Source organism: Pseudorca crassidens, chromosome 1 (assembly GCF_039906515.1).
Source record: "Pseudorca crassidens isolate mPseCra1 chromosome 1, mPseCra1.hap1, whole genome shotgun sequence".
Classification (NCBI taxonomy): Eukaryota; Metazoa; Chordata; class Mammalia; order Artiodactyla; family Delphinidae; genus Pseudorca; species Pseudorca crassidens.
This window is the reverse complement of record NC_090296.1, coordinates 86867698-86927938: the sequence shown is the minus strand read 5'-3', so window position 1 is coordinate 86927938 and position 60241 is coordinate 86867698. Positions and strand designations below refer to the sequence as shown.

General features: G+C 47.4%; 1 protein-coding gene across 1 annotated transcript; it reads left to right on the top strand.

Annotated features, from left to right (window-relative positions):
* The first annotated feature begins 3565 nt into the window (after positions 1 to 3565).
* TGM5 (transglutaminase 5) lies at positions 3566 to 47054 on the top strand. The gene is given in 16 exon segments (XM_067726573.1): positions 3566 to 3614; positions 4339 to 4522; positions 25095 to 25157; positions 25159 to 25210; positions 30758 to 30857; positions 30860 to 30884; positions 31450 to 31628; positions 38918 to 39056; positions 39704 to 39747; positions 39750 to 39806; positions 39912 to 40151; positions 44194 to 44269; positions 44271 to 44548; positions 45067 to 45227; positions 46606 to 46739; positions 46901 to 47054. Coding segments are annotated over 16 exon segments (1935 nt in total).
* The last annotated feature ends 13187 nt before the right edge of the window (positions 47055 to 60241 follow it).

The window sequence follows — 60241 nt, the reverse complement described above, 5'->3', positions numbered from 1 at the left end:
CTGAGAAAACCATAATTCAAAAAGACACATGCACCCCAATGTTCATTGCAGCACTATTTACAATAGCCAGGTCATGGAAGCAACCTAAATGCCTGTCAACAGACGACTCGATAAAGAAGATGTGGCACATATATACAATGGAATATTACTCAGCCATAAAAAGAAACGAAATTGGGTCATTTGTAGAGACGTGGAGGGATCTAGAGACTGTCATACAGAGTGAAGTTAAGTCAGAGAGAGAAAAACAAATATCATATATTAACGCATATATGTGATACCTAGAAAAATGGTACAGATGAATCGGTTTGCAGGGCAGAAATTGAGACACAGATGTAGAGAACAAATGTATGGACACCAAAGGGGGAAAGCAGCGGGGTGGTGGGGGTGGTGGTGGGATGAATTGGGAGATTGGGATTGACATGTATACACTGATGCATATAAAATAGATAACTAATAAGAACATGCTGTAAAAAAAATAATAACAAAAAACAAAAAAACCCTGCCTTTAATCAAAGGAACACTTTCCCTTAAATATAAAAGTAATACACGTTCAAAGCAAAAGCTTGACCAACACCGAAAAGCTCAAAGTAAAGAAAAATTTCCCATAATTTTACCACCTACAGTTAATCTGTAACGTATTGTTTTTTAAACTTATGTTGCTTTTTAATATCTCATGAATTATTTCCCAATATCCTTTGTCCTTTTGTTGATTACATCAGGATGAGAGGAATAAAGTTTACATATACGACTCATTGTAGGATATTTGGGTTGCACTGAATATCCTTATGTTTACATTTTTATACACAAATCATGATTTTTTCTTAGGAAAAATTCCTAGAGGAGGAATCTGTGGATCAAAGGAATTTATGTTTTAAGGCTTTCTTTTATTTTGTAAGAAATGTTGATAAATTGCCCTCAGAAAGGTGTAACACTTTATCCTTCCATCAAGGAGAGGTATACCCATTACTGCTGAGCAAATAGCAGCACCTCTGCCTGGAGTCAAGCCACTCATCATCCTGGCCCTGCTGCCCTCACAGGCTTTTCTCTCTCTCCTCCTCTACAGCCCCACTGCCCTCCTGCCAGATTATTCTCCTCGTACCTCACACATGCAAGCACATATCCATTCAGCAAACATCTCTGAGCACCCACCAGGTAAGGCAGGAGATTGTGGAGGTTAAGATTGTGCCTGGGTTTGATCCCAGTCCTCCCATTCCTGCATGTCAGGGACAATATGAACACCTCCATCCACAGGCTGTAAGGACATAAACGATTTCAGACACGTAAAATGCTTCTGACAGTGGCTGGCATGTAGTGAGTGTTCAGCGAACATTAGCTGTAATTATCAGCAATTAGGAACAATGCTCCGTTCTAGGCAAAGGGGGTCCAGGTGTAAGAAGATGGCCAAGGTCTCTGCTTCCGTGGAACTAATTCTAGATGCTATGAAGTGCTCTTCAGAAAATAAAAAGGGTGTTGTGATGGCAGATGATCATAGGGTGGGAGATGGGGCATCATGTTCAGAGGTCAAGGAAAGCCCCTGTGTGATGTTACCTCTCAGCCAAGACCCGAGGGGGAGACGGGCACTCAGGAGAACAGGGCTGGCTTGGTTTTTGATGTCTCAGATGGCAGGAGCTTTGCATCCCAGAGCTCATTGCAGGCAGATGGCTGTTCTAAATTCTCTATTTGTTTTAAGGCTCATAATACATGGGGATATATTTTGATCCTTTTATATCCTTGTCTTTATCTTAGTCAAGCGCCAGGAGTCATGTGGCCAGGCTTTACATCTCTTACTTGTCATTAACCAGCGTGGGCTGGTGGCCAAGGCGAGAAGGACTTGTGGGCATTGCCATGTTTTTTTTACTAATTGATTCTGCTTGATTTCCTGCTTTGCTGAACCTCTTCCTAATCCTCTTGGCTTTCTTTGCCTGCTCCCTTGAAGGCCCTCCCTTTTGTTCTCTAAAGTCATTGTCTGCCTGACATGAAAAGCACTTCAGTGAGCCAAATGCATAATTATATTAAGTAAAATAAAAACAAAAACAAAAACAAAAAACTGAGTCCCCTAATGGAGAATGAGTTTTCTCCATGCATTGTATACCTTGGGCGTGGAGGGGAAGATATCTTCCTTCTTCCCCCTCCCCTTTCCTTCCTAAACCAATAGTTGGCCTGGGTAAAGGGGAAACAGAGTGGGCTGCCCTTAGGAACAACACTTTGAGCTGTGGGCAGCGGCCAGGAAAAGGCTGCCCCCAGTCCCGTTCCCCACTGTGGAGGTGATGCACACACCTGTGTGCTCTTCACTGCCCCTTTCAGGTATCTGATCTTTCAGGATCGAATGGTTGTTATGTATCGGGTGGAGAGGCTTCTGTGAAGGCTCAGTAGGTCCTGGTATGAAAATGCAGGCCCCTCAGGAACAAATGAGATGTATCAGTTTCCACCAGGATCTAGGCTAGTTGCTTTCAAACTTTTTGACTATAACCCACAATTTATATCATGATCCAGTTATATAATACATAAAATTATGCTTGCTTTTCCTATGTAGGGTGCATTGTGATATTTTCTATTCTATTCTTTAAAAAAAGTATTGGCCACATTTCTCTAAATTTCTTTCACGAACTACTAATAGATTAGACGTGTTTACAAAATGTTGTTTAATAACTCACAGGCATCTGTCTTAGATCTTGCCCTGAATTTTCTCGTTCCAATAATATAACTATTTAAGTGCCGAAGTTACATTTAAGAGGTTGAAAAACTTTGTACTATTTGATCCAGTGATTCATCTTTGAATCTGCCTCAAGGAAAGATTGTTACTAGGAGGGAGGGCCAAGGGACCATCATGCACGTTCTGTTTTCAGCCAGATGTTTGACAAATTTGTGGGAAAGATGCAAAATGAAAGCTGGATTTGATTTTAGACTGTGAAGGAAATTTAAAAACACCTAATCCAATTTCCTCACGTAAAGAATTAGATGTAATCACAGCTAGTTGAACAACTATACTTAAAGAGTATTTCCTAATGGCTCAGTGTTAACGTGGAAGGAGTCTCCAACAATAATACTCCACTGGCCTCTGCCTTAAGTCTTAATGCTTAGAACCATCGTATTACCAATGACTTGGACAAAGACCTGGAAGACTGTTTAGCCAGTTCCCAGAGAGTAAGATAAAGCGTTTAGGTGAAATAATTAGGACTCAAAAAAAATCCAGCCAGGTAACAAAGATGGGCTAAAACTATCAAAGTGAACTCATTTAGTGAAAATATAGAGAACTTATGTGAAGAAAGTTCAAAATGCGAATGGCACAGAAACTGGCTGGAGCAAACACGAGTTTTTCCGCAGCATCCCTAGCCTCTACCCACTAGACACCCGTAGCAGCCTCTCCCCGAGTTGTGACAACCAAAAATGTCTCCAGACTTTGCCAAATGTCCTCTAGGGGGCAAAATTGCCCCTGTTGAGAACCACTGAGATAAACTGAGGTACTAATGGGGGAAAGGACCTAATGAATTTTTATCACCAGCAAAAATAGCAAAGCAAATGCAATCTGAGGCTGCATTATTATCAGTACTAAGAGCAACTACTGATGACCGAGTGCTTACCCTGCACCCGCCACTATGCGAAGGTCTTTACTTGTGAGTCCTCACTTAATGCCCACATGAATTCTAGGAGGTAGGAACACCATTGTCACCATTTTTTTGATGTCTAGGGACCTTAAGTGGCTTGCTTAAGGTTTCACAGCCAAGATGGTGAGAGCCTGCACCTTGCCCATTATGCTATGAGAGTTTTAAAATTACACACTAAGTGTACATCCTAGGAAGCAGCCAGTACCCTCATCCACCTGGAATGTGACTGAGAAGAAAGAAATAAGCTGCAAATAACCCTGAGGTGCCCACCCTCCCCCACATCCTAAAGCAGGGACTTGCCTGTAGCTGAGGTCCCAGCCTCCAGTCAGCTCATTGACTTAATTCATACAAAATTCGAGTATACTCTTTCTTCTATCATCAGGATAATAGAGTAATTTTTAGAAAGATTGTCAACAAAAGTGATTAAGAGTACATGGCGGCACTTTGAGGTTAAGTTTCAGTTATCTGGAAATGTTGTGCTGTCTGGGACCCCAGTTCTCGAGCACTGTGGCTCCAGGTCCAGGTCCAGAGGTCACTGGGATCACGATGCTGAAATGCTCTCTGAGGCTGAGTCCTGAGATTAGGGGGCAGGTGGCAGAGGGCTAAGATCTGGACAGCAGTCTTACCCAAGTCAGAGCCAGGTGCCATGAAATGTCAAGAAGTGTCAGGGGATGCTGAGCCCAGGGAGCCACAGCTGGGCAGTGACCTGTCCCCCCGCCAACCCCCGTCCCAGTGGCAGCCTTGGAGCTCAGGTCCGTCGACCTGCAGAACGCCAGGAACAACCAGGAGCCTCACACGCAGGAGGTGGGCCTGCAGTGGCTCATCATGCGCCACGGTGAGTCCTTCACAATCCAGCTGCATTTCAACCGACGCTTCCACTCTGGGACCGACTACATCATCTTTGTGGCTGAGACAGATGAGCCCGCCCCTCCCCAAGACAAAGTTCACCTCAAGGGCCCCTGCCTCTCCTTTCTGAACTTCCACATTTTTTTGTGTGTGTGGTACGCGGGCCTCTCACTGTGTGGCCTCTCCCGTTGCAGAGCACAGGCTCTGGATGTGCAGGTTCAGCAGCCATGGCTCACAGGTCCAGCCGCTCCACGGCATGTGGGATCCTCCCAGACTGGGGCACGAACCCGCGTCCCCTGCATCAGCAGGCAGACTCTCAACCACTGCGCCACCAGGGAAGCCCTTGCCTCTCCTTTCTGAACCGCCCTCCCCTCTCTTCTCCTGGGACCCCGGGGACCCTATTAGTGCTGTTAAGAAAAGATTTGGCCAACTCAGCAAACTAAGATTGTGATAATAACAGACAACTTTTAAATACACAACAGGCACTGTGCTAAAAATTCACACACACTAACTCATTTAATCCCTGTGACAAGACTTTCAGGTGGGTACTACTAAGATCCCATTTTACAGATTGAAAAAATGAGGCCACAGATCGTAAGTGCATGGCCAAGGACACCCAGTGGCAGTAAAAGGATTAGCAAGTGGTAGGAGAAGGTAAGGGTCCTCCCAGTTCCTCTGAAATCGTGTCACATACATTTTGCACCTCACTTTGGGGTCATTCTCTCTTACACAGGACCACAGCGCACCGAGCTGCTGGGAACCCGAGCCACCTTCTTGCTCATCCAGGCCCGACAAGGCAATGTCTGGAGTGCTTCTGACTTCACCATTCATGCCAACTCACTCTTTGTCTCCCTTTTCACACCAGCCAATGCAGTCATTGGTCCCTACACTCTGAAGATGGAGATCTCTCAGGGCCCTGGTCACAGCACAACCCACCCTCTGGGGACTTTCATCCTGCTTTTTAACCCTTGAAGTGCAGGTATAACTTGCTCACAGGTTGTAATTCTAACTGATCCATTGGGAACACTACGTGAGGATCTACTTAGAAAGCCCTGAAGATAAAATGCTGCACATCTATGCAATGTGTTACCATGTACTCACTAAAAATCATCTTTACAGAGAATTTTTAATGGCATGATGAAAATGTTCATGGTGTGATGTTAAGTGAAATCAATTAGGAAATGGAACACATATGATTCTAATTACATATATGTGCTGAGAAAGAGAGCACAGCCAGAATACACTAAAATGTAACGACGGCTGTTTCTGAGTAGTAAGAAGGGAGATCTTCATTGTCTTCTTTCTGTCATCCATATTTTCCAAATCTCTATGAAAAGCTTGAGGCTTTTATAACCAAGAAAAGATCATCTTTTTTTAAAGTATAGATTATATCGCTGGCCTCTAGAAAAGCACACAAGCTTTTAAGGGGTCCAGTCTTGATTTCTATTGCCATCAACCCATTGCTTATCTGATTATCCAGCAAGATACTGCCATTACTGTTTTTAATTTTATTACTGTTTGTTTTTTGGTTTGGGGCTTTGCCCCCTCTGCTATTCTTAACTGCTCAGAGGATGACGTCTACCTGCCAAGTGAAATACTGCTGCAGGAGTATATCATGATGGACTACGGCTTTGTTAACAATGGTCATGAAAGAGTCATCACCCCCGGCCCTGGAACTATGGGCAGGTAACACTGTCACCTGAAGTGGGCCTTAGACAACTCTATTAGGTTATGAACTGCCACTAACAGAAGTCAGGATGTGCAGTGCTGGACCAATTTCCCTTCCAGTGAGAGGCACAAGGAGGGAAGGGGAGATGTCTTTCCTTCTCAGTTTTTAATATTTTATGAAAAACTTAAAACATGGAGGTTCAGGCTACTATAATGAACCTCCATGAACCTCTTACCTTCAATAGTGATCAATTTATGGTGTATTTTGTTTCATCTAATCAGGGATTTGCAAACTATAGCCTGTGGGCCAGATGTGGCCCACTGCCTGTTTTTGCATGGCCCAAGAGTTTAGAATGGTTTTCATACTTTATAAACTGCTGAAAAAAAGAATTTAAAAAAAATAACACAGTCGGGCTTCCCTGGTGGCGCAGTGGTTGAGAGTCCGCCTGCCCATGCAGGGGACGCGGGTTCGTGCCCCAGTCCGGGAAGATCCCACGTGCCGCGGAGTGGCTGGGCCCGTGAGCCATGGCCGCTGAGCCTGCGCGTCCGGAGCCTGTGCTCCACAGCGGGAGAGGCCACAACAGAGAGAGGCCCGCGTACCGCAAAAAACAAAACAAAACAAAACAAAAGTAAACATTTTATAACTGGGGTATGAGAGTATTTTAGAGGAGGTTGTTCTGGAGAGTGCTTTTTCAGAGACCCACAGAAGAGGAGGACTTGAGCACCTGAACTTGAAAGAACGTCTCTAGTGCCCTGGATGAGAAACACTGAGTCTGAGCAGGGTTGAGGGAGAGGATTTTTTCCTGGACAAGCAGGAAAACATTCTGCTAGTAGAGAAAACATTTTCTGGCATTTTTTGTTTTTAAGGACAGGCCTTAGAAAAGGGCCCGCGTACCGCAAAATAAATAAATAAATAAATAAATAAAATTAAAAATAACACAGTCATCCCTTAGTATTTGCAGAGGATTGGTTTCAGGACGCCTCCACAGATACCAAAATCCAAGCATGCTCAAGTCCCTTATATAAAGTGGCATAGGCCGCTCTCGCCTTCTGAGATGGCCCACGCTCTGTCTGTGGAGTGTGTTTCTCTCTAAATAAATCCACTTCTTACCTATCACTTTGTCTCTCACTGAATTCTTTCTGCCATGACACATCAAGAACCTGAGCTTCATTAAGTCCTGAAACCAGATACTGAAACCCCTGCCAGGTGGGAGAAGTTAACTGTATGCTGCCACAACTGGCAGGACCCAGGACCGGTTGGAACCAGAAGGTTGATGATGCTGACTCCCACTTACCTCACACCAACCAATCAGAAGAAAGTCCATGAGCTGATCACACCCTCGTCTTTGAACCATTACTATAAAACTCCTCACTACCCCCTCCAGGTTGGGACACTCAGTTTTGAGAGCATTAGCCCTCTGTGGCCCCCTTTGCTTGGCAAAGCAATAAAACTATTCTTTTCAACTTCACCCCCCAATAAATAAATAAAAAATAAAGCGGCATAGTATTTGCATATAACCTATGCACAACTTCCCATGTACTTTTAAATCATCTCTAGATACTTAAAACACCTAAAACAATGTAAATGCTATGTAAATAGTTGCTGGCACTGTGCAGCAAATTCACGTTTTGCTTTTGGGAATTTTCTGGAATTTTTTCCCCTAATACTTTTGATCCTATTGGTTGAATCCATGGATGTAGAATCCACGGACACAGAGGGCCAACTGTATTTTGTGATGTGCAAATTATATGAAGTTCAAACTTCGGTGTCTAATAAACAGCATTTCATTGGAACACAGCTATGCTCATTCATTTAGGTATCATCTGTGGCTGCTTTCATGCTACAATGGCAGGATTGAGTAGTTGAGACAGAAACCCTATGGCCTGCAAAGCCTAAAATATTTATTATCTGGTCCTTTACAGAAAAACTTTGCCGATCCCTGATGTATTCTTCCCCATTCCTCGCATCTCATCACTGGATTTTTGGGAAGCAAATTACCATATCATTTAATCGAGTAATACTTCCAAATATAGTTCTAAAAGATGATGACTCTCTGAAAAACTGAGCCACAATACAGTATTATAACTGAAATAATGAACAGCAATTCTTTAATAACACCAAATATCCAGTTAAGGTACACAGCGGGGGACCTTTGACTCTGGGCAACTTTTCTACTCTCAACCACCAGCCGTGGCTGGGATAGTTTCTCTCCGCCTCCCACTGCCTTCTCAGCCCTGTCCACACCCACCGGGAGGGAAAAGTGGGTTGGGGGTAGGAAGCAGGGAGCCTTGCTGAGGAAGATCAGGTTCCCTGTTCTCCAACAACTTGTGTAATTTTTTGAAACTTAGAAAAATACCAGGGTATTTGGTAGCCAAAAGGGTTACGACACATGTAGCAAATACATGTTGTAGCTGTATGTCATGAGTGTACACTGGCTTCTCCTGTGCTCACACCATCAGCACTGAACCCTCTACCTGATTTGAAGGTTCTCCACGCTCTTCCCCCTCTCCTCACATGCCTGGCCTTATATGTATCCATCCGATCTCTTCCTACTCTCGCAAGTCCTCCAGGAGGAAAATCTCTGAGCCCCTGTCTCTGGTACCCATCATGCCCAAAGACCTTGGGTGAATGCCTTCACCCTGCTCTCTTCCTGTCTACCTTGTCCTTCCAAGCCCACCGGCTCCAATAGCCTTCTCTGATGCCTTCAGCTGACTCGCATCTTTCCAAATTCCATTTGCATTTTCCATCAGAAACACACAGGTTAGTTCTTCAAAATTCTGAATCTTAACACATTCCCAACTCGACTTACAAGCTCTTTGAAGGCAGGAACTTGTCTGATATTTGGCCCCACCCCAAACATCGGTGTTACTGACTTGGCTTCAGAATTCTAGACGTTTTTACTCTTCTCTTTGTTCTTCCTTGAAATCCCCTGGAAGTTTGAAGAGGACATGATAGATATCTGCTTTCAGATTCTGAACAAGAGCCTGTACTTCTTAGAGAACCCAACCAAAGACTACTCCCAGTGGAACAATGTGGTGTATGTCTGCAGGGTGGTGAGCGCCATGGTAAGGCCAGAAGCTTCCCCGGCCCTGCCTGGGCTCCCTGCCCCCCCCCCCCACCGCACCGCGAAAACCCACCTGTCTCTCCTCTGCAGATCAACAGCAATGATGACAGCCGTGTGCTGCAGGGGAGCTGGAGAGAGGACTACTCCCAGGGGGTCAGCCCACTGGAGCGGACGGGCAGCGTGGCCATCCTGTGACAGTGGGCAGCCAGGGGCGGGCAGCCTGTGAGGTATGGGCAGTGCTGGGTATTTGCAGCTGTTATGGGTACCAGTGAGTGAGGGGGAGATGGGAATGCAGAATCACTTATTGACTCTTCGTGATAACTCTTCGAGGTTGGGCTGGGATTATCTCCACTTCACCTGAGTTGACTGTGGCCTGTCCACAGCCCCATGGCTAAGGAGTGGTGGTCACTTGACTCTTAACCAGCACACTCTATAGTCTCAAGGAATCCTGCAATAACCAGGGAAGGTGTGACCTGCTGCAATCACTCTTCAGTCTCCTTGATGGAGCAGTTAGGCTATTAAAATGGTCACCTGGTCCCAAAGTGGAGGCAAAACTGGCTTGTTTCTGACACCTGCTCAGGATTCTCAGCTCAAGGTGAGCCTGGAGTCAGGGGCAGGTTGAGGGAAGCTTGAGGTGCAAGCAGATAATCTGGAAGCCTGATCTCATCTGTGGGCAGAGCTGGTGGCTCCCAAACACTTCTCAGAGAGATTCTTGAGGAGTTACAGTTAGAGATTGACTACTTTGCTGACTACCCTTAAGGAGCATCCATGTTTCATGCATTATCAGTTATTTACAATTTAGTCCCAAGTCATTGATCAGATTATCTGTGAAGATGAGGGAAAGATGGAAAGCACTGTGGTGCCTGCCTATCTTCCCCCAAGAGGCAGGAGTACCTTGCACAGTGCTGCCTGTTACATTGTGATGCTCAAGAAGTGTTTACTGAACCGATGTGTTGACTCTGAGTTGGAGAACGAGGGAGCACAGAATGGGGAGGACAGAGACAGGGTCCAAAGACAAAGTTCTAGACTTTTCTGAGAGGGGCAACATAGCTTGGCAGTTATATACAGGTGCTACAGAGAGTGGAGGGGTATAAATATGAGTGTTCAAATCAAGTGACCTCATTTTGTTCATTTGTTTTCACGGGAAAATGCTCAGCACAGTGCCAGTATTTAGTACAGCCAGATTTGCCTTGGACTAGGCAGGTGTTAAGGAGGAGGGCTCAGGCCTTTAGACCCTGCAAAGAGAGGGAGAAGGTCTAAGTCTGCATCTTTGCTCCACCTCCGAGCCTCTCCCCATGGCTAGGCCCTAGAGTCTACGACCTTTGAGCGAGGGGAAAGCTGCTCCTGCCAAGTTGCCTCTGGCCACTGGCAGCCCTGGTCTAACTCTCACCAAGGGTTAAGGGTTTGTGAAAGCCCAGGAGCTGTGCTGGCAGTGGATAGGCGACTGTGGACAGGTGGCGTCCTTTGGGGATCTTCAATGAATCGAAACAAAAAGATTGGTCATTCTTAATAGTCCTCTTACATTTCAAAGCATTGTAATCCTCCCAGCAGCCTCAGCGGCCACCATCTGCTCCTAAGCAGGACAGGGGTGGGATAAACCTCTCTCTAAACTCACCTTGCTTGCTTCCACACCTGGCTGTCGGCTTAATTTCATCTGGCCCTGGTCAAGTGTGTGTGGTGGTGGTGGTGGTGGGGATGACGGTGATGTAGTGGCTGCTTTGTGTGATTCCTAAGACGCCACAAGAGGGTGCTGTTGTCTTATCAAAGATGGTCATTGCCTCGTACATGCAAGGTTCCCTTCGTCGCTGTCTTCCACATATCTCCATAAGTCTATCTGGCTCTTCTATCTGTGCTTTGATTTCTTTCTTTCCTCCAAACCCTTTTATTTGAGTATAATTACAGATCCAGAATTTCAGAACTGAAAATCATCTAGTCCAACTCTTCATTTTGTTACATATAAGAAGACTAAGGGCCAGAGAAGTTAAGCCAGTTACCTAAGGTCACACAGCTTCTCTTCTGGCCACAGCATAGGTCTAATTTTTTAAATTTTTCTTTCCAATTATCAAATGTTTAGGTTCTCTTTTTTTAGTTTGGAAAGCTGCTGAATGGAAAAATCCCTAAATGATAAATTGAGTTGTTGTTAAGTGACCCTCAAATGATTTCTTTCTCCTGGTGGAATGGAGACTATGGATAGGGCAGGTAGGCCACAAGGTTCTGGGCCTGGGTGAGGTGCTCTGAGGATAAAGGAGTGACAGGTATGGATCTGCAAGAATCTTGGCCTTTTCTTCTCCTCCAGCTTGAAAGTGAGAAAGTATGCTCATGAAACCAATGATTCTTCTTGAAATACACTCAGTTAGTCCCCATGCTTTTCTTCTCTTTAGTAATGAGATGCTTAGGTGTTCCAACCCGTGTCGTTTCCAATTTCCATTCTGCATACAACGTGGATGCAAACTTGACCATCGACACCTACTATGACCAACATGCAGAGATGCTGCCAACTCAGAAACAAGACAAAATATGGTAAGGGGCACTGTCTCCTACAGGTCTCTGCTCCGTTCCAGGTAGGGTAGGAAAATTCTGGCCTGATGCTGTCTGGCCTTGAGGAAATATTGCCCCGTACATTGTTGCCGATGCTCAGAGAATAAGTTCCCCAGCCAGAAAGCTGTTGTGGCTAATCAGAGCATCACATCAAGTTCATTTCAGAGATAGAAGACTATGGGATAATGTATTCTGAAGCTGGCAACCAAATGAATAGGTCGTGTCTCCTCTGAATACTGACCTCAAAATCTGTTTCATCTTACTCTTCCTTCTTTGAGCCTTTCTGTTTCAGAAAACAGAGCACATTTCTCTGTTTCTCTGTCAGGGCAAAGCCAGGACTAGCTGCCTCTGCATATTTCCTTTGGTCTCTGCTGACTTCTCCTCTCCCTGCCCCACTCCCTCTCTGTAGGCATGTGTATATACGTCTGTGTGTGTCTCTGTGTGTCCCTTTATTTTTGGACCTCTAGTTGCTTCCTCTGGTTCCTTTCTCCTCTGCTCTACCCCACATCTGATTTCCTGTTTTTGCTTTTCCAGCCAGTTTCCAGGTGAGACCTTTGAATTGTATGAGAACTAGCTGCTGTCCTTGGAGCTCCCTCCCTCTCTGGGCTCCTCGAGGGCTGAAACTTCTCTGGGTCAATGAGCAGTAGTGTATCTAGGAAGGACATGTCACTTGTGTAGAATTCTGTCTGTGAGCACGTAAGCTGAATCTAATCATGAAGAAACAGCAGGCAAGTCCAAAATGAGGGCCACTCTGATAAAAATAAATAAATAAATACTGTATTCAAAATGTCAATGTGATAAAGCCGGAAGAACTCTTCCAGATCAAAGGACACAAAGGTTTTTGGTCAACTAAATGCCATGTGTGATCCTGGACTGGGTGGAAAAGAATGCCACAGAGCTGCAGTCCCCAACCTTTTTGGCACCAGGGACCGGTTTTGTGGAAGATGATTTTACCACGGGAAGGGTGGGGCGATAGTTCAGGCGGTAATGCAGGCGATGGGGAGCAGCAGATGAAGCTCCACTTGCTCGCTGCTGCTCACCTCCTGCTGTGCGGCCCAGTTGCTAACAGGCCACGGGCCGGTACCGGGGGTTGGGGACCCCTGCCACAGAGGACATTATTAGCTGACAACATTGAAATATAGACAGTAAAGTAGATAAAAGGATAGTATCAATTTTTTTTTTTTTTGCGGTACGCAGGCCTCTCACTGTTGTGGCCTCTCCCGTTGCGGAGCACAGGCTCCGGACGCGCAGGCTCAGCGGCCATGGCTCACGGGCCCAGCTGCTCCGCGGCATGTGGGATCTTCCCGGACCGGGGCACGAACCCGTGTCCCCTGCATCGGCAGGCGGACTCTCAACTACTGCGCCACCAGGGAAGCCCGAGGATAGTATCAATATTAAATGTGTGAGTTTGATAACTGTACAAGAGTACACAAGGGAAGATCCCTATTCTAAGAAATCTCCATATCCACACTGAAAGAAAGCTAGTGATAAAGCAAAGGGGGCAAAATGCTAACAATAGATGAACTGGGTATATGGGTGCTCTTTGTACTATTCTTGCAACTTTATTATAAGCTTGAAATTACTTCCAAATAAAATGTAGAGAAAATAAAGGAAGAAACAATGATACAAAGCACTCAGTATAGGGTTTGATACCTGGCAAATCCTCTGAAAACGTGAGTCCTTTTCTCCTTACTGCTTTCTCCAGGAATTTCCATGTCTGGAACGAGTGCTGGATGATCCGGAAAGATCTCCCTCCAGGATACAACGGGTGGCAGGTTCTGGACCCCACTCCCCAGCAAACCAGCAGTGGTGAGAGCAGACCATTGTGAAAGGGTCTGGGCTCTGTGGGGACGCCGGTCAGGGTGACTGACCCCACGAGCAGGAGGCCAGAAAGGAACGATGCCTTTCCCACTTCATCCGCTTTCCAAAGTCGTAGCAGAGACAACTTCAGGTCAGGGGTCTAACTTTGCCTTTGACAGTTGGGTGAGCTGATGAGTCACTGGACCTCTCAGTTGTTTCCTCACCTGTAAAGTAGGGAAGATGAAGGTGATGACTGCTGCTTCCCAGGGTGGCTGTGAGCATCAGATGAATTAATGGGAACTGGAGAGCACCCCATGGATGAGGGTCATTAATGCCACTGCCCCTCCCCATCCCATCTCCCTACCTCTACCTCCCATGGCCAGGACCCGCTGGCCCTGGTCCATATGTCAGCAGCCAAGTTAATGGTCCACAACTCCTGTTCCCTGAACAGGGTTGTTCCACTGTGGCCCTGCCTCTGTAAAGGCCATCAGGGAAGGGAAGGTCCACCTGCCCTACAACACCCCATTTGTGTATGCTGAGGTGAACGCCGATGAAGTCGTTTGGCTGTTGGAGGATGGCCAGGCCCAGGAACTCCTGGCCCATATCATCAGTTCCATCAGGAAGGAAATCAGCACCAAGATGGTAGGGTCAGACCAGAGCCAGAACATCACCAGCTCCTACAAGTACCCAGAAGGTGCCTGGGGCCCCAGTTTTTCAGGGAGGGGGGCAGCTGTAACCTCCTTTGTGTTGCCTCCCAAAGGACATGAGGATGGCTCTCACGTTGAAACCATCACCACCTAACCACTGCCTCCGCAAAAGATGACAAAAGACACCATCCAGTGCTTAAAATCAGGAACTCATTTAACCCAAATTTTTGGCAACTCTATGAGGCAAGGAAATATCCCTGGGCTATATGTGACTGAACTGAGCACCAAGAGATGAAGGGACTGTGAGAGAGCAAGGGTTTGAGCCCAGCACCAAGCAACACCAATCGTTCCAGCCATGATGCTGTATTGTCTCCTTAGGCAGCTATTCTTTGTGGCTGAGGCTTCGGGAGGGGACCTGGGAGTTGCTGGGTGCCTTGTTTCCAGCAAGAAGTTCATTGGTCCTCCTGACCCCTCCCCACTGATGTCTTTCCTGGCTCTCCTTTCTGTCAGGATCCTGTGAGGAGCGATCTGTGTTCATGAAGGCCTCCTGGAAAATGCTGGGCCCTTGGAAGGCCTCTTCACCCTTCCTGGACCTGCTGGGGTCTGGGGGCTTTGAGGATCAGCCAGCACAGCTGCAGCTTTACCTGACCAGGAAGGCTGAGTGGGGCCAGGACCTGCTGCCGAAGCTTAATGCCGGGAGTCTGGCAGATAGAGCCCAACCCCAGGGGCCCATCCGCCTGGTGGTGCATTTCTGTGCACAGACCCTGCTGCACGACGGTGGCACCTGGGAGCCCCTCTGGAGACAAATAGTGCGCTTGACCCTGGACTTCGGGGAGGGTGAGTATGAGGCAGGCCTGGAAAGGCACATACAGGGAGGGAAGCTTGGGGCCGTGAACAAGGCACCCACACACACACGCATGCACACACACGCATGCACACACATGCACGCACAGCACACACGCACACACACACACGTTGGGCAGTGAAGCTGCTGTTGGCAGGAGATTGAATGTCAGGTACTGTACCTCTGATGCCATCCCACCAGGTGAAACACAGCAGTGACCTCGGGGGGTCAGGGGTGCAGGGTAAGCACCATCTGTCTCTCTCTCTTACACACACACACAAACACTTTCACACATGCACATAGACTCATACTCATATTCTCTCTCAAACACAAACTATTATTTCCTCTCTCACACATACACGTTTTCACTCTCTCTTTCCGAGACCCATTCCTGGACTCAAGATGTATTTTGTCTGTGCTTAGAGACACAGTGACTGCTCTTGCTACCCTACAACAATTATAGAAACAAACTGATGGATGAAAAGCTGATCTGTGTGTCTGGCATCGCCAAGGTGGAGGAGACAGGGAGGTCCATGCTGGGGCCTCCCCACTTATCTACTGAGGTAAGGCATCTGGACAGAGATGGGGCCCAGGGGCCCTCTGACTCACCCAATTCAGGGGCTGGGGGCACAGCAGCTAACAAGGCACAGTCCCTGCCTTGGACACCAAACAGGTGATTAAAGTGCAGTATGGTGTGGTCCCTTGCACTCTGTGCAAAGGGAAGTCTTCCCAGAGGAGGTGACATTTTACAGAAGATACACAGGAAGACACTCTAGAGAAACGAGGTGGAGTTGAAGGCATTTTAAGTAAGGAAGTAGCTTTGCAGAGGCAAAGAGACAAGAAAGGTGGTATCTGGGAGATGGAGTAGAGAAGACAGGTTTGAGAGAGACTCAGGCCAAATTCCTTGTCACCTGATAAGACAGGGGTGACAAGGAAGAAGGAAACAAATGAAAGGTGAGCCTCACATTTCACGTTCAGAGGCTTGAGTGGCTGGTAAGGCAATTGCATGAGGAACGAATACAGGTGAAGGAAGGGTAAATGGGGGAGGGCAGGGATGACCTCCATGTCCTATAACCAGGGTTTTTCTTCCTCTGAAGGCTCCTTTCCCCACTTTCCCCTCCTACCTGAAGGCCTTGCCCACTGCCTAATCCCCACCTGACTGTGCACCTGGTGGATCTGTGAACAGAACCCTCCACCCCCACCAGAAAGAGATGTGAGTGGCTCCTCATCATAAACTGTCTGGCCACCTGACAGTTTTCACCTGGACATGCTGTGAGGTCATCAGGCCAAGTGATGCCAGGCAGCCTCCGTGAGTGGGGAGGGGGTAACAGTGGGCAGAATCACAAGAGCAGACACAAGCCTGGGGCTGAGGTGAGGGCCCTGCCCATTACACAAAGCCCTGGTTACAACAGGATCCAATGCAAACACATCAAGTGCCAAGTAGGCTATTAATTGGTCCCCATTGCTAAGGAACCCCGGGATGATTTGTGTGACCATGCTGGATGCCAAAGCTATTTTGACCTTGTTCAACTTTGGCACACTCACTAGAGTACAAAGGACTTGTTTCTTTTCTTTGAATTCCAGAGACGTCAGGATGTGTTCTTCCTTCTCCTCGAGTCTCTGGTTGAGCCAGAACGTGCCCCCAGTATGATCTGGGTGGTCAGGTCATTTCAGTTCAACACTCGTTTACCAAATATCCATCATTTGGCTGGTACTGTGCTAGGCACTGGGGCTCTAGAAGTGAGTAGGATGGATCCCTGCCTCCCACTCACAAGTCAAGGCCATGCTGCCCTATGACACAGACCTCACATGTGATGCACTGAATACACCTGGAGAAACTCAGGGTCTGCTAATGTATATGAAGACAGAGCAGCATGGGAGGAAGATCCTGACTGGGGTCTAGGACACCTGGGTCAGGTCCTTCTCTGCCATTAACATATCCTGCAACTTGGGCCTCAGAATGACATCACGAGTGGCACATGGATGGCACACATGACACCACTTCCTTATCCCATGCCTGTGTCAGACACTACTAATCAATCATGACCCTCTCACTGGCTCTGGATTGTCCTCAGGATCCTTTTTAACACACCATTCCTATCAGCCACAACTAACGGATTGGAGCTGGCACTTAAGTTGAAATCTAATTGCCATCCTGAGCTAGATGACGGGGAGGGAAATAGATTTCACTTGGTGCCAATTCCCAGTTGGTGGTGGCTTCCAGTAGTACTGTAAGCTCCTAAGGCAGGCCAGTGTATGTGTTAACCGTGAATACTGTGGGCTCATGTTCTCGCCCCTGCAGCGTCTTCGTGCTAAGTGAGCAGTCCCTGGTGGTCATCAGAGGGATGGGGAAGTGAGGTAGCTGAACTGAGTGCGGACATGAGGCCAGTTGCCCATGATAACCCCGTCTTCTCTCCACACAGGTGCCCGAGAGGGCCGAGGTGGGCAAGGCCCTGAGAGTCCACATCACGCTCACCAATACCCCCTCGGTGGCTCTGAGTCACTGCACAATGGTTCTGGAGGGCAGTGGCCTCATCAATGGGCAGATAACAAATGAGTAAGTACCATGGCTATCCACCTGCCTCATGCTGGTTTTAGATAAGGGGATGCCTCGTGGGGTCATAGGATGGTCATAGTCTCCTGGATGCTGCCTCCTTTCCCCCACCTTCCCACCTCCTTGGGGAAGGTTGAGCTCAGTGGTGTTGAGGGTGCGGGGGTGTGGGATGTGCTACCAACGAAGAGAGGAAACCAGATCACCCACCCAAGCAGTTACTCAAGGCTCTAAAAGGCCCTTTTTGACTTTCAGTCTTGGAACTCTGGTGGCCAGACACACCATCCAAATTCAACTGGACCTCTACCCCCATCAAAGCCGGACCCCACCAGCTGCAAGTCCTCATCAGCAGCAACAGATCAAGGAGATCAAGGGCTACAAGTACATCTTCGTTGCTGCAGGAAGGGCTTCTTGAGCCTCACACCCACCTCCTCAGGCCTTCCCAGTCATCCAGCCACTCCCCCGCCCCCCTCCTGACACCCTCTGGGGCCCCCGTACCCCTCCAGGCCCATTTTGCTCTCTTCTCCTCCTGAGGGTGTGGTGTTATCTTTGCTCCTTCTCTGTCCTCTTCCCCCCCTGCCTGGGGGTGAAGGAAGTGCTGTTAGAAGCACTGTGCATCTCGGGAAGAGACAATAAAAATGCTTTATCTATCATCAGTGTTCCTTTTTGTGTGCTAACAAGCTACTTATTGCTACTGGCTGGTCCTCTCAGCCTGACTGCCACCTGTGTGGCTGGGCCCTCCCTGCTCTTCCTGTCTTCTCTCTCCTCCTGCAAGATCTGCAGCCACAAAATAAGTGCAACGTGATCCCCTCTAAACCACCCTCTCTGGAATCCTAGATCCCAGGTCTCTCCATTTAAATTGTCTTAGTGAGCCCGCAAGCAGAGGCTGGAGGGAGGTCTGGGGAGGGCGGCCCAGACATGCTGGGAGGACACTGTGGCCTGCGGGGACCGGCCAGAAGCTGCTGCCGGCCTGAGAGCCTGGGGACAGTGGGGCAGGGCCCACTCACAGGGATAGCGGGCTGCCCCCCAAAACAGGCCCCCACTTTCCCTGACCCCATCTCCCCTTCTTGCTCCCTCACCAACTCCCTCTCCTCAACCTGACCTCCTCAGCCTCTCTTCCTTCATTGTGTGTGTTTTTGTTATTTTAAGAACAGGGAGCCACTCTTTTGTATTTTCTTCCTGTGATTCTCTAGATCATTTGTGCTCTTCTTAGATAATTTGGAAAGTACAGAAAAGTGAAAAGAAACAAAAGAAAAATCACCGATAGCTTCCCCATCCCAGAAGAAATCTCTGCTAACATTTGACACTTATCTTTCTGGTCTTTTCCCCCCTTTCACTGTGTTTTTGAAAGTTATCATTACATGGCTATCATCAAAAAGACAAGAGATAACGAGTTTTGGTGAGGGTGTGGAGGAAAGGGAAACCGTGTGCACTGTCGGTGGGAGTGTAAATTGGTGCAGCCACAGGGGAAAACAGCATGGAGGCTCCTCAAAAAATTAAAAATAGAACTACCATATGATCCAGTAATTCAACTGTTGGGCATATAACCAAAGGAAATAAAATCACTATCTCGAAGAGATATCTGCACCTCTGTGACACTAGCCAAGATGTGGAAACAACCCGTGTCTGTCAACCGACGAATGGATAAAGAAGATGTGGTGTATACAATGGAACATTAGGCAGCCGTGAGAAAGAAGGAAATCCTGCCATTTGCTACAGTATGGATGGACCTTGAGGGCATTATGCTAAGTGAGAGGTGATTCAGATAGAGAAAGACAAATACTGTATGATACCGCTTATACATGGAATCTAAAAAAGCTGAACTTGTAGAAACCGAGAGTAAAATGTTGGTTACCAGGGGCTGGAGGCAGGGGATTGGGGAGTGTAAGGCCAACTGGCCCGAGGCAGGGGAACACAATCAGATTCACAGGTTGCATCAGACCGAAATTCTCCGGACCACCCAGTTCCAGAAACTGACCTGGAGACTTTCCGGACCATCCAGTTCCAGGAACTGACCTGGGGACTTTGCACCCGGCCCAGCCTTCCCGCCTTTCGAGGGGCGGGACTAACGGTCCCCCAGGATACCCGAAAAGACCACCAAATAAGGAATACCCTGCGCCCTCCCAGATTCACCACACCCCTTTCCCTTCTTCCCCTATAAAATCTTGCCCAACCCTCGCCCCGGGTGCGACTTCTCTGGCCCCTTTCTCTCGGACCAGTGAACCTCGCCCGGGAGCGCTCCCTAATAAAGCTCACTTGAGGCTTTCCTCTGTTTCGCGGTGCCGTTTGTTAAGATCCGACCTTACATTTGGTGCCGAAACCCGGGAGGAGTACCAAGCCCCGCGGGTTACCGTGCGGGCCGCTCCTCCCCTCCCCCAGGAAACAACCAGGGAACCTCTCCGATCCGGCAGAAAACGGGGTAAGTCCCCCTCCCTTGTTCCCTCCGACCCCCAGAGTCCCTGCCCACCGGACTCCCTGTCCCTAATCGCGGCTGCGTCAGGGACTCCTCCGTCCTCTCTCCGGGCCTCGGGCAACTGTGGAGACGTCCCAATTGCCTGACCGCTCTCCGACCCTCCGGGCCTCGGGTGATTGTGGAGACGTCCCTATCGCCTGACCGCGCTCCGACCTGCCGTGAATTGGAGACTGAGACCAGGAACGCCTCTCTCCCTCTCCATTCACTCAGGGACAGACTGGGGGTCATGGGAACCTCACAATCGAAACCAGATCCTAAGACGCCCCTGGGGTGTCTCCTAGCCAAGATCTCCGTTGCCGATGGCTTATCTTCTATTCCACTGCGGCCTGGCCACAATATCCTCTAGACAATTAATCCTGAAGGTACTTTCGATTTTAACATTCTCCGTGATCTAGATAATTACTGCCGCAGGACGGGCAAATGGTCCGAGGTACCCTATGTTCAGGCCTTCTGGTATTTACGCTCCCGCCCTTCCTTCTACATCTCCTACATCCAAGCCCCTAATTTCCTTTGACGATGACCCCTCTCCACTAGCCGACCCACCCGAATCTCTCGCCTCTCCTCCCTCCAGAACTCCTCTCCAACCTCCACCCTACCCTGAAGCAGTGCCTCCTCCTCCCGAACCCGCTCCGGCCCATCCAACCGCTCCCCCGCCTCCCTCAACGGTTTCTCCTCCCACGCCCCTTGCTTCGCCAATTAGTGCACATACACGCTCTCAAGACTCCCAAGATCCAAATCTCCTCTGCCCTCTGAGGGAGGTAGCAGGAGCGGAAGAATTAGTTAGAGTTCATGTTCCCTTTTCCCTCCAAGATCTCTCTCAAATAGAAAAGCGATTAGGCTCCTTTTCTGCCGACTCTTCCCACTACATCAAAAAATTTCGCTACCTCTCTCAAGCTTACGATCTAACCTGGCACGATATCTTTGTGATCCTACCTTCTACTCTGACCCCTGACGAGACGGAAAGAATTCAAACTGCTGCCCGAAACCATGCAGATCAGGTTCACCTTACCGACAACTCCATGCCTGTCGGAGCGACTGCCGTACCTGGCACCGATCCAGACTGGACTTATCAGGATGGCCAAGATGGCCGTCGTAAGCGCGACCTCATGATCCAATGCCTCCTGGCTGGCATGCAGGCTGCCGCTCATAAGGTAGTCAATTTTGAGAAACGAAAAGAGATAACCCAAGAACCTAACGAAAATCCAGCTATCTTTCTCAATCGCCTTACAGAGGCTTTAACTCTCTACACCCGGCTGGATCCCGACACCCCGGCAGGGGCAGCGGTCCTGGCCACCCATTTTATCACCCAATCAGCCCCGGACATCCAAAAGAAATTAAAACGGGCAGAAGACGGCCCTCAAACCCCTATTCGAGATCTGGTAAAGATGGCCTTTAAAGTCTACAATGGCCGTGAGGATTTGGCAGAATCCAGCCGACAGGCTCGAATGCACCAAAAGGTGGCCCTCCAAACCCAAGCTCTTGTAGCCGCCCTAAGGCCGGCCATCTCCCATGGATCACAGCATCCACGGGGTCCGCAAAAGGGGCCTGCTTCAAATGCAGGAAAAAAGGCCACTGGGCTCGCCAATGTCCCAATCCCCGACCTCCTTCTAAGCCCTGTCCCAGCTGCGGGCTAACGGGCCACTGGAAGAGTGACTGCCCTACGAATGGCCCTCCCTCAGCGTCTCCACGCGGGGGGCAGGCCGACCCAACGGCATTACCACTCGAACTGCTGGGATTGGCTGACGACTAACGGTGCCCGGACTCGAAGACCCCCATCATCCTCGCCGAGTACAGGGTAACGCTACAGGTAGCGGGTAAGTCCATCTCATTTCTGGTGGACACGGGGCTACCTATTCGGTCCTGCCTACTTATTCCGGGCCAGTTTCTCCTTCCCAGATCTCGGTCATGGGTATTGATGGCAAACCATCCTTCCCAGTCCAGACCGGTCCACTCCCATGTCATATCGAAGGACTCCCTTTTACTCATTCCTTCTTAGTCATACCATCCTGCCCAGTTCCCTTGCTAGGCCGAGATGTCCTTTTCCACTTAGGGGCCTCCCTCCAGCTGGTTAGACTTGACCCTAAGGTTCCCTCCTCCCAACTCCTGCTTCCTCTTCTCGGCCTGTCTCTAGAACCCTCCCCCTCCTATCCCCCCTTCCAATCACACCGAACCCAATCAATCCCCAAGTCTGGACATATTTTCCTATCAGTACATTCTTTTTAATAGCTACGATCACTCCACTGTTTGGATGTACCAAATGTTTCTCATTAGTCCCCTACTTATGGGCATTTTGGCTGTTTCTAGTGTTTGTCTTAGACAGACAAAGCTACAGAGAGTGTCCCAGCACCACATGTCTGATAATTCCCATCCTCTAAATCTGCCTGGGGGCACGGGTAGTTCCACAGGCATGCAGACACAGTGTGGGCAGAAGGAAGGGCGAGCCAGGAGGAGAGAGCAGGAAGAAGGGCAGGGAGGGATGAGAGTAGGGAGTGGGTCTGGTGGGCTTTGGGGGCAGAGGCCAGACTCAACCAAGCCTTACTTCTGACTTAAAGGATGCTGAGTAATATTCCATTGTATATATGTGCCACATCTTCTTTATCCATTCATCCGATGATGGACACTTAGGTTGTTTCCATCTCCGGACTATTGTAAATAGAGCTGCAATGAACATTTTGGTACATGACTCTTTTTGAATTACGGTTTTCTCAGGGTATATGCCCAGTAGTGGGATTGCTGGGTCATATGGTAGTTCTATTTGTAGTTTTTTAAGGAACCTCCATACTGTTCTCCATAGTGGCTGTACCAATTCACATTCCCACCAGCAGTGCAAGAGTGTTCCCTTTTCTCCACACCCTCTCCAGCATTTATTGTTTCTAGATTTTTTGATGATGGCCGTTCTGACTGGTGTGAGATGGAATATTACTCAGCCATAAAAAGAAACAAAATTGAGCTATTTGTAATGAGGTGGATAGACCTAGAGTCTGTCATACAGAGTGAAGTAAGTCAGAAAGAGAAAGACAAATACCGTATGCTAACACATATATGGAATTTAAGAAAAAAATGTTATAAAGAACCTAGGGGTAAGACAGGAATAAAGACACAGACCTACTAGAGAATGGACTTGAGGATATGGGGAGGGGGAAGGGTAAGCTGTGACAAAGCGAGAGAGAGGCATGGACATATATACACTACCAAACATAAGGTAGATAGCTAATGGGAAGCAGCTGCATAGCACAGGGAGATCAGCTGGGTGCTTTGTGACCGCCTGGAGGGCTGGGATAGGGAGGGTGGGAGGGAGGGAGACGCAAGAGGGAAGAGATGGGAACATATGTATATGTATAACTGATTCACTTTGTTATAAAGCAGAAACTAACACACCATTGTAAAGCAATTATACTCCAATAAAGATGTAAAAAAAAAAAAAGGACGCCCCCGCTTCCCTTCCTCCCTCTCCCCCAACCTTATCCCCAGGGGGCCTGCTGGGTTGTGCCAGAACCCAGAACCCTCAACATCTCTCACCACCTCTCACTGCCCTGTCGCTGAACGGCTCAGAACTCTTACCTATCAGCCCGGTGAAGAGGCACTGCCACTGAATCAAGGAGGACAGCTGTCTGTCTCTCTGTTCTCCCAGTCTCTGTGTCTCTCTTACACACACACACACACACACACACGCATATCTCCCGGCCTCCAAGACTAGGGGTTTCAGACTTGTACTGAGGGCCCCCCTGAGCTGTGGGGAGGAGAGTGATGCCTGTGCGGCCTTCTCTTTTCAGTCTTGTGCCCCACCCAGGTCCCAGGGAGAACCTATAGGGGCTAGGGATTGGTAGGGGCTGAAATCAGGATCAGTGGCTCCCCCATCACCAGGGCCAAGATATTGGCTGGGGAGCCCCACACACCCTGTCTCAGGCCACTGCTGCTCCCCACTATGGAGAGGGATGTGCGTGCTCTCAACCATGAACCTGCAGCTCTCACCACACTGGTCCAAAACCTGATAAAATGCATGTCAGCCAGGAGTCCTTCTCCACCAGCGACGCCCCCCCTCAGACTGTGTCTGAGGCTGCCTCTGAGGAAGGGGGGAGGGTACCATCACCTGAGGCTCAGGCAGGGCTTCCAGACAGTTCCAGGACACTGCAATGAGGACATCTGCCCCCATGGCCTTTTGTTTGTTCATTCTTAACTTTAAAGAGAAAATTCTTTTTATATCATAAAAGAGACATGTTCATTCCAGAAAATCTAGAGAACACCAATAGGCAAAAAGAAAAAAAATACTGCTACCATCTTTCAGAATAGGGTTCAAAATCCTCTGTTCATACACATATGTTTATAACAAAAGTCAATTCGTGCCCTACACATTATGTAACCTATTCAAGCTTAATATATCAAACGTAGATTTCTGTCTAAATATACAATTTTGCACCCATATATTAATAGTGTACAGAATTCTGTGATGGAGATGATCATTGAACTAGTCCCTAAGAACAGGGCCTTTAGGTTGTTTCCAACTTTTCAGTGTTAGAAACAGCACTCAGATGAGCAGCTTAAGTATCTAAATCTTTGTGCACTTTCTAAATACTTTGCTTAGAATAAATTCCTACAGAAGGAATGCTGAGGTCAATGCCAACCCCTAGGTTCCAGTTTTCTCATTTCCAACCAGGACTAGTTGAGTGTAGCAGAAAGGGAAGGGAACATGGACTCAAATGGGCTCTGTGTTCAAATTTCACTCTACATATGTGTGGTTTGGGCAAGTTACTTATCACTCTGAGCCTGTTTCCTCAACCTTGAGATGGGGCTAGGAGGTAAATGTACTCTGTAAACCAAGAAATTCCACCAAAGGTAACTTTTACTTCTACCCCATGTTCCTATTGAGCCTGTTGCTGGTGTTGATGGGGGGTAGGGGATGGGCCTCCCCAAGATGCCTCACTCATGCCCTTCTTGGAGTCACCGGGTTCTCTCCCCAGAGCTCAGTTTCCATGGCCCTGGGCCTTCTGGGGGTGGGAATGGAACAGGAAGGGTGGCATGGCTTTTCTGCTTTGTGTCCTCCCACTTTGATTCCCAGGAGACGCTGTCTACTTGGACGGTGAACCCCAGAGGCAGGAGTATGTCATGAATGATTACGGCTTCCTATCAAGGGAACAAGAACTGGATCTGTCCCTGCCCCTGGAACTATGGACAGGTGAGTCTCAGCCCTGTTCATGGCCCATCCGGGCCCTGGGCTCCTAGGGAGAGGGGAGGAGGACCAGATGGGAGGGTGCCCTTCATGCAAGCTTCACCCAGAACTGCTGACAAGTGGGGACTAAACGGCACCAGGAAGCTGTGAGACATGACCCCACAACTTCCTGGGAGCTAGGGGAGCAGCCATAGAAAGTTGGAAGGTGTTCTTTGCTGATCATGTCTGATTAGAACAACAGGATTTAAGGGGGAAGGACAGCTGAAGGCACCCACTCAGGAATTCCACTAAGTAAGAGGGTGAAGATGAAGGGACAACAGTGACAACGGCCATGATGGCGGCTGGTTTTTTGTTTGTTAACTGTGTTTCCAGCAGGGGCCCAGTTGCCACGCTTACTTAATCCTCACAACACCAGGCGACAGTCCCTAGGGTCAGTTCTGTCACACTGAGGAAAACTTGTGCCCGGAACATCTCATCCAGAAGCACGGCTGATGGGCAGCAGTGCGTCTCCCTCCCCATTACTATTTGCTCTTTAGTTATTTGATTTTGAAAAAATATATATATATATATATTTATTTATTTGGCTGCACAGGGTCTTAGTTGGAGCACACAGGATCTTTAGTTGCAGCATGTGAACTCTTAAGTTGCGGCATGTGGGATCTAGTTCCCTGACCACGGATCAAATCCAGCCCCCTGCATTGGGAGCATGGAGTCTTAGCCACTGGACCACAAGGGATGTCCCTAGTTATTTGCTTTGATTACGTATCTTTTTATTATAAAAGTAATACAGGGATTTGCCTGGTGGTGGCCCACATCACAAAGTGTATGAAGAACCCAGCAGCAACCACCTCACAGAAGAGGGCCCACAACACAAAAAGGTGAGGAACCCAACATGAACACCCTCAAACCAGAGGGCCCACACCGTAAAGGGGATGGGAACACAGCAGGGACCACCTTAAACGAGAGGGCCAACATAACAAACGGGATGTGAATCCAGAAGGAACCACCACACACCAGAGGGCCCACAACACGAAGGGTATGAGGAACCAAGCAGGAAGCACCTCACACCACAAGGCCGACATCACAAAGGGGATGAGCAACAAAGCAGGAACCACTTCACACCACAGGGCCCACATCACAAAGGGTATGGGGAACCCAGCAGGAACCAACTCACACCAGAGCGCTCACATCACAAAGGGGAAGAGCAACAAAGCAGGAACCACTTCACATCAGAGGGCCCACATCACAAAGGGGATGAATAACCCAGCAGGATCCACAACACACCAAAGGCCCCACATAATAAAAAGGTGAGGAACCCAACAGGAACCACCTCAAACCAGAGGGCCCACATCACAAAGGGGATGAGCAACAAAGCAGGAACGACTTCACAGCAGAGGGACCACCTCACAAAGGGGATGGAAACCGAGCAGGAACTACCTCACACCAAAGGGCCCACATCACAATGGGGATGAGTCACCCAGCAGGATCCACCTCACACCAGAGGGCCCACATCACAAAGGGGATGAGGAACCCAGCAGGAACCACCTCACACGAAAGGGCGCAGATCATAAAATGGTAAGGAACCCAACAGGAACCACCTCAAACCCGAGGGCCCGCATCACAAAGGGGAGGAGCAACAAAGCAGGAACAACTTCACACCAGAGGGCACACATCACAAACGGTATGAGGAACCTAGCAGGAACCACCTCACATTAGGAGGCCCATATCACAGAAGGTTTAGGAGCCCAATAGGAAACACTTCACACGAGAGTGCCCACATCAGAAAGAGGATGGAAACCGAGCAGGAACCACCTGTCACCAAAGGGTTCACATAACAAATGGGATGAGGAAACCAGCCGGAACCACCTCACACCAGAGGGCCCAGATCACAAAGGGGATGGAAACACAGCAGGATCTACCTCACACAAGAGGGCCCAAATCACAGAAAGGTGAGGTACCCAACAGCAACCACCTCAAACCAAAGGGCCCACATCACAAAGGGGATGAGAAACCCAGCAGGAAGCACCTCCCAACAGAGTGCCCACATCACAAAGGGGAAGAGGAACAAAGCAGGAACCACTTCACACTAGAGGGCCAACATCACAAATGGTATGTGGAACCCAGCAGGAACCACCTCACACACCAGGGGGCCCACATCACAAAGGGGATGATTAACCCAGCAGGATCCACCTCACACCAAAGGGCACACATCACAAAGGGGATGAGGGACCCAGCAGGAACCACCTCATACCAAAGGCCCCACATAATAAAACGGTGAGGAACCCAACAGGAACCACCTCAAACCAGAGGGCCCACATCACAAAGGGGATGGGAACCCGGTAGGAACTACCGCTCACCAAAGGGCCCACATCACAAAGGATATGAGGAACCCAGCAGGAAGCACCTTACGCTGGAGCGCCCACATCACAAAGGGGAAGAGCAACAAAGCAGGAACCACTTCACACCAGAGGGCCCACATCACAAAGGGGTTGGGAACCAGGCAGGAATGACCTATCACCACAGGGCCCAGATCAGAAAGCGGATGAGCAACAGAGAAGGAACCACTTCAGAACCACCATTCACAAAGGGTATAAGGAACCCAGCAGGACCTCACACAAGAGGGCTCACATCACAGAAAGGTGAGGAAACCAACAGGAACCACCTCACAGCAGAGTGCCCGCATCACAAAGGGGATGAGGAACCCAGCAGGAACTACCTCACACCAAAGGCCCACATCACTAAGGGGATGAGGAACTCAGCAGGAACTACCTCAAACCAGAGCGCACACATCACTAAGGGGAGGAGCAACAAAGCAGGAACAACTTCACACCAGAGGGCACACATCACAAAGGGGATGAGGAACCCAGCAGGAACCACCTCACACAAGGAGGTCCATATCACAGGAAGGTTAGGAACCCAATAGGAAACACCTCACACGAGAGTGCCCACATCACAAAGAGGATGGAAACGATGTCAACGATGTCAAACGATGGATCGATGTCACACCGATGGGCCCACATCATAAAAAGGTGAGGAACCCAACAGGAACCACCTCAAACCAGAGGGCCCACATCTCAAAGGGGATAAGAACCCAGCATGAACCACAAAGGGTATGAGGAACCCAGCAGGAACCACACCAGGAAGCAAGCTAAGATTCAGGCTAAGATTCCATGCTTCCACTGCAGGTGGCATGGGTTCCATCTCTTGTCAGGGAAATAAGACCCCCACCTGCCATGGGGCACAGGCAAAAAAATTTAAAAATATTATTTTCCCTTATAGGTTATTACAAAATATTGAGTATAGTTTCCTGTGCTATGTAGTAGGTCCTTGTTGGTTACCTATTTTATATATAGCAGTGTGTATATATTAATCCCAAGCTCCTAATTTATAACCTATAAGGGAAAAGAATCTGAAAAAAGATATATATATATATATACATATATATATATATAACTGAATCACTGTGCTATACATCTGAAATTAACATAACATTGTAAACCAACTATACTACAATAAAAAAATAAAATTGGTATAAAATTTTTAAGAAGTAATACATAATTGCTTTAAAAACTTTATAGAGAAACATTACAAAAATAGGTGCCTAGAATATGAAGGTCTTTCTAAGCACTGTCACCAGCAAAGTGTATGTTCCTCTACATTTTGTTTTCTGTGCATATTCTAAAACATGCGATTTTATTTGTAAAAATTGCACCGTATTAATTGCAATGCTCTGCAACTCCTGCGTTACTGAAAGCCTGCCTCTCGCTGAAAGCTCAGCCAACAGCAGGAAGCCCAGTGCCAGGCCAGGGAAAGGATTCTTAAGGCTGAGCCCCAGCACAAAAACACTCTCGGGGTAGCAGGGGAGAGGGCCAGCTCTGGCTGCTCAGAAGGGGTGTTGCCTGGAAAATCCTGAGCGGGGGGCTTGTAGAGCTTGTATCAGTTTAATATGGGTCCCTCTCCTGGACTTGCCCAAATAGAACTCCAACACATGTAGCATCAGGCCTAGCCTCGGCCCCTGGGGTGGCTATAGTCAAGATGAGACATGGCAGCCTCAACTGGTCCCAACTGACATCCCCAGCTCCTCATGCACCATGGGCAGATGCGGATACTGGAAGTGAGGAGTTGATGCCTTCTGAGCCCTGGGTTCTCTCTCTCTCTCTCTCTCTTCTTCAGTGAACGTATATTGAATGCCTGCTCAGTGCTAGGCGAGGCACTGGGTGCCAGAAGCATGAAAATGAATGAAACACTGTCCCTGAGCCCACAGTAAAGTGGGGACTTGGTCCCGTAAGCAGGTCGCTTATTACACAGTGGGGTATGTAAAGACTGAGCGCCAGGCAGAGGGTGTTCTGGGAGCCTGGAGGAAGAGCACTCGGCTGGCCATGGGGGTGCCAGGGAAGCTTCCTGGGAGAGGGTGTGCTTGAACTGAGTTAGCCAAATGAAGGAGGGGGAAAATATCCCAGTCAGAGGGAAGCGTGGGCAAAGACACAAAGGTGAGAAAGGGTCTGGCCTGCTGCAGGGGTTACAAGGAATCTGGTGTTGCTGGAGCAAAAAACGGTGAGGCGGCGGGGGGTTACTGAGACATGAGGCTGGAGAGGTAGAAGGGGGCCAGATCAGATAGGGTCTTATGCACCTTGTAGAGGAGGTTACAGCTTTGATCCTGTAGGCCACAGGAGCCGTTGAACATTTTAAGGCAGAAAAGTGAGCCAATCAAACTGTCCCCTGGGGATAATGGATCAGAGAAGCCTCCGAATCCTGATTATTGCCCAGTGTACCATGGGAATAAATGGAACACTGTCATTTACTCTCATTCAACAAAGATGCACAGAGTCACTACTATGTGCTGGGCACTGTGCCAGGTCTGGGGGTAGAGATGTGAGAACAACTGGAGAGAAACACGCATACAGTCAGGCAGGCAGGACAGACCTTGGCTACCGCATTGTAACAGAGTCTGATGAATAAGAGACGTGGCCAGGGCCGTGGAGAAAAACCTGGCTCACGGAAAGCCTCAGAGGAAGTGGCGTTCATGACAAGCCTGAAGGATACGGAGTCAGCCTGCCTTCGCTAAAAATTTTCCATAACTCACATGCTATTGGTCAATCCAAAGCCCCACTGGAGCACAGGTGCCGTGGCAAGTCGGGGCCATCACCTCAGCACTAGCTGGCAGTGATGAGCTGGGTCAGCAGGTGCGGGTGGAAGATGAGGCAACGTGGCTTTAGCAAGAACATCCCAGGAGCTCCATGAGTGTGGGATTAAAGGGGAGAAGAGGGAGAAACAGATGTTTCAGCCAGTCAGACTCATTGGGAAAAACTACAGGAATTTAACAGGCAGGACCTACAAACTGGGTGAGTTGTGACCCCAGAGCTTTGAGACCCTGTACCTGCCCCAGAGGCAGGGCAGTCCATAGCTGTGCTGCTAGACACAGTTTCCTTCCAAATGGGCTTGTATTCCACAAACGCACTCCATTGGACAGCTGGGAGGGGTGGGTCATGCATTTCTTTTCATCTCACGTGTGCCAAGTCTGGGCACCTTGCCTCTCTGCATCTCCTCTCGCAGTTGGAAGAGAATATCATAGACATCTGCCTGGAGCTGCTAGACAAGAGCCTGAACTTCCAGATTGACCCAGCCACAGACTAGGCCCTGCGGGGCAGCCCCGTCACGTCAGCAGAGTGGTGTGTGCCATGGGAAGGCTGGGTCTCTTTCTGCCCACCCAGGGCATGTCCAGGGAGGGCGGAAGCTGTGCAGGGGAGCCCTGCCCACTCACGGTTGCCCCTGCAGTGAGGGAATGAAGAGTCGAGAGGCAGAGGCCCTCCAGCAAAGCCATTTTTGATGAGACTGATGAAAGAATGTGGGTAACAGGTTTTCTCAGCTGAGCTCTGAAAGAGCTGGATGTGGGCCATCACCTTCATTAATTCCAAATTGCATTTTTTGGGAAAGACTAAGCGTAGCTCTGGTTTGGGAAATAGTCTCGTTGTTTCTAAATTTCTGCTCTTAGAGCCAAGCTCTGGCTTTGCAGGGATGGGGCATGGAGGGGTTAAGAGGGTGGGTAGAAACAGAATAATAAACTAATTAACAGTGGTACACAAGTCAGAATAGCTGGCTTCCCACCCTCACCCCTTCCCCAGCAGGTAAAATGAGATCAAAGCCTCCTGCATCTCAGGCCCAGGGTCCTTGCAAAGGCAACCCACACCTCACATCTTGTTGAGGAAAAGGCTGCTTCTAATGCTTCTACATATGGCTTCTCTTCAGATCAACAGCAACGATGACCGTGGGGTGCTCAATGGAGACTGGAGCGAGAATTACTCAGACGGCATCAACCCCGTGGAGTGGATGGGCAGCGTGGCCATCCTAAAGCAGTGGCATGCCACAGTCTGCCAGCCAGTGTGCTACAGGCAGTGCTGGGTCTTTGCCGCTGTCATGTGCACAGGTAGGGAGTGGAAAGGGCCCCATGGAAAGACAAAAAATACAATGGCTCATGTCGCAACCCTCTGAACCATTCTTGTCCCAGAAATCTCACACAGTTCCCACCAAGGGACATTTGCAAGGAAGCAAAACGTCTCATCAGTGACCTCAGGCTTCACATATCTGAGCTCATTTCAGAGGGTAGTTCTGAGGGGGAAACCACACACTTCTCAGAACCTGGCGCCCTTCCCTTCTTTTGAACTTGGACAAACCTAACAGAATCCTCTTAAGAGCCTGGCTGGGAATTGTCCAGGTCTAAGACAGGAATGAGGTGAGAGGCCAAGTAATTAGAAAACTTACAAACTGATTAGTGTCCTTTCTGAGCACAGAGAATGGGCTTGATGAAGATGCATACATGAGAGGGAAAGGTGTGTCTGAGCAGGGGTATGGGCCATGGGGCCAGAGCAAGATGGCAGACGAAGAACAATGACCTTGAATCTAGAGTTGTCACATGTTCAGAGGGCCTGGAGGCCTGATTCAGCCCAGGGAGTCAGGGGAAGGGGGACCAAGAGAGATCAGCTTCTCAGAGAGGGAGTGAATGCTACATTAGTAGAAGAAAAGCTTAAAAATTAGTACTGGGAAAGAGGGCAACTGGAAATTGGTTTGCTGGTGACAAGAGGAGCAAGCTGAAGGCAGGAGAGGAGGCTGTTGAGGGAGGGCACACCTGGAAATGAGTTATATACTGCAGGTAGCAAGAGGAGGCTTTCTGCTTCACTCAGGGCCACACTTGCTTCTGGTCCTCACCCTGCCCCCAGGCCTAGGCCGGCTCTCCGCCTTCTGGCAGGCGTATCTATGTACCTGCCTTGGGCCACCATCAGGAAGTTATTCTTGTTGGCTGGGCAAAGAGGTCAAGTATGGCTTTTTCTCACAAGACTCTCTAGTCTAATCCAGGGAAGCCAGATCTGCCCACAACTTGGTGTTTATTGAGGGCTCAGGCCTTTTGTGTAGAAATTCCCTGTATGCAAAGGCTGGTGCAGTGTGCGTGTGTGTGCGCACGCGTGCTGGACCCATCTCCAGGCTCTCGCAGGAAGCCTGTGGAGCCCCAGGCTGCTAAGAAGCAGATGCCAGCCCCCTGTCCAAGGGCACCAGGAGGTTTCTGTCAGCACCCACACAGGATGACTTCATATGGGTTGGCGAGGGGGAGCTACTCCTCTGCAGCTGCACAGCCCCATCTGGAGCTGGATGCCTTGATTGCCCAGGGGTAAGAAACCAGGAATTCGACAGCTTTGATGCCCAGAGTCACAGACATTTGGGTGAACTGGGATGTCTGAGTCATCCAGGGATCAGGCGTAAGACTGAAGGCAGAGAATGGATCAATCCTGTATATGTTAGAGAGGGAGCCTTCCTGGGCCTGGAAGAGCCTAGAGTCTAATGGGCCAGGTGCATGTGTGTAGAAGGAGAGGGTCAGGGGTTTGGGTGTGGTTGTCTGGAACTGGTTGGTGAGAGAGATGGAGCCAGTGAATGGAGATTATGGTATGAGAGCAGGCCAATTAAAATGTTTATGAGAATCACGGCGCTTTAGTGACCTAGGAAGCAAAGGGTTGGGCAAAGTGGGTCAAACGTGGCCGGGTCCACCTGCAGCTCCATCAATACCAGCCTTCCCCAACAGGGCCACCATGTTTTACGTTAATAAATATGTCTATCAGTTTGGAAAACTCATTCATTCATCCAACAACACATACTGAGTCCTTACTGAGTCCCATACTGAGATGGGTGAGACCCAGCCTCAATTCTCCACTAAAAGTCAAGGATTTAGTCAAACTCCTTAATCCAATACAGTTGCCAAAGCATGTTGTTAAAAATTATTATTATTCTTTAACAATCACAACAGCTGACACTGGGGACTTCCTTGGTGCCAGGCATTGTGCTAAAACCTTGACAGCCTAGAGTAATGATGAAGCTTGGGTTCAAATACCAGCACTACCATTAATTGTCTGAGTAACCCTGGGCAAGTCATTTAACTTGTACCTCAGTCTCCTCAGACATATGATGGGGAAATTAATAGTACCTACCTCGTCGGGATTGACTGAGTCCATACATGGAGAGTGCTTAGAATAATGCCTGGCTACAGTGAGAATTCAGTAAGTTCTAACCAGGATCACCTTGTTTGATTCCCCAGAAGAGCTTTAGAGGTAGGTTCTATCATTATCTCCATTCTACAGATGAGGAAATTGAGTGGCAGGGCTAGTCTCACCTTGAGGTCTGGCTGGCTGTAACCACTAGACTATACTGCTGCATGAACGATGCTAGCAGCTGCCATTTAGCCAGCATCCCCTGTGCTTAAGGCACATGCTGGGTACCTTACAATGCTCACAACCATCTGCAAAGTAGGTATCATTAATTACAATTTACAGATGAGAAAACTGAGGCTTAAGGTGACCACGTGACTCCAGTCTGACTCAGAAGTGCATTCTCCCCTCTGCAGCCCTTCCTCCCTGTATTACCTGTTTTAATAACAACAGCATATTGACTTCAAGCTTCCTAAAGAAAAATCACAAAAAGGAGATTTTCCGTGCATCAAAGATACGATTATATTTTTTTGGACAGATGTTTCCTTGACATCAATTTACTTGGCTGTTACTTTGGGAATTGCAGAGAAATCCCTGACCTACCCTCCTTCCAATGCTCATGTCTGACTGCTCCGTAGGTCTCTCTCAGTCATTAGGCTTTTCCTGTCCTGGCCGTCCACTCCTTGTGACAACGTCAGACCCCTCAGCCCTGAGGTCTATGAAGTAGCCTGGATGCCTTGCTCTGTAACAAGGGAACAGAAGGGACAGTGATGTTCTGTTGCCTGAAAATTCTCCCCAAAACCAGGCGTCAAAAAGCCACCTATGGTACTATATGATTCCATATATGTGAAATGCCCAGAATAGGCCAATTTATACAGACAGAGAGTGGATTCGTGGTTGCCTAGGGCTGGGGGAACGGGAGAATGGGAAGTGACTGCTAGCGGGCATTGAGTGTCTTTCTGAGGTGATGAAATAAATGGTCTGGGATTAGACAGTGGAGATTGTTACGCAACCTGTGAATATATTAGACACCACTGAATTGTACACTTTAAAAGGGTAAATTTTGTGACATGTGGATTGTATCTCAATGAAACTGTTTAAAAAAGAAAAGCCAGGCATCCTGGGGATGTGCCTGGTCTGTCCCTGCCCACAGCTGCAGGGGGTGGGGTGGGGGTAGCCGTGACTTGGGCTTGAGGGTTGGGATTCTGAGCAGGCCTACGGGCATCATCCCCTCCTCTGTAAAGTAGGGTCCTGGGCCCAGAGCCCCAGAGGAGGGTGGTGGGAAATAGCCTGGGAAATGAGGAGGCTGTGTGCTTAGGGCACCCAAAACTACCCCACACGTACATCTTTTACATACTGGATTCCCAATGATCTGGCTTGCATGTAGAGTCCTCTGCTTAAAACCATTGTGAACACCCTTGGGTTAGAAGTCATCTAAGATTTCTTCTCACTCAGTTGTATAGTGGTCTCTAGGAAGTGTCTCATTATCTTCATTTCAGTACAATAACTCTAGTCCTCATTGTTTTTACTGAGCCCTTCCTTCTCAAAGAAGGAACCCCAGCCAAGGTCCTGGCACATTATTTTGCCTCAACCTTTGGCTTAAGTATGAATCTACTGTTATTCCCCACTGATTTATGAGACATCAAGGACTGTATGGAATGTTCCCTCGCAGGGTGGTCGGTTAACATGTGGCAAGCACTTGGGAAAATGTCTGGCACATGCTGAGATTGACATGAGTGTTAGCTATTATACAGTTAGCCTGATACTGCCTTTTTTAAAATATAAATTTATTTATTATTTTATTTATTTTTTGGCTGCATTGGGTCTTTGTTGCTGCACTCAGGCTTTCTCTAGTTGTGGTGAGCGGGGCTACTCTTCGTTGCAGTGCACGGGCTTCTCATTGCGGTGGCTTCTCTTGTTGCGGAGCACGGGCTCTAGGCACTCAGGCTTCAGCAGTTGTGGCACGTGGGCTCAGTAGTTGTGGCTTGTGGGCTCTAGAGCGCTGGCTCAGTAGTTGTGGTGCATGGGCTTAGTTGCTCCATGGCATGTGGGATCCTCCCGGACCAGGGCTCAAACCCATTTCTTCTGCATTGGCAGGCGGATTCTTAACCACTGCGCCACCAGGGGAAGTCCCAATACTGCTTTTTTTAAATTGAAGTGTAGTTAGTTTACAATGTTGTGTTAGTTTCAGGTATACAGCAAAGTGATTCAGTTATACATATATATATATATTCTTTTTCAGATTCTTTTCCCTTATAGATTACTGCAAGATATTGAGTAGAGTTCCCTGTGCTATACAGTAGGTCCTTGTTGGTTATCTATTTTATATATAGTAGTATGAATCTGTTAATCCCAAACTCCTAATTTATCCCTCTCCCTCCCTTTCCCCTTTGGTAACCATAAGTTTGTTTTCTCTGTCTGTGAGTCTATTTTTGTTTTGTAAATAAGTTCATTTGAATGAGTGCTGAATGGCTGAGTGAAGAGACATAGTAATTAATGCCAGGAGTGTGGTTCCTAATATACCTTAGGAACTCTGCAGTCCTTTTCCTGACTCTGAGATCTTGTCCACCTTTGTCCATGTGCAACTGTGTGAATGTGTATGCATGTGTGTGCACACATACAAACACACACACCCCATAAGGGTTTCTCTTTTACGAGGGACTCAGCTCCCACCAAATTATCCATGAAAGGGTCACGTGAGTCTCATGTCAAACTGAGGCATCAGGACTGACAGCCTGCAGAAGTGAGGTTAAAGAAAACTCACTTCAACATGAATTTAATGAGCATCTACTCTGGGCAGCACTGTGCTAGGAATGAAGAAACGCAAGAAAAGTATTTGATCTGAGCCCTACTCTAGGGGGATTTGTAATCTGGCTGACAAGATAAGATAAATATATGAGATCATAGAGAGCTTCATGCATTGATAAAATGTGTGGCATTGGTGACTGGAATCAGGTGAGAGCATGGGAAGGGAGATTAGTGTGGCATGGAGTAGTCAGTGAAAACGTCACAGAGGAAGGCGCTTTGAGAATGATGCCTTCCCAGCGTTGCTGGGACGTCTAGTGAAGTTGCAGTGGGGTGGCTTGTAGTTAAAAGCCTGAGGGGTTTTGAGATCAGAGAAATGTGGGTTTAAATCCTGCCCTGGCTCTCCTCTTCCTGCCATGTGACCTCAACCTCTCTAAACTTCAGGTTTTTCCTCTTCAAAGGTGGGATAATCACAGCGCTGTGGAGAGGATTAAGTGTGATTATGCCTGTGCAGTGATTGGCACCATGCCTGGCACCTATGAGGATGATGATGTCATCGACTGGCAAGGAAGCTTGGAAAGAATGAAAGACAAGCTCGGCTGGGGATGTGCTTAGTGACGGCAAGGTGTCCATGCAGGCTCAAGATTCAAATTCAGGAGTCGTGGGCAAGGAGTGAGAGATGAAGCCACAAGACAGGAGGAGCTCTTTGCGGGGGTACAGAGAAAGCAGGACAGAGGGGGCAAAACCCCGTGAAACATGTATGTGCACAACTGTGCAGATCCGAATGCTGTCAGCTCCCTTCGTGTGATACCGGAGCTACAGCCTTGGCCTTCTCCCTATGTAAGAAACAATTCTTGTCCCTCTTGCCTCACTGCGACAGCTGTTGTCCCCTATCCCAGTCCTCTCACAAGGCACGATGAGGAAGTGGTGAGAATGGATCAGTGCAAATCCATTACCACTCAAAGCTTATGCTCTACCGACAATCAAGCTTGGTAACCACAGCACAGCACACAGTGACGGTGCTGTGCTGAAGTCGGAAATCACCAGAATCGACAAAAGATTCAAGACATTCATTCACCCATCCAGCAAAGATGCACTATGTTTCTGCAATACAGACCTGCCTTGTATTGTTAATGGTTGTATAACGATAAAGCTGACTATCACACAATCCCTGCCCTCAGGAAGACAGACTCATAAACAAATCATTACACACCATGTACCATGTCTAGTAGAGAACTCAGAGCGCCATGAGACCAATGACCTGTGCTCAGGTGGAAAAGTGCCCATCCCGCCATGTCTGGCAGGAGTTGACAACACCACTGGCACTTCATGAATTCATCAATCATGGTGAAGAATGGAGGCTTGCTCCTTGCTCTCCCTGCCCACCCCTCCTTGGCATGTGCTCTTATTACCGTAAGTGTTATACACCCTCCCGACTGTAATCTTAACATAAATGTGCCCATGCAATGCTCCTGAGTCACTTGCATGCTCTCGCCTCACTCCTGTCTCATGCTCCTTCAGTGGTAGCTTTTCCCACCTTCACCTTCCCCTCCGAGGCGGTCCTGTGTCACCTCCACCTTCAATTCACTGTCAGCTCTGCTCACTCCCTGCCCTCCATTCCTTGCAGATCTGTGCAGACCTGCCGTTCCAAGGAAGTGCATCCTCCCCCTTTGGGCTTCTCTGCATCCAGGGATGTGTCCCCACCCCAGCCTGGAAGGGCTTTGTGCCAAAATATAAGAAGGAGCGTAAACTAAAATCTATAAGCAAATAAATGCTTAATATAAATAAGTATCTAAACTAAAAATTATAAACATTTTAAAATGACAGTAGTATTTGTGAAGAACCCTTAGAAATATCTGTATTTTTTGACTCAGTCATTTTACCTCTTGGAATCTGTCCCAAAGGGGGAAAAGTAGAATTGAGCTACAGAGATGTCCATCACAGTATTATTTACAACAGGGGAAAAATTAGACCAAGCAAATGTCTAAAAATAACCTCTGCTGAAGTGAAAAAAAAAATACATGAATCCATAACAATACCAAAAAATGGGAGAGGGGGATTGAAATGCTTTTCTTTACAGAAGAATGCCAGCTAATACAGGTAGAAGAAATGATAGTGTTAGAATATAATCATTTTGGTACCACCAGTATAATAATTAATTCAGGCAAGGATCATCAAGGATGTTTGTCAAGGCAAGTCAAGCTGCTGAGTCTTGCCAAAGGAGGCATGCCTCTCCCACCCTGCTGGCTGGGGCAGGGGAACCCAACACTTGCTGGACCCTCTATTGGCCCTGGCAGTGCTTGTCTGAGCAACCAGCTGCCTAACCTTTGTGTGGAGCCCCAGGGAGAGGAGCTTAGGAAGGTGGGGAGGGAAGTTGGAAGTGTCGCCAACCCAGTGCCCCAGACAGCTCCTGCCTGCCAAATGCATGATTTCCCTGAGCCTAAGGGAGCTAAGTCCAGGAATCCACAGCCCACAGGAGATTTTTCTGTCCTTTCTACAGTGATGAGGTGCCTGGGGATCCCCACCCAAGTAATCACCAACTTTGACTCTGGCCACGACACAGACGGAAACCTGATCGTAGATGAGTATTATGACAACACAGGCAGGACTTTGGATAGTAAGAAGAAGGACAGTGTCTGGCGAGAGACACCTTCTCTTTCTAGGGCAAACCCTACCAGCAGGAAGCAGGCCAGGACTGTACCTATGAGCCTGCTGCCCTCTCATGCCTCACCCCCATTTTCACCAGCCCCAGGGCTTGCTAGCCCCAGCCCGAAGGCTGGGAGGCAGCTGAACACAAATACGATGATTTTCTGAGTCTAGAATTGTCACATCACAAGAGCTCTCTGCCCTGGGGGAGTTTTCCCCTTTGTCACCTCCTTCATTTAATACTCAGCCTGTGGCTCTGACCACAGGAGGGCCTGAAGTCTCACCTCTGGACACAAAAAAACCTCTGCCTCTGTGACTGCTTCTGTGAGTCAGCAGCACATACAGGAAAGGGCTTCAAGGGTCTCTTTGAGAGAGAGTGAAGGGTTTTTAACTTCCGTTGCCTCTGGAAACCTTCACTCTTATTTACAAAGAGAGGAAAGCTCTCTTCCGGGCAAGTTGAGGCTCACAGGAGGAAGAGCGGTCACCTGTCACCCATGGAGGGGTGCAGGCCTGTGGTGCCCTGTCTTTCTATCTAGCCGTCCATCACACATCGCCCCCTGCCTTGCTCCAGAAAGAACTTGAGCATCATAAACTCTCCCTCAGCTTCATCTGACACCCACTCCTCTGGCTTCTCCCTCAGGAATTTCCACGTCTGGAATGAGTGCTGGATGGCCCGGAATGACCTCTTCCCGGATACGGAGGCTGGCAGCTGCTGGACGCCACACCTCAGGAGATGAGCAACAGTGAGGCTCTTGGGAGGACAGGCAGAGCCCACTCCCACAGAAACAGACCCGACTCCACCCGGCCCTGCAGCCACAGCCCACTGAGGCCCCCCTGTTCCCCTTTAGGCCTCTACTGCTACGGCCCTGCCTCCATCAGTGCCATCAAAGAAGGAGAGGTGGATCTGAACTAGGACACAGCCTTCGCCTTCTCCATGGTAAATGCTGACCGCATGGCCTGGCTGGTCTTTGGAGGGAAGGAGCAGAAACTTCACCTGGACACCAATTCTGTGGGCAATTTTATCAGCACCAAGAGGATCCAGAGTGATGAGCGGGATGACGTCACGGAAAACTGCAAGTACGGAGAAGGTACGACCAATCCCTGTAGGCACCTTCCCCACTACCCCAGAGAACCTCTCTGCCAGCTGGGGCAGCCCTCTGGGGTGTGGATGGGCAGGACCCAGGCCCACTGTCTCCTCAGCCCTACAGGTTTTTTTTTTTTTTTTTTTGCGGTACGCAGGCCTCTCACTGTTGTGGCCTCTCCCATTGCGGAGCACAGGCTCCAGACACGCAGGCTCAGCGGCCACGGCTCACGGGCCCAGCCGCTCCGTGGCATGTGGGATCCTCCCGGACCGGGGCACGAACCCGTGTCCCGTGCATCGGCAGGTGGACTCTCAACCCCTGCGCCACCAGGGAAGCCCAGCCCTTCAGTTTTAAGGTCCCAGTTGGGGTGTCCCCACTGCCTCACTTCCTCATGCCCACCACCACCCCACTCCCCACAGGCCAGTGAGCACCCTCCACAAGATGGTCACATTGATTGCAGGGCCACTGACAGGCATCCCATCAACAGTGTATGAATTCCTTGCGCCTGCCTTCCCGAAAAATCAGCCTCCCACTGAAGATGGCAGGGGATTGAGTAAACTCTCTATTAATTTTATTAATTTCATTTAGCTTATTGTTTGATTCACGTTTCATTGGGTGTTTGGAGGACAGGCCAGACCACAGCCAGCACCGAGGCCCATGTAAGGCCAAATGTTCACTCCTACGTCCACCCTGTGCAGAGGATGATTCTGAGAGATGGGAGCCCTAGCAGGGTCTTCTGACCCAAGCCAGCAAGAGCAAGGGGCATCTACATCAGTCAGCTGTACTGATTCCTGGAAACTGAGACAAACCACCAGTTTCAACCACCAGGGAGCCAAGCAAAAATATGCAGTCCAAGAGGGCCAGAAGCAGGGTGAGGGGCAGGACCCGAGCAGGAGTGATTCATGACTACACAGGGCGGGGGCAGGGGTACCTGAGGTTCCTGGGAGCGCCAGCAAGTGGGTGTCTGTGGTGTGTCCGTGTCGGCCTTTGGGGCCAACACAGGGGAGCTCCAGAGTCTGAGCCTGAGAGACAAGCACTGAACACATCCAAGGGTACTGGCGATCATCCCCTCCACCCCCGTTCTCTCTGTGGCTATTTTGGTGGGGGATCCTGAGGACAAGTGGTTTATCACTGAGAAGATTCAAGAACTACTGGACAGGTACATGTAAAAGCATGAGATTAGATCACTCCCTAATACCATACACAAAAATAAGCTCAAAATGGATTAAAGACCTAAATGTAAGGCCAGACACCATCAAACTCTTAGAGGAAAACACAGGCAGAACACTCTATGACATAAATCACAGCAAGATCCTTTTTGACCCACCCCCTAGAGAAATGGAAATAAAAACAAACAAATGGGACCTAATGAAACTTAAAGCTTTTGCACAGCAAAGGAAACCATAAACAAGACCAAAAGACAACCCTCAGAATGGGAGAAAATACTTGCAAATGAAGCAACTGACAAAGGATTAATCTCCAAAATTTATAAGCAGCTCATGCAGCTCAATAACAAAAAAACAAACAACCCAATCCAAAAATGGGCAGAAGACCTAAATAGACATTTCTCCAAAGAAGATATACAGATTGCCAACAAACACATGAAAGAATGCTCAACACCATTAATCATTAGAGAAATGCAAATCAAAACTACAATGAGATATCATCTCATAATCTCAAAAAATCTAGAAACAATAATGCTGGAGAGGGTGTGGAGAAAAGGGAACACTCTTGCACTGCTGGTGGGAATGTGAATTGGTACAGCCACTATGGAGAACAGTATGAAGGGTTCCTTAAAAAAACTACAAATAGAACTACCATATGACCCAGCAATCCCACTACTGGGCATATACCCTGAGAAAACCATAATTCAAAAAGAGTCATGTACCAAAATGTTCATTGCAGCTCTATTTACAATAGCCCGGAGATGGAAACAACCTAAGTGCCCATCATCGGATGAATGGATAAAGAAGATGTGGCACATATATACAATGGAATATTACTCAGCCATAAAAAGAAACGAAATTGAGCTATTTGTAATGAGGTGGATAGACCTAAGTCTGTCATACAGAGTGAAGTGTCAGAAAGAGAAAGACAAATACCGTATGCTAACACATATATATGGAATTTAAGAAAAAAAAATGTCATGAAGAACCTAGGGGTAGGACAGGAATGAAGACACAGACCTACTAGAGAATGGACTTGAGGATATGGGGAGGGGGAAGGGTAAGCTGTGACAAAGCGAGAGGCATGGACATATATACACTAACAAACGTAAGGTAGATAGCTAGTGGGAAGCAGCTGCATAGCACAGGGAGATCAGCTCGGTGCTTTGTGACCACCTGGAGGGGTGGGATAGGGAGGGTGAGAGGGAGGGAGATGCAAGAGGGAAGAGATATGGGGATATATGTATAACTGATTCACTTTGTTATAAAGCAGAAACTAACACACCATTGTAAAGCAATTATACTCCAATAAAGATGTAAAAAAAAAAAAGAACTACTGGAAGGAAGGAGAGTGAGCCAGGGAGGCGGGGAAGGGGAGAAAGCCAATGCAGAGCACCTTGTCAGGCGGGGTTAGCACCGTGGGCTGCTGGGACTCAGTCCTGCTGGGGGCCCTGCCAGTGGGGTGACCTGGGAAAATGCAGGACGAAGAATGCTGTTGTCTCATCATGGCCCAAATTAGTTGTTGTTAATCTGAAATCCAAATGAAACTGCCCTGTATTTTTATTTGCTAGATCTGGCAACCCTATCAGAGATTTAGTGTAAAGTATAGAACAACACCGCAGATTTACCCCACCCACGAGGCAAGGGGCCTAGGCTCTTCATCCACCAACTCCTTTCAGTCAGGGGTTTGAGGGCTGCTCCTTGGGGGGCATAACTTCCCTAGCACTCCTGGCCTGCTCCACGCATGGGCGGAGTCAGCTCTGGTGGCAGAGAAAGCCACAAAGAGCCGCAGGTGCTAGAATTTGAAATTAGGGCACGTGGGCATTGACACAGCAAGTGCCAAGGAGATGTGAGTGGGGCACTGACAGCATGTGCTACAGAGGTCCACAGGGTTCTGCTGTGAACTTGGGCCGGGGGGCCAGGGGGTGGTTGGAGCTATTTTCCAGTGGGCCTGAGTGTCCTGTTCAGTCAGATAGCATTCTGTCTCCTCCCACTGGACTGGCAGAATCTGGGGGTCGAGCAGCCCACAGATGAGCTAAGTCTGATTCACACCTCTCTGGGCTCACTCTTACTGAAGCCAATGTTGCAAGATCCTCTTCTGCCTGGATCCAGGCTTAGAATGACCCTAGAGCGAGGGGAGAAGAGTGGCCTCAGCCTGGGGAGATTGTGGGGTTGCACTGAGGGGACCAGTAAGTGCTCAGTGAAGGCAGCTGCTGGGATTATTAGGGAAGCATGGATGAGTGTTCCTGCACATCCTGGCCACAGCGCCTGCCGCACATCCTGGCCACAGCGCCTGCCCAGGACTTAAGCCTGGGTACTCTGGAAACTCGGCTTCCTTAATTTCCTTTTTTTTTTTTTTTTTTTACCGTAGCTTCTCAGTTTCTCAATTTCCAGGAATTAGTCTTCAACTGACCCATAATTTGGTCCTGGAGCAGAAAATCACACCATGTCCTGTTGTCTTTAAGGTTTATTCCTCTGCATTGTGAGCCTTCATCTTTCCCTTGGGGAACACGGGATAGAGTCCAGTGGTCGTGAGCACAGATTTTCACGTCAGATGAATTTGGTTTCCACTTGACTCTGCCCTGTGCAAGCTGTGTGACTTGGGCGAGTGACATGACCTCTCTGAGCCCCATTTTCCTCATCTGTATATGGAATGATAATAATAATAGTAATACATCTCTCTCACAGTTGATATGAAGATGAAAGGTGTAAGAGCTCAGCAGAGTGTGACTCCTGGAAAGACTTGATGACTAGTAAGGAGCCTTTGTTATTGGAAATGAAGGTTTTAACACCCTGGTGGAGCCTTCACGGAGGGTGTTCAGCCAAGGTTTACCCTCTGGGTCAGCCTGGCCCACAGCTGGTTCTGTGCTCTGTCCTCCCAGGTTCCCTCCAGGAGAGGCAGGTGATTCTGAAGGCTCTTCAGAAGCTGAAGCCTGGAAGGTCCCAAGGCTCCCTCCAAACAAACTTCCAGGTCCATGCTGCCAAGGGACAGTCCTAGGAGCCTTGCTACGCCTTCCCTTCGGCCCAGTGATGTTGTCCAGGTCTCCCTGAAATTCCAGCTGCTCGACCCACCCGACATGGGCCGGGACATAAGGTTTGTCCTGCTGGCCCTCAACACGTCGCCCCAGTTCAAGGACCTCAAAGTGAACCTGAGTGCCCAGTCTCTGCTGCATGATGGCAGCCCCCTGCCCCCATTCTGGCAGGACACAGCCTTCATCACACTCTCTCCTGAAGAAGGTATGGGCTCTGGGTATGGGCATGGGGACAGTCTGTGAACACAGTGGCTTATGGAAATGCCAGTGGGGTCAAGCCAGCCAACAAGGGTTTGGGGGCAGACCCCTGTGACACTGGTCTTCCTAGTGTCCCCTCCAGCACAGAGTCTTCCTCCTTCCCTTCCTTCCTTCCCTCTCCCTCCCTTCTCCTCTCCTCCTTCTGTTTCTTTCCTTTGTCCTCCTCCTTCTTCTCCTCCAATCCTTTCTTTACTACTTCAAGGAATATAGCCTGGGTTAGTGGGGAAAGCCTGAGCTTTGAAGTCATCCAGACCTTGGTTAGAGCCTCAGTGCACCCATTTACCAGCAGAATGACCCTAAGCAAGCCATTTCACCTCTCAGCCGCTCCATCAGAAAACCAAGTACCTACTTTACTGGGGATCAGTACAGGTTGGCCCCCTCCTCTCTGTAGAAGGGTCCCCAGATCCACCCAGGCCCAGCTGATTTCCCCAGCGAGTCTCACCTCATCCTGTGTTTTCTCCCTAGCAAAGACCTATCCCTGCAAAATCCCCTATTCCCAGTACGGCCAGTACCTGTCCACAGACAAGCTGATCCGCATCAGTGCCCTGGGTGAAGAGAAGAGCAGTCCCGAGAAGACCGTGGTGAACAAGATCATCACCTTAGCCTGTCCCAGCATCATGATTAATGTAGGCAAGAGCCCTGCGTGTGACCTGAGGGCTCCTGGGGTCCAGCTTGGGCCGGGGGCGGTGGGGGAGCCCCCTGAGAGCTTGCTCAGGAGAGCAGCCCCTCCTGTCCCCTGCCTCTTCTGTGGCCTCCAGGAACCTCCCACCAGGAGCGGGAGGTTTATCTGAACACACTCGGTCTCCATCCTCTTACACCATGAGAGGCCTTCCCCAGGGTCAACATGAGGAAACACGGGCTCAAATGGGAGGGTCCTGAGAGGGGGAAAAGCACTGCGTGAACAAAGGTCAGCTTAGGTTTGACTTGCCATTTCCTGGCTGTGCATCCTTGGACAAGCCCCTGGGCTTCTGCATCTTGAACTGTCAATGATGGGATTAGACCAGATGGCCTCCAAGGACCCCTCCTTCTCTGACATTCTGGTGGGGAGACTTCACAGGGCCCTTCCTGCCAGTGCTGTCTCCCCAGTGCCAAGTAGCCCCCTGGACCCTACTGAGTGAGCCTGGGGTGCCCCCTGGTGGGGTGTGTCTGGCAAGCCCAGCCACTGGAGTCTGTTTTAGGGAGGGTTTCCAAAGGTGCCTTCAAGTTTCCTGAGGCTACTTCCTTCTCTCTATGCCCCAAATGATCCTTTGCTCTTGACTCACACACTGGTGTGAAAAGAAATCAAGCCAGTCTGGGCTTCCCTGGTGGCGCAGTGGTTGACAGTCCGCCTGCCGATGCAGGGGACGCGGGTTCGTGCCCCGGTCCGGGAAGATCCCACATGCCGTGGAGCGGCTGGGCCCGTGAGCCATGGCCGCTGAGCCTGCGCGTCCGGAGTCTGTGCTCCGCAACGGGAGAGGCCACAACAGTGAGAGGCCCACGTACCGCAAAAAAAAAAATAAAAAATAAAAAGAAATCAAGCCAGTTAAGATAAGAGGGTAGGAAGGGATGGAGTCAGATTGCAAAAAGAAGAAACCAGCAAAAATTGCCAAAAAATATTCTATCCACTCAAATTATGCATGAGAATCCTTTGGGAGCTCTTGCTTATTTCACACTTGGATGAAATCCTTGGAGCAGAGGAAATATTACTGGAGACTCCCAACTCATCAGACCTTTCCATATGCTGGGCTGAGTAGAAATATTTTACACAAACATCCATACATGTATAAGTGAAGTAAAAGTTTCATGTAACAATATCTTTTGTGATGTACACTGATATTCTCTTCTATTTCATTTTTTTAAATGTTAATGACAACCCATTAAGTTGTCCATAGTTGGAAAAACACAGGCCACGGAAATCCAGCTCTTCAGGAACAGATCTAGGGAACAGTGCCCTCCATAAATGCTTGGTGAACCGGGGGATGAGACTAATTCTCTGCTCCCTCCTCTCTGGATTTCCCTGTTCAGGCTTTAGGAGCAGCCATTGTGAACCGGCCACTCTTCATACAGGTGATATTTTCAAACCCCCTCTCGGAGCAGGTTGAAGATTGTGTACTGACTGTGGAAGGAAGTGGTCTCTTTAGGAGACGGCAGAGAGTCCTGTGAGTGCTGGGAGTGCTCCGCCCTCCCTCCCATCTTATCCTGGGGGTAGCACTGTCCTTTCTGGACATAGGGAAAGGGGAGGCCTGGTTGCTGCGTGGAAAGGGACTGTGGGGTTATCATAATCCTATGGTTTTCTGACATTCTCCTTTCTCTGCTGCAGCATTGGAGTCCTCAAACCCCATCACAGAGCCAGCCTCACTCTGGAGACTGTCCCCTTCAAGAGTGGCCAAAGGCAGATCCAAGCAAGTCTGAGCAGCAACAAGTTTAAAGACATCAAGGGTTACAGGAACGTCTATGTAGACTTTGGGTTATAAATTCTGGGACAATGAGGTGGACATGTAGATGTTAAGCTTCAGGGAAAGAGCAGGTTCAAACGCAAGCTGTGCCATTCCCCACCCAAACAGAGGCTTCTCTGGGCTCCGACGTGAGCAGCAGAGAGATGCTGGCAATGGATAGTCCCCTGGGCCATTTGCACAGCTCCCCAGGACTCTGTTAAGGGCCCAGGAATTCCATGGTGTCCCGTCCAGAATTGTGAGATTGGCCATGCAGTCCAGAATTGTTGGACTTGGCCATGATTTACTGATCCCCAGATGTCCAGAAAAGAAGAAGACTGGCTGAGCAGCTCACTGTCACTTTGTCATTGCAATGGCTACTTCCCTAGTACCAATAAACTTCAGCCCTCATTCTCATCTTTGTGCCCATACAGTCATCACTTCCCCCACAGCAGCTCCCACCTGTTCCCTGGATTCTGGGAGTCTCCTACTGTTCTACTACCTGAGCCCACTCACTCATTCAAGAAACATTTACTGAGTGCCTGGTATGTGCCAGGCACTGTTCTGAGTGTACAGGATGAAGTGGTAAATAAAGCAAAGTCCCTGCCCCCCTGGAGCTTACATCCTGCCGGGGGGTGGGGGAGACAGAGAATAAACATGTCAACCAATAAGGAAGGCGCTTACAGATGGTGTATCAGTCGTGACTGAGTTAGGAAAGCAAAAGGTGCTTCTACATGCTACTATCTTTGTGACACAGAAAAAAGTCTGGAAGATCTCTCACTTGGCCATCCTTTGAATCCCTTCCCAAATCACATCCAAGAGGTCCCTCAGTCTTAACAGTTCCAACCCCTTGGCTGAAAGTCCACCAGTGCGTTGTGGTCTAGCATGGCCCTGGGATGGCTGTGTTCCAGGGAGAAAGCCAGCTGAATAATGCAGTGAGGTAGATTTTGGGTAGGGAATGAAATACTCTCAGACTTTTCTATTGGTTGCAGCTTGTGTTTATGGTCCTACTGAGCACAAAGCAACTGCAAGCATTATCTCCTCTGGGACACACCCACTTTCTCACAGCAATGCGAGAAGCTCTGCACAAAGGCATGATACACCTGCCCTCTAGGAACTGGCTACCTGACTGAGTCAGCTGTTTACGGTATATATTAAATGCACACATTAAATTAAAAAGTTAAATACTTCTATTATATATGAACAAAAGGGTAAGTGCAGTCAATCAGAGAGAGAGGAGAGGGTGTGGTGGGAATTACAGAGTAGGTTGATAGCCATGTTAAAGAGAGGGCTGAGAACCAGGAGAATCCTGGCAGCATGGAGCTAAAGGCAGCCTATAATTATTTTTTCTATAATTATCATCTGACAATTATGAAAAATGGCTTAAGGAAAACATCATGGAGGGGAGCATCTTACAGAGACAATGACCTCTGAAACACTTAAGCTACCGCACTTCCAGACTCTTTCACAAATCCTGATTTTTTTTTTTTTTTGGCTGCCGCACAGCATGCGGGATCTTAGTTCCCCGACGAGGGATCAAACCCCTGCCCCCTGCAGTGGAAGCTCAGAGTCCTAACCCCTGGACAACCAGGGAATTCCTACAAATCCTGATTTTAACATCATATTCATTTACTCTTTTCCTCAACAAATATTCACTGAGTTTCTACTAGGGGCCAGGCCCTGAGTTAGGCACCAAGGACATAAGAAGGACCAAGACTCGCCCTCATGGAGCTCAAGTCTAAGCATATCAAGAATGAAAAATAAACAGGAGGTTACAATACAGAGTGGTGAGAACCACCATGAGGGTGAGTACGGGGTGTTGTGGGAGCGTGAGGAGGGGCAGTTAGTCCAGTCTTACAACTGTGGATCAAGGAAGACTTCCTGGAGGGAGTGGCATTTAAGCTGAAAGCTAAAAGCCCAGGAGTTAGCCAAATAGACTCAGCGGCGTTGAAGGGTTGGGGGTGGAGTAAAGCAGTCAGGAACCGCATGTCACTGAGATGGCTAGAGATCAGAGCAGGATGGAGCAAGTTGCAGGAAAAAAATGTGGCAAGAGCCAGGGGGTGAAGAGCTTCAGGTGGCAGTCTAAGGAATTTGGACCATGATCATCTTCAGGCATCTGTTTCCTCTAAATCTTGATTCATAGTCATTGCCTGCGATGTCAATGCTTAAAGTTGATCCTATTTTGCAGAGCTGAGCAGACTTCATGTGATTTGAGAAGTACTTAAAGGACAAATAGTTCTCCATCCTCATCTGTCACAGGACCTTGCAATTTCCATCAGAGTCACTCTGATGGCCTTGGAGTTAAGGCCTTCCTTAAGGCCTTCCTTGAATGTCAAGGTTGTCTTTCATCTATTCATTTAACATAGGAGTACCTATGTGTAGAATATTCTAGGCCCAGGGGATAGAGCAGTAAACAAGGCAAACAAGGTCCTCCCCCATTCATTCTCAACTCCTAACCCCCAACCCCTGCCAGTGGAATTCAGCACTGGCAGACCTCAGAGATATTGCAGGTTTGGTTCAAGACCACTGCAATAAAGCAAATATCACAATAAAGCAAGTCACACGAATTTTTGGGTTTCCCAATGCATATAAAAGTTATGTTTACACCATACAGTAGTCTATTAAGTGTGCAATAGCACTGTGTCTAAAGAAACAATGTACAGTCCTTATTTAATACTTTATTACTAAAAAATGCTAACTATTATCTGACAACACAGGGTTGCCACAAACCTTCAATTTGTAAAAAACACAATGTTTACAAAATGCAGTCAGTAAAGTGCAATAAAACGAGGTGGGTCTGTACAAAAGTCTAGCCGCAGGCACAAAGGAGCCGTGTGAAGACTTGTAGATGCTGGAAATTATGAATCCCGTATGTGCTTCCACAAGTTTCAACCTCACAACACCTATGAGATCAGTATTGTTATTATCCCCATTTTGTAGAAGGAAAAACTAAGTGTCAGAGAGAGTTAAGTGATTTGCTTAAGGCCTCAAAGCTTGAAAGTGACAGAGCCAGACTCAAACTTAGGTCTTCTAATTCCAAATCCAGGGTCTTTTTTTTTTTTTTTCCCTAGCACCACTTTCTTGCTGTAGGTATTGACATTAATAACATCATCTATCTTCTATCAATCACCTTCCCCTGTACCTGCCAGTCATATGACCTACATTACATTAACTCATTCTCATAACAGTCTTGCAAGATAGATATTATAACTCCCATTTTATAGAGGAAAAACCTGAGGCACAAAAGTGTAATGGACATTCATTGATTGTTCTCGCCTTTCCTTTGGTGACAGCATCCCAGCTTCTTCTGGAGGAATCCCTTTGTTCCTCATAGTAGCTCTGGTGGGTCTGTCAGCCAAGGCTCCCTGCCTTCCTCTAGCCAAGAGGTGGGCATGTGACTTACACTGGACCAGACGCTTCTCCTAGGACTTTGGCTGCAGAGGGAAGTGAGCCAGAGAAGGCAGAGACTTGGAGCTGATCCATTCTGGCAACAGAGCCCCAGAAAGAGACCATCCAGCAGCTCCTGCTTCCTAGACCTCCTGAGCTGCCCTGGATTCCACCCTTCTGGTTCTGAGCTTGGTCCTCCTTTTTCTATCAGTTCTAGGAGTTCCCTCAATTACTTGCATTCAAAAGACTTTATCTGGTTCAGAGAGATTAGATAACTTGTTTAAGATCACACAGCAAAGTCATTGCGACTCCAAATTCCCACTATACCATGCTGTCCAGTGCTCCTAGAAGTCTGCCCTTTGGTTCTAGGGGTGTCCTTGTTAGTGCCAGAAACGAACCTGAAGTTCAAGGAAGTGGCAGAAACCCTCATTCACCCCAACCCTGTAGATAACAAAAGAGGCTGAGGCTGGCAGTGTGGAAAGGGCAGGCAGCAGCAAGAGCTAGACTTTGTTTCCCAGGCCCTGCTCCTCCTTTGGTCTCTGGCATGATGCTTCAAGGCCCATTGCCCAGCGTTTCTCCCTCACCATCTGCCCACTGACTAGCAGGGAAACAACCAATGTGCAGAAAGTACTGCCTCTCTACCTGCCCATAAGACCCAACTTTCCAGTGTCTGGAAAGCACCTGGTGCCAGCTTTGGGCCTGCTGCTTTTTCAGAAGTATAGACAAAAAGAATTTGATTGCAAAGTGCTCCCAGCTTGCCTCAGACCCATAGGATGGGACCTGGCTCCAGACTGTACATGAGCACAGAGCTTCCTAAGGGGAGGCAGGCCAATTGCTGGGGATAGCAAGGGGGTTCAGTAAATGCTTGAGCTGGGACAATATAGGAATCTGTGGGAATGTGAGAAAGAGCTCTGTCACTTCACCAAGTTAGAGGGAGAAGGGTCAAGATTAGAAACAGAGGGGGAACGAAAGGCTGATTTTAGAAACATATTTTTTACATCCATTGTACTTGGGGATTTTCTAGTTACCTTTTGGTACTGATTTCTAGCCTAGTTCCAATCCGACTAGATTACTCTATCTGATTTTAATCCTTTGCAATTTGTTGAGACCTGTGCTGTGGACCAGAGTGTGGTCCATTTTGACAGATGTTTCATGTGCTCTTGAGTGTGTGTTCTGCAGTTTTGTAACGCATGTTTTTTTTGTTTGTTCTATAAATTATTAAGAGAAGTGTATTAAAATCTCCCATTATGGGACTTCCATGGTGGCGCAGTGGTTAAGAATGTGCCTGCCAATGCAGGGGACACGGTTCAAGCCCTGGTCCAGGAAGATCCCACATGCCCCGGAGCAACTAAGCCTGCGAGACACAACTACTGAGCCGCGTGCCACAACTACTGAAGCCTGCGTGCCTAGAGCCCGTGCTCCGCAACAAGAGAAACCACCGCAGTAAGAAGCCTGCACACCACAACGAAGAGTAGCCCCCATTTGCCACAACTAGAGAAAGCCCACACGCAGCAACAAAGACCCAACACAGCCAAAAATAAATAAATAAAATAAAATAAAATCTTCCATCATGGGACTTCCCTGGTGGTGCAGTGGTTAAGAATCCGCCTGCCAATGCAGGGGACAGGGGTTCGAGTCCTAGTCCAAGAAGATCCCACATGCTGCGAAGCAGCTAAGCCTGTGCGCCACAACTACCGAGCCTGCGCTCTAGAGCCTTCGAGCCACAACTACGGAGCCCACTCACCACAACTACTGAAGCCCGTGTGCCTAGAACCCATGCTCCGTAACAAGAGAAGCCACAGCGATGAGAAGCCCGAGCACCGCAGAGTAGCCCCTGTTCGCTGCAACTAGAGAAAGCCCGCGCGCAGCAACTAAGACCCAAAACAGCCAAAAATTAAAAAAAAAAAAATCTCCCATTATGACTGTAGATTTATCTATTTCTCCTTTTAATTCTGTCTGTGAGGGGGGTATATTTTTAGGAGAGGGGCTATTTAGAGGTGGGCAGGGGGTAGAGAACCACAATAACTGTGGGGCACCCAGAGACTTAGGCCTCGAGGAGCGAGAGGAGGCGGAGACTGTTAGAAACAGGCGACAGAAGGAGCTTTGTGGAGAAGGCTGCCTGCCGGAAACTGACCTTTGGTGATGCTACAGGGAGGGAATCAGAAGAACTGATACTCCAACCTTGCTTTTCTCCATCCTCTGATTTTACGTTTGTGCCCCTTGTTAGGCAAAGGACATAACGGGGGTCAGAGGGCAGGGAGCCTTTGTGTATCATCCACACTGGTCCATCAGCCAGCTTTGGGGCACAAGGCAAGGTGGAGAGGGGTGCAGAGTATATACAAATGGAAACTATCCAGCATAGGAAGTAACTAATCCAACCTCCTGATTTTAAAGGTACTGAGCCTCAGAGGCAGAATACTGGCCCAGAAAACCGTGGGTGAGGAGCATAGCTTGGCCTGGGTACCAGTTCACACTCCTCTACTCTCCATGTTACCTTCTTAAAAGTGTGACTCGAACCTTAAAAAATAATTGATCTTCATGTTAGCTGGAAATGGCCTATTTCTCATTTATGGATGGTATATTCTACAGCCACTCCTCCATGGTACAGTCTGCATTCTCCAGGAACTACTTCTTAAATGCCTGCTTAGTTTATTACTGTGTTACACATTTGGCAAGGGAGTCAAGGTTCCCACAGTTTAAAGGGGCTATAATTCAGAACCAAAAAACTTACAGCAGGCACAGGTATGCAAACACAATGAACCTGCAGAGTATGTCTGAAGTTCTGCAGTAAAGCCCAGCTGCTCACACACTTTGGTGTCCAGCTGGGGCACAATAAGGATAAAGAAAGTTCCTGCATCCAGAACCCCAGCTCAGCCCCTGACCTTCAGTGAGCTGACAGACAGACCACTTTCCCATCCTACTTAAATCCAGAAATAGCTGTGCATTGACTCACAAGTTGTTCAGGCCTGGAAAAAATCCTGCAGGAAATGTTAAAAGTCATATGGTCTTACAAGCCTTTTAAACTGGACTGCAGAACACTTTGGCTAAGAAAAGAGTGACTCATTAAGACCCATGTTGTAGGTATTAACTGAGTTACAAATACAGAATGACAGACCAGGAATTATGTTAATTGACTTTCAGTTTCCTTATATATTTTTAAACTTTACCCCTTTTATGGAATGAGGTGAGCTATCCAATTCTTTGGGTAATAGGCTTCTATCAAGAAAAACATTAAAAGACTATCAATGATTAATCTCACCCAGACATTAGCATTATCATTCTATAATTCAAAACTAAAAAAAAAACAAAACAACAAACTAGGGAATCCTTGTTCAGCTTTCTAATTTTTCATTTGTTCATTAAACCTATCAGTCCATAAATGTTTCTTGAGCCCCTGTGTTTGCTGCTGTGGGCATAACAAAAGATAACAAGGAAAGTTTGTTTGCCTGGAAATATAAGCCTTCGTTTGTTGGAATATATTCTCTCATATATACAATTCTAGATTAGCCGGTTTCTCCTTCAGCATGTTTGAAGATCATTTCATTTATCTTCTGGCTTATATTGTTTTCATTGAGATATCATCTATTTATCTTATTTTACTACTTTGAAAGTAATATGCTTTTCTCTGGTTACTTAAAAAATTTTTTTTTTAAATCCTGACTAGAGGGACTTCCTTGGTGGTCCAGTGGTTAAGACTCTGTGCTCCCAATGCAGGGGGCCCAGGTTTGATCCCTGGTCAGGGAACTAGATCCCGCATGCTGCAACGAAGATCCCATATGCGGCAATGAAGATCCCATGTGCTGCAACTAAGACCACATTCAGACAAAAAAAAAGTCCTGACTAGAGTTCTTAGCACATCTTGAATTGGTGGTTTTAGTTTTGGAACATTCTTGGCATTATCTCTTCAAAAATTTCTTCTGCCCAATTCTCTTTCTCTCTCTTCTCCTCTGGGACTGCCGTTTCACAGAGACTTTTTCCTCCATGCTTAATTTGACTCTCTTCTATTGATTTGTTCTCCAGCTCACCAACCTTCTTTTCTGCTGGGATTAATCTGTTTTTAAACTCATTTATGATGTTTTTAATTTTAGTTACTGTATTTGTCAATACTAGAATCTCCATTAGATTATTTACTACATATTTCAATCATCTGCCAAAATTCTGCAGATTATCATTTATTTTCTTGAATATAATAAACATATTTTCTAAAGTCTGTGATGAATAACTCTAATACCTGGATCTCCCATGGGCCTATTTCTATTGCCTATATTTTCTCTTGGTTCTCAGTCATTTGGTCTTTTTTTCTGTTATGGTTGGTAATTTCTCACTGAATGCCAGATATTGTATATAAAAATCATAGAGATTAAGTCAGGTTCTGGATACTGTTAATATCCTCCAGAGAAATTTCCTTCTAGTAGGCACTTAAGGTAGGACACCATAACCCAGGCTGATTTAAATAAGGTTTCAGCACAGACAACCAAAGCAAAAATAGACAAATGGGACTACATCAAACTTTGAAACTACTGTTCATCAAAGGACACAATCAACAGAGTGAAAAGGCAACCTATGGTTTATGAGAAAATATTTACAAATCATAAATCCGATAAGGGGCTAATATCCAGAATATATAAAGAACTCCTATAACTTAACAACAAGAATAACCCAATTTAAAAATGTCCAAAGGATTTGAATAGACATTTCTTCAAAGTTGATATACAAATGGCCAATAAGCATATGAAAAGTTGCTCCATATCACTAACTATGAGAAAAATGCAAATCCAAACTGCATTGAAGGGGCCGGAGCAGCCTGTGGCAGTAGCACCTAGGGGCTGCCATTTTACCAGGGTGTCTGTCTGCTGGACGGTAGAGAATGTGCTGAAAGCTAAGGTTCTGGGAAGATTATAAAGACGTGCTATGGGATAAAAAGATGTGTATAAGTCTTTGTACCTCCTTTCATGGGAGAATATTTTCCCCCAGAGTTCAGCTACAGGAGTTCTGAGGAGGTGGAGACAAGATGGTGGAATAGAAGGACTTGAGCTCATCTCCTCTCATGAAAACAGCAAAATCGCAACTAACTGTTGAACAACAATTGACAGAAAAGACTGGAACCTACCAAAGAAATATGCTACATCCAAAGACAAAAAAGAAACCAAAATGAGATGGTAGGAAGGGCACATTCGCAATACAATCAAATCCCATACCTGCCTGGTGGGTGACCCACAAACTGGAAAATAATTATATTGCAGGTGTGCTCCCACAGGAGTGAGAGTTCTGAGCCTCATGTCAGGCTCCCCAGCCTGGGGGTCTGATATCAGGGGGAGGAGCCCCCAAAGCATTTGGCTTTGAAGGCTAGCAGGGCTTGATTGCAGGAACTCCACAGGACTGGGGGAAACAGAAACTCCACTCTTGGAGGGTGCACACGAGGTCTCATGTGCACCAGGACCCAGGGAAAAAGCAGTGACTTCGTAGGAGCCTGGGCCAGAAATACTTGCTGGTCTTGGAGAGTCTCCCTGGGAGGTGGGGGTGGCTGTGGCTCACTGTGGGGACAAGGACACTGGTGGTGGAGGTACCGGGGAGTACCCATTGGCGTGAGCTCTCCTGGAGGCTGTCATTTTGACACCAAGACCTGGCCCCACCCAACAGCCTGTAGGCTCCAGTGCTAGGATGCCTCAGGTCAAACAACCAACAGGGTGGGAATACAGCCCCACCCATCAGCAGACAGGCTACTTAAAGTCTTCCTGAGCCCCTAGCCCCCTCTAATTGCATCCCTTGACACAGCCCTGCCCACCAGAGGGACCAGACCCAGCTCCACCCACCAGTGGGCAGGCACCAGTCCCTCCCACCAGAAGGGCTGCAAAAGCCTCTAGAACAGCCTCACCTACCAGGGGGAAGACACCAGAAGCAAAGAGGAACTACAACCCTGCAGCCTGTGGAACGGAGACCACAAACACAGAAAGTTAGATAACATGAAATGGCAGAGAAATATGTTTTATCTTGCTCCCTCACCTGAAGGTGAGGGAGCAAGATAAAACCCCAGAAGAACAACTAAGTGAAGTGGAGACAGGCAATCTACCCAAAAAGGTATTCAGAGTAATGACAGTAAAGATATCCAAGATCTCAGAAAAAGAATGGAAACACAGACCGAGAAGATATAAGAAATGTTTAACAAAGAGAAAATACAAAGAACAAACAGAGTTCAAGAATGCAATAATTGAAATGAAAAATATACTAGGGACTTCCCTGGTGGTCCAGTGGGTAAGACTCCACACACCCAACGCAGGGAGCCCGGGTTCGATTCCTGGTCGGGGAACTAGATCCCGCACGTATGCTTCAACTAAGAGTCCGCATGCCGCAACTAAGAGTCCGCATGCCGCAACTAAGAGTCCACATGCCGCAACTAAGAAGTCCACATGCTGCAACTAAGAAGTCCACATGCTGCAACTAAAAGACCCTGCACATGGTAGCAAAGATCCTGCGTGCCTCAACTAAGACCCAGCACAGCCAAAATAAATAAATAATAATTTTTTTTAAAGAAAGAAAAATGCACTAGAAGGAATCAACAGCAGAATAAATGAGACAATAGCCAAGACATGGAAGTAACATGAATGTCCATCAACAGATGAATGGATAAAGAAGATGTGGTACATCTATACAATGGAATACTACTCAGCCATAAAAAAGAACAAAATAATGTCATTTGCAGCAATATGGATGGACCTAGAGATTATCATACTAAGTGAAGTAAGTCAGACAGAAAGACAAATATCGTATGATATCACTTATATGTGGAATCTTAAAAAAACAATACAAATGAACTTACTTACAAAACAGTAATGGACTCACAGACATAGAAAACAAACTTACGGTTACCGAAGAGGAAAGGTGGAGGGTAGGGATAAATTAGGAGTTTGGGATTAACATAAACACACTACTATATATAAAACAGATAATCAACAAGGACCTATTACATAGCACAGGGAACTCCACTCAATATTCTATAATAACCTATATGGGAAAAGATTCTGAAAAATAGATATATTTGTATGTATAACTGAATCACTTTGCTGTATACCTGAAACTAACACAACACTGTAAATCAACTATACTCCAATATAAAATAAAAATTAAAAAAAAAGAAATTCCTTAGCTCTACACACTGTTAAACGTCTTTAAAAAAGTTGCATCTAGAGTGGATGTGAAATACATATGATCTCTGAAAAAAAAATGATTGCTTCATTGTGAGATAAATGTAATTACTCTTCAGTAATCATGTGAAATAATGAAAATTCAGTACTGTGCTATAAATACTGATAATTTTCCAATCATTTTTAATTTAATAAGGAATTATTTCAGGGTCTTTGAGTATATGACATGTCTTTCTAAAAATTAAAACTATCTTCTAATTTATGTAGCTACCTATTCTTAGGACTTCAATATTTACTTCCCAAATATGATTCAGTATGTTTTTGAGTGAGATGGGAGGGATTATTTTTAATCCCTTTACTGTTGAGGATTCAAAAAGAATTTTTCCTTAAAACAGCTTAAATAGTTTTGCTTTTTAAAAAATTACATACAAATTAATTACAACGAAATATAAAATTTCAGAGAAAAACGGTAAAAGCCATCTAAACATTTTCACAGACAACTTTCTCAATATACAGGCACAGAGATATATGCATAAATTTTTATATAAATAGGCTCATATAATATGTGCAACCTTTAAGATGTTTTAGTACTTTTTTTTTTTTTTTTTGCAGTATGCAGGCCTCTCACTGTTGTGGCCTCTCCCGTTGCGGAGCACAGGCTCCGGATGCGCAGGCTCAGCGGCCATGGCTCACAGGCCCAGCCGCTCTGCGGCATGTGGGATCTTCCCGGACTGGGGCACGAACCCGTGTCCCCTGCATCGGCAGGCGGACTCTCAACCACTGCGCCACCAGGGAAGCCCTGTTTTAGTACTTTTATCTTTAAAATGAAATAATGTATTTTACATACATGCACATCTATGTATACACACACATAGGTGTTGCTGAGTTTTAGTATTTCATTGACTTGGAGGCATAATGTTATCTGTGGGCAGATTAAAAGCTGATAGTGCTTATATGTATATTATAGGTTTTAATAAGTTTTTTATTCGGTGCATACTATGTATTAAGCTTGGTGAATTGGGAAATGTTAAAGCAAGTTAAGATCCTAGTATCTAATACAGATTAGCAATACAGTAGAAGTTTTCTCATCCATTTATTCATTTATTCAATAATATGAGTTGAATTATTTGAGACTATATATTAAACTTACATTGTGGGCTGAACTGTGATAGGCAATTAGGAATATAAAAGTAGAATGATTTGGATTTGTTGACAGTTGGGAACTGTTGGATGTACCTGATTAGAAAAGTGACATCTTGAAATATATTAGGAAAGTTAATCTGGCAGTTCCATGTCATTTGAGTCAAATAAAAAGAGACAGTATAGCCTAGTGATAATAGCATGGACCTTAGAATTAGAGGGACTAGGGTTCAAATTCCAACTGTGTCCAATAGAGAGACCGGAAATAAACCCACACACCTATGGTCAATTAATCTTCAACAAGGGAGGCAAGGATATACAATGGAGAAAAGACAGTCTTCAGCAAGTGGTATTGGGATAACTGGACAGCCACACGTAAATCAAAGAAGTTAGAACACTCCCTCACACCATGTACAAAAAGGAACTCAAAATGGCTTAAAGACTTAAACATAAGTGGATGGACATAGAGTCCGTCATACAGAGTGAAGTAAGTCAGAAAGAGAAAAACAAGTATCGTACATTAATGCATACATATGGAATCTAGAGAAATGGTACAGATGAACCTATTTGCAGGGCAGGAATAGAGACACAGACATAGAGAATGGACATGTGGACATGGCGGGGGAAGAGGGGTGGGATGAATTGGGAGATTGGGATTGACATATATACACTACCATGTGTAAAACAAATAGCTAATGGGAACCTGCTGTAGAGCACAGGGAGCTCAGCTCAGTGCTGTGTGGTGACCTAGATGGGTGGAATGGGGGTGGGGGGGTGGGAGGGAGATATAAGAGGGAGGGGATATATGTATACATATAGCTGATTCACTTCGTTGTACAGCAGAAACTAACACAATATTGTAAAGCAACTATACCCCAATTTAAAAAAAAGACTTAAACGTAAGACATGACACCATAAAACTCCCAGAAGAGAACATAGGCAACATGTTCTCTGACATAAATCATACCAATATTTTCATAGGTCAGTCTCCCCAGGCAGCAGATATAAAAACAATAAACAAATGGGACCTAATCAAACTTACAAGATTTTGCACAGCAATGGAAACCATAAACAAAATGAAAAGACAGCCTACAGAATGAGAGAAAATATTTGCAAACGATGTGACTGACAAGGGTCTAATTTCCAAAATATACAAACAGCTCATACAACTCAACAACAAAAAAATAAACAACCCAATCGAAAAATGGGCAGAAGACCTAAAGAGACATTTCTCCAAAGAAGATATACAGATGGTCAATAGGCACATGAAAAGATGCTCAACATTGCTTATTATCAGAGAAATGCAAATCAAAACTACAATGAGGTATCACTTCACACCACTCAGAATGGCCATCATTAAAAAGTCTACAAATAACAAATGCTGGAGAGGGTATGGAGAAAAGGGAACCCTCCTACACTGTTGGTGGGAATATAAATTGGTGCAGCTACTATGGAGAATAGCATGGAGGTTCCTTAAAAAACTAAAAATAGAGTTACCACATGATCCAGCAATCCCACTTCTGGGCATATATCCAGAGAAAACCATAATTCGTAAAGACA